Genomic DNA, 60,948 nt, shown 5'->3' with positions numbered 1-60,948 from the left:
TTAATAGAAAGCATTTAGATGTTCATGTATGGGATATGACATTTGTGGTTTTTTTTGTTCAAGACAAGTCAAAAAATAGTATTTATGCTGCTGTGAGAGAAATTTTATTAGCTTTTTTTATGTCTGGACATGAGTCAAACTTTCTTTTAAACAGAGCACCTTCCCAAATGAAGAGTAACTACTGAAAAATAAAACCATTGCAGAGGAGCATGGAGAAAAAGTGTGAAAACTAACATCGGTATGTGCAAGATCATTTGGTTGGTCTTTTTAAATTATTATTTTATTTCTACAATAAATAGATTTTATCTGTCAGCGTTTCAGAAAAATAATCAGGTATAACTGCTTCTGTTTTTTTCTTTTTTTTTTCACTTTCGACGTGAAGATTTCAGAGCCTCTTGGGTAGGCAACTCTGCAGCTGCTGCTCGCTGCAACTTCTCCTGTGATTTCAGTCAGCTGCAGCTACTGACATTTATTAATCAGACTCTTTGAATTTCAAAAACCACAAACCAGAGTGTTTACTATGGAAAACAGAAAAACTCCAGCGACCCTCAGGACAGCTCGGAGACGCTCGGGCCCGGTCACGGCCGGACCATTGCCGCTGCCACCGCTCGCCTTCCCCGCGGGGCGCTCCGGGACCGCGTGTGGCGGCGTCCCGGCCAGCACAGCCCTCGAAGGCTGAGCTGAGCAAGGAACCGTCCCCGGCGAGGAGAGCAGGGCACAGCGGGACGGGGGCCAGAGCCGCGCAAGAAAGGGGGCACAGCGCCGGCACAGCTTCCCCCTGGGCGGCGAGCGAGCCGGCGAGGCCGCCCCGAGGGGAACGAGGCCGGCCCGAGAGGGGCGAGGTCGCCCTGAGGGGACCCAGAGCGTCCTGAGGGGAGCGAGGCCGCCCCGAAAGGGAGCGAGGCCGCCCCGAGGGGAGCGAGGCCGCCCCGAGGGGAGCGAGGCCGCCCCGAGGGGAGCGAGGCCGCCCCGAAAGGGAGCGAGGCCGCCCCGAGGGGAGCGAGGCCGCCCCGAAAGGGGAGCGAGGCCGCCCCGAGCGGAACGAGAGCGGCGCGCGGGGCGCGGCCCCGGCCGTTGCCGCGGCGCCGTCGCCGTGGTAACCGCAGGGAAGCGCTCGCGCCGTTAAAGCGCAGGGCGCAGGCGCGCGGCCGGGGCAGGCGCTGTGCGGGTCAGATGGCGCACAACAAGGTAGGGGGGAGCGCGCCGGCGTGGGCGCGGTGCCGCTCTCCGTGCCGGCTGCGCGGAGCGGCGGGCCGCCGACCGACACCGGCTCGGCCCTTCGTGCCGCCTCCGCGGCGGAGAGCGGGACCGGCCTGTGCCAAAGGGCCGCCTCCGCAGTCGAGGCGGGGCGCGCCGCCGAACTGACCGTGTGGGCGTCCTCCCTCAGGCCGCGGACTCCAAGCGGGAGCAGTTCCGCCAGTACTTGGAGAAGTCGGGAGTGCTGGACATGCTCACCAAGGGTAAGTGTCCGGCTCGCGTCGTGCCGCCCCGGGGCCGGCGGGCGCTCTTCGGGGGCGTTGCGGGCGGGTGCGGTTCCTCTCACGGTGTCCCGCTCCCGCGGAGCAGCTGCCGCCCCGCACGGCGGTGCCGCGGCCGTCCCTCGGGCTGCCTTGCCGCTCTCCATTGGCTTCCCGCCTCGCCTCGCCGATCGCTTTTTCTCCTCAGTCCGGCGAGGCGGCCGGCAGAAGAACTCTCCTGGAAAACTTGGTGCGGCGTGGCCTGGAAATGGAGCCCGAGGTGCGCGGCGGGGCGGAGCACGGCGGGAGAGGGCAGCGGGCCGCCGGAGCGGCGCCCCGGGGCTGCGGAGCGCTCCGGCCCCGCGCCTCACTCACCGTGTGGGGGGCAGTGCCGGAGGTGCGTGCGGAACGGCGAGGCGGGTCCCTTACCCGCGCCGGGTGTGGCGGAGACATCTCTGCTTCGGCCAAAGTGCTATTTTCAATGCCTGCTTTTGGTTAGTTAGTTTATTTTCTTTCAATGGGTGCTTTTCGTGAAGTTTTTCTACAGAGGAAGTTAGTGCTTGCGATGAAATAACAGCAAATGTTCTCTTAGAAAAACTTGGTTTCATACCCTTTATTGAATGGGACTTACTTTCATTCATTCTAGAAAAAAGCACTAAGTTCTGGATTAATGACTCCATATCAAACTGAGGATACGATAATGCTAAACTTGACACATGTGACTTGCTATCTTTGAAATCCTTTTAAAACCTTTTGGAGAACCTTCCAATAGTATGTAGCAAAAATGTGTTAATATTGAAAAAAATTAATATTCTGCTAATATTGCAAATATGCTGTTTAAAGAGGGAGCAGCAGATCTAGGAAGTCAAGCGAATAGCTGCTGCACTAAGACTCTTGGCCTGGTGTGTGAGTACCATTTGATTTTTCAATCGCAGTACCATCCTGTGGGATGCAAAACAAGTCTCCCAAGCAGCCTAATTTTGCTTTTAAAAGTAAAAGGAGTTAGGAGTAAGTAACTTACCTAACTAACTTAGGAGTTACTTAGCTGAAAACCAGTTTGGCTGTGTAGCGCAGACATCTGAAACTGGCACGTGGCCCCTGTGGGGAGCAGGGAGTGCTGATGTTTGGGAACTTCCTGGGTATTCATGTGACAGTCTCCTATTATGTTGCTATGTACGTGGCTATTTTTATTTAAATTGTCGGGGTATTGCTGCTTTTGTCCGGCGGGATTGGCCATTAGAGCCCCCATCCTTAAAGATTATCAGTGTCAGCCATTTAGTAGCTATTTAGTTTTGTAACTGGATGCTCAATGGAGGTTTGCTGTTCTGCTGGAAGTTACAAAATGCCGATGTCTTGTGGTTGAAAGATGTAGCTTAAGTAGAATTTTAATGAACGCTATAGTTAGAATTTCAGGCTGACTGGCAAAAGCTAATACTAGGGTGCATATGGCATATGTAAAATTTTTCAGGTTGTTTTGTGTTCTGTGCTAGAATAACCAAAGACTATGTGGGGTTAGGGATCAAGAAAACTCTTCAGCTGTTGTCAGGTACAATGTTCTGTCCCCTCTCACACAGCAGACCTGTTGCTGATGTCAAAGTGTACAGGAGAAAACCTTGATAAATGGAAAAATGCAACATGTATGCTTTCTTACTGCTGGTATGTGTTTTAAAAACTTAGAGCTGCATGAACTTCTTGCAATTGTTGAATATTTTCTATTTGCAGTGTTGGTAGCCTTATATGAAGAGCCAGAGAAACCAGATAGTGCACTGGAGTATCCTTTTTCCTTGCTGTGACTTATTTATTGAGGCTTCATGCACAGTACTGCTTCTGACTCATGGGTGGACTGACATTGCACTGAGAACGTGACTTTATCAATGCATTTTACCTAATAATTACATTTTCTCAAGCTATCAGAGTCTGACAGATGCAGGGGAGCTGGGTATTTCAGAATGCCAGCAGTTATGGAGCTAAGTTAGAGCCATTTCAGTGTTGGGGACCTGCAGCGTTAGGTTTGAGCACCTGCAGTGCCAGTGGGTTCTGAAGTTTGCTTCTTCACACTTCCTTTTTATTGTTTTTTGTTTGTTTGTTTTTAAATACATGAAGAAAGGGGGAACTAGCATATTTTGTTTCTTGCTGTTTTTAAGCAGCCTCCATTTTTTGTTAAATTGCTTTTTTGTTATTTCTTTTAGTTCTTCAAAATATCTGCCATTAAGAAAAGAAAAGAAGGGGGTAGTAACCCATAAGAATTTGTACTGATATCTTGTTTTTGTTTGTTTTTAAGGAATATGAATTTGAAAAGCTCTTTTATTTTGGTAACTTTTTTCCTGTAATAACCTCAGTGGTTTACTGCAATTTTGACCATGTGTACTGCAGTGTTAACTTCAACACGGGTGTTAAAACTAAAATGTAGTTATACAAGTGAAGAAATACTTAACATCTAAATATCAGTTTTCTGAAGCATCATCTGGGAGCTTCAGCTCCTGAGAATCCGGAACTAGAAGCACTTCGCTTGGAAGTGGCAGAGATGAAAGAAAAATATGAAGCTGTGCTGGAAGAAAATAAAAAACTGAAAACCAAGGTAAAAGTCTACTTGGTGTTACTCTGTAGTTCCATCTTATACAACAAGAAAAATATTTTAATTACTTAAATAGAGCTAACTTTTTTCCATTAGAGTAACTGATAGATGTTGTTGCATTGTTTAGCCTCATGACTGAGAAATGCTGATAGAATTCATTGTAGTAAAGATTTATTATTTTTTATGGAACACTTCTTATAGAATATAACAGAAAATATTGCTAAACAAGGGATTTTACTTATTTAGGGGAAGTGTATCATGTCCAATACGTTGTATTGAGTCTTTTCAGGATGTGTTTAAGGTATCTGATATTATGTAGATCATGCTTTCAGGACAGTTTTGAAAAACAAGTATCCAGTATAAAGCCTTTCAAAAGGCAGCCTGAAGGAGGAATATTATGTATTACTTTGTGTCACTTGGCACAGACTTCCGCATGGCAGGATCTTACGCAGGCACTTAGATCCGTGTGGAACAATAATTTGTGCCTTTTACCTAAAGTGACCTTGGTATTTATGTGAAACAACAATGAATCTGAAGTGCTAGCTGGGGCAGGGCCGTTCTTTCATGGGTGTGCAGGCTGGCTGGGAGAGCTCTGAGATGTGAACAGCTTTCTAACACTGAAGAAGGAAACCTGTGAGATGCTTAAAATGCTGGTAGCTTATGTGCCACTGCAGGTTCCCATGCATTTGTTAAAAGAGGATGGTGGCTGTTATATGTGAATACCCCTGGGAGACAACCCACCTTGTTTTAGTTCTGTGAGAAAGGATTCTTGGCCATGACCCCTTTGTATTTCTTGTCCAGAGTGCCATCTTGCTGTCCTAGTAATTGTCCTTCTTCCCCATTACCCGTTATGAGTCCTCAGCTACATTTGTTATTTCTTACTAGGAAATAAGGCAAAGAACAGTTTTAGGCAGAGTAGCAGTAGACCAGCCACTTGTTTTAGCAGACTTTAAAATACAGCTGATAATAAAAAGACATAAGAGCAGAGTAATCTGGGTCTTTGTTTAAAGAAGTATTTTCAAGAAGTCAAAACTTGTTGCAGGAAAGTAAGCCTTTTGGAATCATGTCCTAGAACTCCTCCTTCTTTACATATTTTCCAGTATTAGTGTGTTTTGTTTTTTCCTGTCCTTTCCTCTACAATGTCATGCCCATCATTCTGACATACTGTAAAATTCACATAGCAGGGAGAACACTACATTCTATTGTAGCAGGCCTCTAACATAAAATACATGTCTTTTTCTGTGCTTTTATTGGTAATTACTATCACACAGATGTCAGATATTCATGTGTGTTGGGAGGAGGACAGGAAGTCAACAATCAGGACCTTGGTAGAATAGAAAACTGACTTTGGGTTGTGTACTAGTAATCCATTGTAGTAAAACCTACAATAATAAAAAAATAAAATTTTAGTGGTTCTTGTTAGCAGCAGAGTGCTGTAATTTACTGATGCTAGTAGGAAGGAACATGTGGATTTTTTTGTTATTTTTAGTTTTTATTTATGATTTAAAATTTTATTTATATGTACTTTGTTTAATTTTAACCCACTCTGCAGTTTGCAGAGAGGAGGAATCTTAATTGAGTAAACTGAACCAGCATATTTCAGAGAGATGGCCATAATTCTTGAACTGTTTTTGAAGCTTGAACTAATCTTTAATGCCACTGAGGTCATGAACAACTTTGTATCTTTCTTAGATAGTAACTTTGCAAGTTAAGGTCATATTTAAATATGGAGTTGCCCAGGCTATGCTCTCCAGAAAGTATAATGGAAGCTGAAATGATTACAAAAAATGCTGTGTTGGATACTATTGCAATGAGAATCACTGTTTCATTGAATCATGTTTCAGTGAAAGCTTATAGTACCCCAGTCATTATCAACTGCTATTTAAGATGAAAAAGTAAAACAGGGAAAAGTTGAGGGCAAGACAAATGTGCTTCAAAGTGCATTAAAAATCACCTTGTTATGGCTGTGTGGTTATACAGTGTGAGAAATGGATGTTTTGGGGGAAGGGTTACTTTATTGCCTGACTTGAAAATAGACTTGCCTAATAATGTACAAAGTTAATGGAACAAGTCCAGACCATGTATTTTCCTTCACTTCTTAATTTAGAGTGTTACATGAAATATTGCAACTAACTAAATTCCTCTCTTTAAATCCACAGCTGGCTCAGTATGAACCACCTCAAGATGAGAAGCATGGTGAATAACAGTAGTTTTTTTCTTTATTGCCTTGACTTAATAAAGGGCTTCCTGAGAAATGCTGTCTTGTGTGTGAACTCTGCATTGTCTACTTTGTTACTTCATCATCTTAGAGAAGGAATTCATTACCATGAGCACGCTGATGCCTTGGCAACTGCTGAGTTAAGCATGCTGGCCAAGGTTCTTGCTTTCTGTGTTTAAGAAAAGATGACAATTATGATTAACTTTTAGATAACTGTGCTTGACTCTTCTGAAATGCAAAGTAGTTATTCATAAAAAAACTAAAAATAAAAGTGATTATATTTTAAAGAGCTGCATTTGTTTCCTACCCTAAAATTAAGTATTTTAAAGGCAGCTGATGACAGCAAAAATAAAGGAAGGGGGAAATGAAAGCAGTAGTTGTCTTATGTATTAGGTTTATTGGCTGTTAGTCTGCAAAATCCATCCTAAAAATGAGGAAGCTAAACTATATTGAAAATGTGGCAAGATGGATCAGAACTTTTGTTAGTCATTGTAATCAAGGGCTAGTGAATGTAATAATTGCTTACCTTACTATTGTATCTATTGACCTGAATAGACCAGAAGAGAGGTAAAATGAGGGGCAAATACTGTTTTATGTCTGTAAAGCATTAATTAGGAAAAAACTGCCCTGAACCAACAAACCAAAGCCAAACAAGAAAAGCAAAAATAAATTTCCCAAACCTCAGGAACAAAGGACAGAAGAAAGTCCCTTTGAATGTAAGCTAGAACATTGAGCATTAAGTTGCACCATGTGGAAGCAGGGAGAGGGTGATGCTGTGGGAAGGTGTTTCTGATGAATGAGACTGACATGTCCTGCTAAGGAAGCAGCAAGGCAGGTCAAGGTGTTGGCCCAGCCAGCCCAGGGCATGGACAACTGACCTGAGCTCTGGGTGCCTGGCAAGTAAACCAAACTTAGTTGTCATAACTGTATTTGCTTCCCTCTGAAAGCACTTGGATGTGACAAACCTTAAATTAGGATTGTGATGAAATAACAAAGATTTGTTAAAACTTCAGCTGAGTGCCTGCTTGCACCACAGCTGCTAGAAGAAAATTAATGACTGTTAATGAAGACTGTTGCTTCACAAGGTAACCTTTTCTTACACAGCTGCTTTGGCAAAAGCTCCCCTGCCGAAATCAGTGCCTGTGATTTCTTAAAAATATGGACATTGATGTAGTACTGATAGCCACCTGTGACAGACAGAGACTCTAAGAGTTTAGAGTTAGAAAGTGAATGTTTATTGTGGGATAACTCCCAAATACACTCCAAGTTTACAAGTGATTACAGAATCCTTTTATCTATCCAAGTATTGAATAGCCAAAATACAAATGCGTATTCATAACTTCGGTACATCCCATTCCCTGCTTTGTATGGCAATTAGTTCAAAAGCTATTAAGCATGCATAGTTTGTTCCTTGAAATGGGTCAGTGGTCCCAAAATGAGGAAGTAAATGAAGTCTTCCTCGTTCTGACCTTTCTACCTTTTGAATGCAAATATGACAAATGAACCCTTGGTAGAACTCCCATTCCCGTCTTCAATTGGTTTCACAACAGAGGAGGCCTACAATTGTCTTATTTCCTAAAAGCTATTTATGAGTTCCTATATTCTTCATTATAAACCCAACTAACCAAACACTGTGCTGACAAGCAATCAATTATGAGTTAACTACTAAATCCTAACTTCATCAAGGCCTACCCATTATTTTGATTAACTCCAGTAAAGCTTATCTCTTAACTAAAACCTCTAAAATTTTAGCTCCTCTAAAATCCCTAAATTCTTTAAAGTTTATGTCTCACCTCTGCTGCGAGCGGTGCGCGCCCCCGGTGCCTCCGCTGCGTCCGGGCGCACCGAGCTCTGCGCGCCCCCGGTGCCGCCGCTCCGGACGGAGCTCTGCGCGCCCCCGGTGCCGCCGCTCCGCTCCGCCCGGTGCCGCCGCCCGGTGCCGCCCCGCCCCGCGGCTCACGTGCGGCAGCGCCGTCAGGTGACTCGGGTCGTCTGACCGGAGCGTTCCCAGCTCGCTGCCGGCCGAGCCAATCGGCGGCGCGCAGCCTGACAGCGGCCAATCGGGGCCGGGCTGGGCCGGGCGAGCAGAGGAGGCCCCGGGACGGGCGCTGGCGGCTGCGGGGCGGCGGGCTCGGGCGGACATGGCGCTGCAGTTCGGCGGGGCGGGCGCGCCAGGCACAGCCGAGGAGCCGGCGCTGGTGGGGGGGAGCTTCGGGGCTGCGGACTCGTTCCCCAAGGACTTCGGCTACGGGGAGGAGGAGGAGGAGGCGGAGCTGGAGGGAGGCCCGGGGCCCGGTGGGCCCGGGGGCGGCGCGGGCGGGCCTGGCGGCGGCGCGGGCGGGGCGGACTCCAAGCCGCGGATTCTGCTCATGGGGCTGCGGCGCAGCGGGAAATCTTCCATCCAGAAGGTGAGGGGCAGCCGGCGGCTCCCCGCCCCTGCCTGCCGCGCTGCCTCTCCGGCGCCGAGCTGGTTCTCCCCGCCCTGCCGCTCTTCGGGCAATTTCTACTTTTTGTTGTGGGCCCGTGTGGCGAAGTTGGAGCGACGGGAGCCTCCTCCTTACAGACGTTTGCTTTCCAGAATGGACTCTGATCATCTGCCCTAGAGAGGAAGGTTGTGTAGCATAGGTTGTAGCCTTTGTATTTCTTCACTTTTAAGGCGTAAAAAGTGAAGACGCTGGTGTGAAATTTATCATGAGGTGGTTTTTTACGTGGTGTAGGTGTGTGGTGTTTAGCTAGTGCTTCCATTTGGAAGGCTTGAGCCGTTGTTTTGCCCTTTGATGCTTTGAGAGAACTTCTGCTTTTGTGTGAGCAGAAAGAGCCTCTGGTTTCCTTTAGAGCGAGTAAACGAGAGTCCCTTGGCAAGGAGGAAATGCAGCAGTTCCGGTGCCTTAGGTTTGTTGGTAGCTTTGTGAAGTCACTAGTGTTTCTTAATAAAAATAAGACAAAACTGACTTTTGATTTGCGAGGTAGCTCACTGGAATTGCAGCAGTCAGAACAATCCTTGTTCCTCAGTGCAGATTTTGTTTGCAGTCCCTCCTGTGAACTTTGCATAGGTGATGTTTTTATGGGAGGATGTTACTAGTGAAATGCAGAAGTCTCAGCTCTAGACTTAAGGGCCTCAAATTTGTTTCAGATGCAAATGTGAAAACCTACAGAGATTTCTATAAAGTTTTGGTGCAGAGAAGCCTTTTTGGACATTGCAGTATAGAAGGTATGCATCTGCTCCTTTTAGCAATGTTGTGCAGGCTGCTTGGTGATCCAAGACTGCAGTAAACCAATGAGTTCTGAGCTGACTTCAGCCTCTGTTAGTGAGAAATCTTTTCCATTGTGCTGTGCTGAAATCCAGTGGCAGCCTGGACTGTTGTTGCTTTTTAGCCTTATCAGTTACTCCCCATTATTTAGGTCAAATGCTCCCACTGTACGTGCAAATATTCTGCTTTCACTGAAAGCCTTTTTTCTAACTATTTTAGTCATGTGAATGGTATTCGTTGTAGACTCTTATTAGAGATCTGATTGTATTATCCACTTTTGAAAAAACTGAGCCCTAAAAGCTACAGGAAGACAGGAACTCCAGATTACAGATAGATTTCAGGACATTACAAGTCTCTTTATAGAAGTAGCTTTTGGACTTTTTTATGGTAGTCTTCAATTCTTTGAGGGCCTATTCCAGTAGTTGTATAGGAAAGGAAAAGTGTAATATTGAATATGCAGTAAGAGGACATAGAATTTATCTTTTGCCAGTTACCAATCTTGCTTAGGAATCAGAAGTTGTGATTCTGGTACCTAGGAGCTCATTGTGATGCTGCCTGAGCAAAATGTAATATCAGGAAATTTCTTATTAACAATGTCCCTGCTCTTAAATCTCTCTAGTTCAAAAATGGGCCAGACCCAGACCCAACCCTTCTGTCTGGGCACCAGCTGATGATCCCCTTGCCAGAAAATAGGGATATATGCTAGATAAATTCTGTATTGGGGGAAGCATTGGCTTTGTGATTATCTAGAAATTTCTGTGAAAAACATGATTATTAAATAATTTCATGCTTCTGCTGAGAGCAGTATTGACAGGAGATCTCTCACAAAAGAAAGAACCACAATCCTGGGAGGGACTCTTTTTTCCCCTTTGGTCAACTGGGTTTTCCATACTGGTGTAACCTATTCATGTTCAGTAGCAAATTGTAGGTAGATTTTGGGAATGCAGTGATTGCTTCAGTTCATAAGCAAATTTCTGTGCAGACTTGCATAACTGGACTTACTGTACTGATGTAATAGGAAACTGGAAAGAGTTCAGGTGGAGAACATCAATCTGATGAAATGTGCTATTTTGGGAAAAAAAGGAGGTGACAGTGTTGCTTCCCAGAGACTTATCAGCTTTAAACTGAACTTACTAATTCTGTCCTGCTCTTGTGGGAGATGCTGAGTCCCAAAAGAAATGTTGATTTCAGAATACTGTAAAACTCTGCTGCAAACCTTGAAGAATGCAGTGCAGCTGCTGTTTTTCTAGAAGTGTTCTTCTCCCTACAAATGTCCTGCTGTTTAAAACCTCCTTTAGACCCTGGCCTCCTAACATGTTTGTCCCCAAGGAAATAAATTCTTTCCCTTGGCCTTAAAAATCTAGGCTGAAGTAATACTTTGAACCTCAGTGAACTGTACTAGGTGTGGAGCTGTTTGTCTTGCAGTTTTTTTGACAGTCTGTTGCATCAGGTCTCTAAAGGATGACTTCTGTAGCTGTCAGAAACATTTGAAGAAACCAAAATTACCAAGTTTGCAGTCACTATTATGAAGTTTTTAGGTTTACAAAGTGCTGTATATGAAGTTTGCAGTCCCTATTGTGAAGTTTTTAGGTTTACAAAGTGCTGTATATGAAACTTCTTTAATTTTTGCAGTCCTGGTGTATGACTGATTGTTTGGAGTAACTTTCTTGTCTGGTTGAGTTGCATTAGCACAGAGTTCTCTGTTGGCACTGGTTGGTTTTGCTACAGGCTGCTTGTGCTGGTTCTCTACAAGGAAGGGCTTAAAATCCCAGTGGGGCTTTTTGAGTTCTGGCAATGAGTCTGTTTATCATCCTGCAGCTGAACTGTTTTTGCCAACTGGTGTGAAATCCTTCATCCTTTCTTTAGTGAGCTTTCACAGGAAGTCCCACCTACATCAGAGGAATTATTTACTGTGTGGATGCCTGAGCCCTGGAACAGGCTCCCCAGAGAGGGTGTGGAGCCACCCAAGAGCTGTCTGCATGCAATCCTGTGTCTTGTGCTCTGGATTCACCCTGCCTGAGCAGGGAGCTTGGATCAGATAACCCCACTGTGTTCCTTCCAACTTCACCCATTCTGTGATTCCCTACTCAAAATGAGTTAATAGATGGCAAACTACCTAAAACTGAGGTGTTGTTTTTGTACTCTTCTGTTGTAGCCTAGGAACCATCTGATTATGTTGTGTTTTAACACTTGACACCAGACTAAAAACAAAGTTTCCTTTAGGAATTTCTAAGACTGAAAGGGAAAGTATTAAAAGCTTGCAGTTATTTATTTAACTGGCTTTATGCCAGGTCTGAATAGAACAGAATTTGAAAACACTGTGCTAGCTTTGCAGGGAAAGAAAGAGTAACTTGGATGTCTTTGTCTCCAGCCAGGAGGGTTATTTGTGAAAATGTTTCACTGTATGTGGTTGCCTGGTTTTTGTAAGGGGTAGACAATTTCCTTAGCTGATATAGAAAGCTGTCTATTTACCTAAAGAAAGCTATAAATTTTAGAATGGGTAAACCCATTTGTAAAATTCAAGTCACAAATCTTTCACTAATTTCTTTTAATAAGATAAAATCTAGATTGTTATTTGTGTTCTTCTCACAGGTGGTGTTTCACAAAATGTCTCCCAATGAGACTCTGTTCTTGGAAAGTACCAACAAAATCTACAAGGATGATATTTCCAACAGTTCATTTGTGAACTTCCAAATATGGGATTTTCCTGGACAGATGGACTTTTTTGATCCAACATTTGATTATGAGATGATCTTCAGAGGAACAGGTGCTCTAATATATGTTATTGATGCCCAGGTAAATACAAATCACAAGGAAGTTTTATTTTTACTTTGTGTGTGAAAGGAATGATCAAGAGGCCAGTAATTTATATTTTTAGATAAGTTCATAAGGCTTTTGCTGTGTATGAAGAGATGCATTGGCAATCTGACTTCTGGTGTGTGGTTTTGTTTTGGTGAAGTGACTGGACATATGCTGCTGGTGGAGAGAGTGGAAAAGGGCTCCTACTCTGAACTTACCTGTCCTGCAATAATAGAGAGAACCTGCTTGGTTAGATAGTCTGAATTATTCCTTTTTTCTGCTCTGGAGTTCAATTAATAACACACAGTTCAATTAATAACAGCTCACTTCTGACCTCAGATTCTAGTATTGTTATACTGGTATCTGGTAGCTTCTAATCAACCTAGGATTTGCACCCTGGGAGGTTTCCTGGTTTTTGGGACCATCTTGGGGATCTCTGCCTTGTGCTGGAGTTGAAGTGTAACCCACATTTTGCTCTGAAGTCTGCTTTTGTGTAGCTGAGCCTTGTATAGCTAATGAAAATTAATTAATTAAAGAATCTAAGCTGCTTGGATTTATGACACACCAAGGTATTCTCTTGTCCCATACTTCTATTTAGTTACAGAAGGTGAAGTTCTTGCACTGCAATATTTTGTCTTTGTGCAGAATGGAATAGTTATCAGGCAGCAACTTTGTCATTCATTCCTGCCAAAACTGATTTACAGGATGACTACATGGAAGCTTTAACAAGACTCCACATTACAGTTTCAAAAGCCTACAAGGTCAACCCAGAAATGAACTTTGAAGTTTTTATTCATAAAGTTGATGGTTTATCAGATGACCATAAAATAGAAACTCAGAGGGATATTCATCAGAGGGCTAATGATGATCTCACAGATGCTGGGCTTGAAAAACTTCACCTTAGGTGAGTTGAAGACTCTGGCATATGTGATTCATGCTGTTGCTGATATGCATACAGATTAAAGGCTTTGAGATGTAATACTGGAACAACTGCAGCAAGATCTGGGTAGTTTCTTATTGAACTAACTTGTATAAATAAGATTGCTGAATTTATGCACAAGCCTCAGCTGGTAGGCTGACTGAAAAAGAGGCAGGCTACTGTATCATATTCCAATCAACGGATTTATTCCTGCTCAGTGATAATTGAAAATTTCTCTTTCAGTGTAACAGATTTGTGCATGTGGGCTGGAGGGGCAGGGAAAGAGAGGGGAACCTCTCTGCCTTCTAGTCCTGACTTGCACTGACTTTTTTCCCTGTGATTAGTTGGTTGACTCTAAAAGCTCAGTCTGTTAGTTGAGATTTGGCTCACTTTTAAGGTATTTTCTACAGACACCTTTAAAACAAGCTATCTTTTCTCTGGTTTTGTTGTTCTTTTGATTCTTGTGGAGCCAGTATCTAAATGTTAATGTGAAAAAAGTGGAAGGCCAGGAATGGGACTGGAAGAAATCTGATTAAGCATTTTTACACCTTTGTGATAAGCATTGTGTGTTCTAACAATGCTCAGATTTTTATTTTTGTTCTCCCATCTCTCAAGGATGGGAAAAATCTGTTCCATGTGTACTCCAGCTGCTCAGAACTTTGATTCTTTGTGCAATGTCCAGACATATTTGTGATAAAGTCTTCCCAGGCAAAAGTAGCAGGCCTGAATGTTAGAAAATGTGACTTTAACATTTCTATTACAATTCTGAAACACTCTTGAATCTTCTTTTTCTTTTTTCTTTCTTTGCCTTCCCTCCTCATCTCAGCTTTTATTTGACCAGTATCTATGACCATTCAATATTTGAAGCCTTCAGTAAAGTGGTACAGAAGCTCATTCCACAGCTGCCAACCCTGGAAAATCTACTTAATATCTTCATATCAGTAAGTGTTCATCTCACAGAACTTTGAATGAAATACCCAGAATGGTAAAGCAAAGTCTTTCTGCTAAAGATTGCTGGCTAGATCTGCCCTTGAGAGATTTGGGTGGCACTCATGTAGGTGTCCTCTGGCAACCTGGTTTTCTATATTAAAAGCTCTTTACCACAGCTAAATTGTACTGGTGTGTGCTTTGTGGGCTTTCTCTAAATATTGACCAAGTGTATTTTTCCTGGTTATAGCAGCTGATGGAGGTTTCCTGCCAGCAGGGTGTACTGATTACTTTGCTAAGGCAATTAGTAGTTTAATGTACTGGCCAGAGATTTTTTGATAATATGAACTTGGCCTCAGACTCAGCTGTCTGTTTCATATGACCTGTGAGACTTTTCCCCTTTTTCTCTTACGGAATTGGAAATTTGCTGCTCTGTACTTTCAATCAAATAAAATACCACCCTAGAGACAAGGCCATCTCATTTAAGTTGTCTGTGAGGCTGTTGCAGGCATTTGGACAACAAAGAAAAACCCATTTATATCCAGGAGGAGCTGGACACTTAGACATGTCACCCCATCCTACCATTTAGTGCTTGTTTGGTAGAGCACTGTTTGTAATAACCTGCCCAGTGGATAAAGGGTTTGTTGACCTTGCCCAGTGCCATGAGGATGTAATCTTGATGCCAAAAATTTTCTGGATATCCTCAGGACACTGTCCTGGGTATTCAGACTAGCTAGGAAAAGATAAGGAATGCTTCTGGTGCATAAATAGACAAGAAGCTTTGCACAGTAGTGTATGTATGATAAATTGAACCACAAAAGGCTTCTGAACTTTGGATGAGCATGTGCACTTCACCAAAGTGCTCAGGTACAAATGGCATTGTGCTTTTCTATAGTCATAATGGGTTTTTAACTTCAGAAGCTGACTTAGTTGCTCTGCATGTTAAACTGCATGGCAAATGCTTCATGCAGAAACTGAACTGCCAAGATACTGCAAGCATAAAATTTAAGAGTCAGCACACTGCTATGAAATATCTCTGAGCTCAGTCCCTTAGGAGGATGTGAATTCTGGCTCTTCTGGAGTTAATAGAAACACAGAAAAGGAAAATTGCTGAATATGGATTCTGGAAGCACAGTAAAATGTAACCTTAATAATGATTAGTTAAATAATAAACTGAAAAGAATTGTAACAGAGTCCCCAATTTTATTTTTATCAGCTGTGTGATGTTGATATGTACTATGGCAACAAGAGTATTTTATTTGTAAAGTAAATGCTCTAAATCTTGTATCTGTCCGAAGCCTCAAAATTGCTTATATTTAAACCATCTTCTGCTACTAAGAATGTGAAAATGTATTAATTCTAGTTGAGATTGTAAAAATGCAATTGTTTTAAAAATTCATCCAAATTCTTTCTCTTTCTGAAGAATTCAGGCATTGAAAAAGCTTTTCTCTTCGATGTAGTCAGCAAAATCTACATTGCAACAGACAGTTCTCCTGTGGACATGCAGTCATATGAGTTGTGCTGTGACATGATTGATGTAGTCATAGATGTTTCCTGTATATATGGGTAAGTGCTGAATACTCTTAGGAAAAAAAAGTCCTCAGAAGGTGTAGAAACACCTGTAGGAATAGATTGCAAACTGTGCAATTGGTGCTGGCTTTGTCATGCAGCAAAGTGCTATCAGTTGGTCTTTAGAGCACATTGGTACTGTGAATAACTAAAATAAATCCAAATTATTTGGCAGCATTTATACTTGGTTTGTTTCCCTCCACTGAAGGCCCTAGACAGCTATGTAACATTTGTAGAAATTGTGTTTCTAAACACAATTTACACAAAATATTCGAAAATACACAAGTATATATTCTTCTATATATGTATATATATACACAAGTATATTTCAAATACTTTACACAAGTATTTGAAAATCTGAATACTGCTGTGTCTGGTTTGGCATGGTGGAGCAGGTACATAAATACCTGTAAATAACTGGGGTCAATGGCATGCCATAAGTGTAACTTGCAGTGACATTGCTTTGAGATTTGCTCTAGTCTGAACAGAATAACATTTGCCAGATAACTCATCTGCTGTTGACTTTCTATGAGAGATGCATACAGTGCTGATACTTCACAATTTACACCAGAATTATATTTCACACTGGATTTGAGAAGTGGTTCTGAAGAAGTGATAACTTATGTTAGAACTGTAGCCTGGCAAATGCAGTGCTACCAAGGAAATACCACAGCATTTCATGGTCTGTCTCCTGATGGGTTGATCCAGGGTTGTGTAACTGTTTGTTTTGGGGTTTTTTTCAGGAGTGCTTAGAAGTAACTTGCAATACATCATTTGCTTCTATATTAATTTAACTAACACTAATAACTTGAAGCTAGAAAACAGTATGCTCATCTTTTATGTAAATGCAAGCTGGTGTAGCTTAAGACCAAAAGTGTCCTGCTCCATTTTGCATCCTCTGCCCCAGTCTCACAAAGGAAGCCTTTATATTCATTTACCCAAAGTAATTTCACTGAGCTGTCACTCCAAACATCAAAAGAATTCATGCTGGTAGCTTGCTCTTAACTTTTCATTTGTGATAGTCAGTATGTAATGAAGGCCTGAGAAACTGGAGTCTGATAATGGTCTTACTCACTGGGAGTATTGAGACCTGCATTGCAGGTTCTCCACTTGCTTAGCTCAGTATGAGTAATATTCTTCTAACTGCATTTAACAGCTGTTTGTCTTGGAAGTTACATGTTAGATGATGCCTTGGGTTAACTTGTTCTTTTTTAGGTTAAAAGAAGATGGCACTGGAAGTGCTTATGATAAAGAGTCAATGGCAATTATCAAGCTCAATAACACAACAGTCCTGTACTTAAAGGAAGTAACAAAGTTTTTGGCATTAGTTTGCATTCTTAGAGAAGAGAGTTTTGAGCGCAAAGGTAAGAACTTCCCTGCCATTGAACAGCCTTTACCTAATATTTTTTATCAGCTATAAAATATGAATATGACTTTACAAGTCACCTTGATTTTTGTGTGACTAAATTTGTGTAGTTTCTTATGGGAGGAAATTTTTATTTTTTGGAGATAGATCTAATGAGGTCGTTTTTTTAAATTGTGAATCATCACTTTAATCACTGTCCTGCTGCCAAAATGACTTGTGTAGCTAACATGAGTTCTGTCTCTACCATCTGTTCTGGTGGGATCAGTGGTATGGAGCCATGGGCCCCTTACCTACTGTTTAATCATGAATATACACCTTGCATTCCAAATTATTACCTGAGACAATCCAAATAAATACTAACATCAGTAAAACTTTGTTAAATCTTCTAAGTCCAAATTTATACGAAATAATTAGCAAAACACCTATTTGATATTGATTTTGAAGCTGTGTTTACATAAATATGCCAATCTGAGCGCAGTTTTTCCTCTCCTTGCCAGGTTTGATAGACTACAATTTCCATTGCTTCCGCAAAGCCATCCATGAAGTTTTTGAAGTAGGTGTTGCCTCCCACAGGATCTGCAACCATCAATCAAGCACCTCAAATATGAAAGCAGTGACTCACAATGGCACACCTAGGAATGCAGTCTAGAGGAAGGCTAAAGACCTTGGGTAGACTTGTCAGCTCTTCACTCCAAAGTTTTGTGGAACAAGAGAAGAGTAGTCTGAAAGCCTGAAGTATGTTTCAGAGAAGAGTGGTCCTAACTGTGGAACAGCAGATTGTAACTCATGTTGGGCAACTGAAACTACTGTGAAAATACTTTGAGGCCAGTGGAGTTAGAAATGCCAGTTTGAAATCAGCTGTATTGCAAATGCAGTAGGTTTTCAGTTTGGAGTCCTCTTTTAACAGTCTGTGTCTGACTGATTGCCTGGTCAAAACTTACAAGCAATTGAGTTGGGTTTTGTGTGAAACACTGAACAGTCACTTGCTTAACTTTTAAAATTTTTTTAAAATTAATCTGTAGAATATCCTCTTTTGCTTAAGTTTACCTCCTGTCATGCAAAAACAAAATTGGTGTTATTAAGGCTTGTGAAACTCAAGCTTTTTGCTTGCTGAGGCTGGTCTCAAATCATTCCATTAAGTAGTTCTTGTTCTTGCTGGTGTGCTCATAGTTCTCATGAATTCTGTGCTTGTTAAGTGGGTGCAAGATAGAGAGCTCTGTTCTAGTGATCATGTGTTTGTTTAGAGAACTGACCTGGAGCTTCATTTTGAGAGAAAGTGATACTTTGCTTTCAGACCACACTTCTTGGTATGTCCCCTTTGATGGAAGGAAAGGATTAAAATCAGAAATAAACTACCTGCTCTCTTTTGCAAAAACATGGATGTCATAAATCTGTGTGATTAATCCTATTCATGAAACAACTGCATGGCTAACTAAACTGAAATGTCTGCCATCTGTTGGAACAAAGCAGCCACTTTCAGCTATTCCCAAGCAAAGAAATTACCAAGTTACTGACTTTTGATGGTGGATCTTTCTCCACTCTCTGACTGATAATCAAGACAATTCCTAGCAAAATGTCTGAGGGTGTTATCTCTGCATGGCAATTAAGTTCACTGTGCCATAATTTACTAATAGTACTGGACTTTGGAAGTACATTGATTCTGTACTATGACAAACACCCTCTCGTTTGTCTCTGTGCAATCTGACTAAAATAGTGGTTTTTCTGATTTTGTGAATTCTGCTGACTTTCATACTACGGGCAGTATATGTGAATTCTTTAATTTATTGGTATTAGTAGTGCAGATGTCATTCTGTACACCAGCCTTGCTGTGCAGGAGGCTCAGCCACTGGCCCATAAAGACCTTGCCTCCTTTTACCTGTCCCTGTGTGTGTATAGGTGTTGCAAAGCCATTGGACCAACTATACAAGTCCCACTATAAAAGTTTCTGCAAGAAGAACCAATTGGAGTGATTTCTGCAGCTGGTGTATTTATGTGGTCAGAAATAACCTTGGGACTGCTTCTGTGCTTATAGAATGAACTTCCATTGATATATGTAAAAATGAATATATACATGCATTAACATTGGGGTGTATGCACATTCTGTGTAAATGTTTTTTTTTTGCAGCAGGAAACTGGAATTCAAGTGCTCTAGGTCTGTTCTCTTAAATGTAGGCTGAGCCCCTTTTTGCTAATGGAACTGTAGAGCTCTTTTTGAGGGAGTGCAGTGGGCTCTTAAGATTGGGTTTTGTAGTTTGCAAGCACTATCACAGTTCAGATTCTGAAGGTAAGAGGAGAAGTAATTGGCAAAATAACAGGAAGAAAGAATCCCCATTTGTGCAGTGAGTTTTCCATGTTCTAAGTACATGCATATGTTCTCTTTCTTTTCACCCACTACAGGATTTTGTGCTAATAAAATGAAAAAAAAAAAAAAAGTCAAACTGTAACACTATTATTTCTGCTTGTCTTTATGGACAGAAGTCTATAAAGGCCTATGTGGTTAAGCAAACTTTTAAAAGCAATGTTATCTTTATGGTATACTTAAAAAAGTTAAATACTACATTCCCATTTAGTCAGCCTTAGCTTTCATTTTAATGAAAAACTGTCTCAGAACTAAGCTCTGAAAGTCAAATTTGTTGAAAGTTAAATTTAAAAGGAGTATAGTATTTCTTTAGTTCACTGAATTAAGTTGCTGTTATACAAGGAGAGTGTTAATAACCTGTTGCTGCTTTAGTGAATTTTTGGCTTCTGAAAGCCAAGGGAGGAGGAAGGATAGGAATTAGGCTTTATTTTCTTCCTTGTGCAGGAGCTTGTCTCTCCTTGCTGTGCTGACCTGCTGCAGGGAGAGGTGCTCTTGGAGAAAAGGGAAGGCAGTATCACAGTATCTCCAATAAAGCACTGAACTTGCAGAGGAAACCATCAATCAAAGCTTCACTTTTCTGCCTTTTCCCCCTTTTTCCTCCTCTGAACCTGTAGTGCTGTGGATATTCTTCAATATTTTTTTGCAAACAATTGAGGAGCTGTGATTTTAAGGAGAAGAATGGTGCAGACAGGGGAGGGCACAGGCAAAACAGTAACCCATCTGCTGAGAGAAGGAATCAAATTTCTTTCTGTTGAAGAATAAAGCAATTCCTTGCAAGGTACCTTTCAAAGCTTTGCATTGGTGGGCACTGGGGCATTGCTGATGACTGGCTGAATTTCCCATTGGCAATTATGCACAGGAGAGGGATGGAGGGAAAGGCCAAGCCCAGGAAGAGGGGCAGAGCAATCAAAGGTGGTGTCACTGCTGCTCTGGAGGTGTAATACTCCTGCCTTTGGCTGTTAGACCCAAAACTCCCTCCTCTCTGCATCTCTTGCTCTGTATCTCATGAATAGTTGCTGTCCTGTTGGGGAAGATGAAACAGGAAAGCCCTATAAATATGATTGCCTGGCAAAAGATTTTGAGAATATGGAAACTATAAGTGAGATTGAAATGAAAGCAAGCTTTGAGATCCCTCAGTTACTGAACAACTGGAAAACAATGGCATGGCCAGCTGAAGGTGATCCCCTTTGGATCAAACAATCCCCTCTGCTTGCAGACAGGCCCAAGGCTCAGAGCAGACCCTGCCAGCTTGGCAGAAGGGGCCCAAAGAGGAGTTTTTAGGGTTTAAAATGTAACCCAGTGTGGTAATGTTATTGGTATGGTAAATTTATGTAAATTTACATACAGCCTATTAGAATAGGCCTTACATTATATGGTAATGTAAACCCTATTCTGATAGGCTGTATGTAAATGCTGTAGGATTTGTATCTTGTACTGGATTGGTTAGTGAGAATCAGAATATTCAGCACAGAAGAAGATTTATGGTATTGTAATGGGAACCTCGCTCTCACTCTTGCTTTTTATTCTTTGCTCTCTCTTTGAGGCTCCTCTTTGGGGGCCTGCTCTGAGCTGTGTTTGGCAGCTCCCAGCAGGGCCCCTCTGCAATAACCCCCAAGTTCCCAGCCCTGGCTGCAGAGATCTCTGCTCTCTGTCCGTCCCCACCATCCCACCCTGGTGCCCCAGCGCTGTCCTGCTCGGGGAATGGGGCAGCTCCGCCCGGCTGGGAGCTCCTCCCGCTCCGCAGCGCCCCGGGCAGCCCAGCCCGGCCTCGGCCGCCGCTGTGCGGGCTCGGGGCGGGCTCAGCCCCGGCCACCCTCGGCCTCGCTCGCCCACGGTGAATGCCCACGGTGGCTGCGGGCAGCCCTGCCCCGGGGCCGGTACCGGAGCCGCCCCGCCGGGCCCGGGCAGTGCGCGGTGCTGGGAGCAGCCGGACGGACAGACGGACGCCTGTGCGTGCGTGGTTTTTATCATTTAGGGAAGATCTGTGTTCCTTTTGGTGCAGAATAGCGGGACGCCTGTAAGACTCCACAACAGACGCCTGTGTGGGTGCTTGGTTTTTATAATTTAGGACATTTTATCATTTTATCATTGCATTTTATCATTTGTGTTCCCTTGGATGCCGGAGAGTGAGATGCCTGTGTGTGCGTGGTCTTCTTTCATTTAGGGAAGATTTGTGTTCCCTTTGGTACAGAATAATGGGACGCCTGTGTGTGCACGGTCTTCTCTCATTTAGGGAAGATTTGTGTTCCCTTCCGTGCGGAATAGAGGGACGCCTGTAAGACGCCACAACAGACGCCTGTTTGTGCGTGGTTTTTATAATTTAGGGAAGATTTTTGTTCCTTTCAATGCCGCATAGTGGGACGCCTGTAAGACTCTGCAACAGACGTCTGTGTGTGCGTGGTCTTCTCTCATTTAGGAAATATTTTGAGCTCCCTTTTGTGGCTAATAACGGGACCCCTGTGTGTGCGTGGTTTTTATCATTCAGCGAAGATTTTGTGTTCCCTTTAGTGCAGAATAACGGGGCGTCTGTGTGCGCGTGGTTTTTCTCATTTAGGGAAAGTTTTGAGTTCCTTTTGGTGCGGAATAGCGGGACGCCTCTGCATGCAAGGGCTTTTCTCATTTAGGAAATATTTTGAGTTCCCTTCGGTGTAGAATAGCGAGACACCTGTGTGTGCGTGGTTTTTCTCATTTTTGTTCCCTTTGATGTCGAATAGTAGGACGCCTCTGAGACTCCACAACAGACGCCTGTGTGTGCGTGGTTTTTCTCATTTAGGGAAGATTTTTTTCCCTTTTTGTGAGGAATAACGGGTTTGAGTTTTGGGCTTGGAGCTGTAGACGGCGCTCTGGTAACGCGTCTGCAGGAAAGCTTTAAAAATGAGATTCCACTGACCCCTGCTGCTGTGCGTGGGGCCGGCTCCTCCCTTCCTTTCCTTTTCTTGCTATGCTCTGCCCTCCCAGCACAGTTTTTTATACCCTGAAAGTTGTGGAAACCGTAGCAAAAACGGTTTTTGAGAAACGTAGCCTTTAAAAAAGGAGTTCTAGAGATGCCTTCTCTGAATGCTGGCGTTTTTTGAGGTTTGCATTTGGTAAAAATGTCTTGTGCTGTCAGTATAAACAAGCTGGAAGCTGGACTTGAAGGGACACTAATTAAGTTTGCTTATGACACTAAATTTAGAGGAGATGTCAACTCCCTCGAAGGAAAGTGAAAGTTGCTCTCTCATAATATATTGTTAAATCTGTAATTACCTTACAAAATGTTTTTAAAACCTTTTACCCTATGACATAACAAAGATAAAGGGAATTATGTTAATTCCCTGCTTTTATGTCACTTGGGGCAAATAAAAGAGAAGTTATTGCAGTCTATCCACATCTTTCTTGACTTTGATTTTTACAATCAAGTTTCTATTGATGTTGTGCCCATCCTTCTCTCCCACCATCAATCTCTCCATCCTTTTGGGCTCCCAACTGATTATTCTTTATCTGAAATCTGTAAGAAAAAGTCAAAGAGGAAATATGTTGAAATACCAAGTAAAATTAAACCACCTGGTGGATAAAAGTAGGGTGGATCCATTTCATTCTTTTTGGCTTGCAGCGAGTGAATTGGTTATTCAGTGCTCCCCTGTGATCTAAAGACTGTTTATCTTTCATGCCCTCTAGATGGCTGTCTTGTTCTCTTTGAAAGAATATTACACTCTCTGATAGAGCTGTAAGGCAGAAAGTTTATCTAATTAGTCTCAGTCTTTACATGTTTGTGTATTTGCAATGTGCTTTAACGTTTATGAACAAAAATTACAATATGTGACTTGAAAACCTCCTGTGAACCACTGTCTTCTGTTTCGGGGCAGGAGGTGGATAAGTACTAACTTGTTTCAGAGAATTGAAAGTATTTCCTAATAAACTTTCCATTGTATCAAAAAGCTGCTAACTTATTGCACAAGAAAACTTTTGTAAATGATAATATAATTGCCAAACAACAGCTTAATAAAGCCACATCTTCAATCATCCATCAGCAGTGTGGAGTGAAAATTTCCTGAGGTTTTCAGTTCTTCCTTGTAAAAAAAAAAAAACAAACCTAAAATTTTTGGTTCTTGAAGTCCTTCCTTTATTTCATTAAATTTGAATTTTGTTAAATTTTGTCTTCAGAAGGTGAATGCTGATAGTTGGTAAATCTGTAGCGGGGTCCTCATGAGGTGTTCATTGGATGTTATCCCATCCAAGCAGGCATTTTAACACAAACATACTTATATCAACTATTTCACTACTATATCTAAGCTTAATTAATAACAGAAATAAAAATGATATCTTTGTAACAGTTACTTTAACAGCACACATATAAAATCCATTTTAATATTTGTGAAAAGCTAATATTACAATATGTATCTATATGATATTATCTGTATAATATCTATATTATAACATGTATCTATATTATATCTATATTATAATATGTATCTATACTTTTTAATATATATATTGTAATATGTATCTATACTTTTATACTTATATATATACACTATATATACACTATATATTATATTATAATATGTATCTATACATATACACATACATATATATACACACACTATATATACTGTATATTATATCTACATTATAATATGTATAATATATACATATTATAATATAGATTGGGATCTCTGCCCTTCCCAAAATCTCTCCAGATCTCCCCCTCCTAAAATCCCTCAGGATCTCTGCCCTTTCTATCCAAAATCCCTCCACATCTCTGCACTTCCCAGCCAGAACCCCTTGGGATTTCTGCACTTCCCAAAATCCTTCCGGATCTCTGCCCTTTCCAGCCAGAATCCTTTGGGGTCTCTGCCTTTCCCATCTGAAATCCCTCAAGATCTCTGCCCTTCCTAAAATCCCTTGGGATCTCTGCACTTCCAAAATCCCTCAGGATCTTTGCCCTTCCTAAAATCCCTCAGGATCTCTGCCCTGCCCAACCCGAATCCCTCTGGATCTCTGCACTTTCTATCCAAAATCCCTCCAGGTCTCTGCACTTCTCAGCCTGAATCCCTCAAGATCTCTGCCTTCCCAAAAGCCCTCAGGATCTCGGCCTTTCCCTGAATCCCTCAGGATCTCTGCACTTCCTAAAATCCCTCAGGATCTCTTCCCTGCCCAGCCTGAATCCTTCAGGGTCTCTGCACCTTCCCAGCCTAAATCCCTCCGGATCTCTGACCTTTCTATCCAAAATCCCTCAGGATCTCTGCCCTTCCCAGCCAAAATCCTTCCAGATCTCTGCCCTTTCCAGCCAGAATCCTTTGGGGTCTCTGCCTTTCCCATCCAAAATCCCTCAGGATCTTTGCCCTTCCTAAAATCCCACAGGATCTCTGCCCTGCCCAACCCAAATCCCTACGGATCTCTGCACTTTCTATCCAAAATCCCTCAGGATCTCTGCACTTTCCAGCCAGAATCACTTGAGATGTCTGCCCTTCCCAAAATCCCTCAGGATCTCTGCCCTGCCCAGCCTAAATCCTTCGGGATCTCTGCACTTTCCAGCCAGACTGACTTGAGATCTTTGCATTTCCTAAAATCCTTCAGGATTTCTGCTCTTCCCAAAACCCCCCAAGCTAAGAGATGCCTCCAGCTGCACCCTCCCCTCACCTTGGCCCATTCTCTTAAGAAGATTTTCATCTCCATCTCTTAAGCAACAAATGGAAGATTTGTTGAAATTCCCTGAGAGAAAGGGAGTTCAGGGAACCCTGAAATTCCCTGAGAGAAGGAAAGGAAAAAAAAGAAAAAAATCCTAACCTCTAACACTGATGAAGACATTTACTTCTCGCGGTGTTTCTTTTGTTTCTAAATGACTTTACATATATATTTTTTCCTGCTTCTGAACTACCAAAAATGGAATTTTCTCACTGAAGAGGAAGTGCCCTCCTTTGACAGCATTGATCTTGGAGTGTTCAGAAATTACTTCAGGTTAATTCCAGTTAAAAACAATTGATAAGGGATGATAACTTACCTGATTGAGCATTGATTAAAATAATTTATTTCTGGAAAAGACTCCCTTATAAGTTAATGCTTCTGAAGGGGAGATCATGAGATTATTAAACATCCTTCTGCTGTCACAAAGAATGATGTCAGTTTTCATAAGTGACAATTAGTACAGTAATAGCAACTTTAGGTTAGGAAGTGACTGCCTTAATCTGCCTCTCCTGCATACAGAATCACAGAATGGACTAGGTTGGAAAACACAGTTTTTGTTGGTCAGTTCAGTTAAAAAAATCAGAAGTCAAATAAGAGTCTTTTGAGGTTAAGGAAAAATCACAATGATTACATTTGACTTTATTAAATTATTTGTTTTTACAGAATTTTCAAGTCTACTTAATTTAAATATATTTCCAATGGAGTAGAGGTCTTGGTAATATTATTAAAAAAGCTTCAAAACCTGCATTGACTTTCAGAAATGCTTGATAGTCTGAGCAGTTTATCATAAAAGAAAATAAATCAGAAAACTCAAGGAGCAGGAGAAACTTTGAGGTTTATTTAAGGCTTATTCTTTGAGCAGTTGTGTTTGTGAGAGAATGATGTGTCACCAGGTGTGGTGACAGTTAAAGCAGCAGTGTTTGAAGAGAGGATGATCCCTGAAACATGTCAAAAATAAATGAATGTAAGAGTTGTTGGGGGAGGTCTTGCCTTTGGAAAAGATGCTTTCAACACACACACACAAAACAAAACAAAACAAAAAGTGATTTTTTTACTTCTGTGTCTGCAGCAAAGTCATTCAGTCAAAAGTTGGGCAATCATTTTCCTCTGTGTTATATTCTTTCTGTTTTTTCTGATCGTGCCTTTTGCAGAATGTACTTGTTCAAAACGCCAAGACCATATAATTTTCTCAAAACTTAATTGAAAATACCATAAGGAGAGTGTAAATTTAAATGAAGCTCTGATTTCATGGTCCAGCTCTGCATCTTTCAGACCAACATTCCCTCACAGATTTGGGAAGACCTACCAAGCTGATCACATCCTTTCCAGCTTTTACATTATTCCTTCTTTTTAATCCTGTACAAGAACTACTATGTGTAACTCTTGATAAAATAGGAAAAGTTTGCTGCAGTTTTATTGAAGTTCCCACCTTTTACTCTGTCTGAATTTCCTTTTTAATAGCTGATACTGGAATGATAAAATGTGTGTATATATATATATATATAAATAAATAGATTAAAATATATAAATATAAATATGCACCTCTATAGAAGATTTATAAACTTCCTGTTTAGTTTTAAACCTGTAGATGGCATATCTGTAAGGTAACTTCAAGATTCCTCATATGATAATCTAGTCATGTTATCCATTTACTGTCTGCTCTAAAATCACTTCTTTATTCCTGGTTTTGCTTGGGGATTCAGTCAATCAGAACTGTATATGCATATTCTAATATTTCATTTTTTTATTGTCACGTGTCCTCTCTGGAGAAGTAATTATGAAGTGTGCTGGCACTCAAGTAAATCTAGATCTTATGTAAAGAACACTAAAATAAAAAACGTTCCTAATTACAATAAGAATGAACAAGAGAAAATAGTATCATCACATGACACTGCATGTAATCCAGATATGTCCTGAAATAGTGGGACATTTTATTAGAGAGGCATAATAGCATAAAATATTTAATGGTGTCAATTTTATCCATGACATTTGTGGAGTTGATGTTGCCAAATGATTAATAAATGGAAAATTGGTAGCACTCTGTGTGTGAGATGTAACTGATACAACCACATTTTGGTTTAAGCAACATTCATCAAATTCTGGAGGAATTCCTGTTTCAGTAGTGCATAATAAATAGGTAGAGGGATAAAAATATCTGGTTTGTGTCCTAGCTGCTAAGATGCAGCTAAATAAGTGAATCACCTTCCTTTGCTTGTTTTATTTTTAATCCTGCATAATTCCATTAACAGAAGAGAAATGTGTAAAGTAACAGAGGTTGGAAGGAGAATGTCTATATCTATTTCTTAGGATGTGCTAGAAGACTGTATCTTAACTTATTCTCCCACACAATACCAGGCTTAAAGTTTTGTGACTAGACGAATTGCTGTTCCAGCAGTGCACAATAAATAGGTAGGGGGACAAAAATATTTGTTTTTTCATACTAGCTGCTAAGGTGTATCGAAATAAATGAGTCACCTTCCTTTGCTGGTCTTATTTTTAATCCTGCATAATTCCATTAACAAAAGAGAAATGTGTAAAGTAACAGAGGTTGGAAGGAGAATGTCTACATCTATTTATTAGGATGTGTTAGAAGACTGTATCTTCACTTATTCTCCCACACAATACTCTGCCTAAAGTTGTGTGACTAGACGAATTGCTCTTCCAGCAGTGCATAATAAGTAGGTAGGGGGATAAAAATATCTGGTTTTTTTACCCTAGCTGCTAAGGTGCAGCTAAATAAGTGAATCACCTTCCTTTGCTTATTGTTTTTAATCCTGCATAATTCCATTAACAAAAGAGAAATGTGTAGAGTAACAGAGGTTGTAACCCCTGTTGGTTGGAAGGAGGAACATCTATTTCTTAGGATGTGCTAGAAGACTGTATCTTCACTTATTCTCCCACATAGTACTGGGCTTAAAATTGTGTGACTAGAGGAACTGCTGTTCCAGCCGTGCATAATAAATAGGTAGGGGGATAAAAATATTTGTTTTTTCATCCTAGCTGCTAAGGTGCAGCTAAAAGGCACCTGCCTTTGCTTGTTTTATTTTTAATCCTGCATAATTCCATTAACAAAAGAGAAATGTGTAGAGTAACAGAGGTTATAGCTTCTGTTGGTTGGAAGGAGGAACATCTATTTCTTAGGATGTGCTAGAAGACTGCATCTTCACTTATTCTCCCACATAGTGCTGGGCTTAAAATCGTGTGACTAGAGGAACTGCTGTTCCAGCCGTGCAAAATAAATAGGTAGGGGGACAAAAATATTTGTTTTTTCATACTAGCTGCTAAGGTGCAGCTAAATGAGTGAATCACCTGCCTTTGCTTCTTTTATTTTTAATCCTGCAGAATTCCATTAACAAAAGAGAAATGTGTAGAGTAACAGAGGTTATAGCTTCTGTTGGTTGGAAGGAGGATGTCTATTTCTTAGGATGTGCTAGAAGACTGCATCTTCACTTATTCTCCCACATAACACTCTGCCTAAAGTTGTGTGACTGCCTCCCAGCAGAAGGTTATTAACCACGAGCATCTGGCTTCTGTCCCGGCGGTGGCACTTTGCACCCTCACTGCAATGCACCAAGCATTTGGAGGAAGGAACAGGAACCCAAAGGAATAAATAAAAATAAATAACAATAATAATAATAAACCAAAAAGCAGTGTGAAAGGATAACGGGGGAGTGTGCAGCCCCTCTCAGCGAGCAGCTCAGCAGAGCAGAAGTGTGGCCCAGTCAGGGCGCTGTGAGTCATTATGAGAACCCTTTGCCCGCAGGCTCGGAGCAGCGATGCAGGAGGAGCTCACGCTGGGATGCTGATAGCTCCTCGCAGGGACTGCGAAACTAATCAGGCTGCTGAAGGCTCGCGTTTGTTTCCTGACAGACACGTTCAGAATCAAACATCAGCACTATCCCTGCGTTTCTGTGGGAGCACAAAGCAGCCCTGCTTATTCGCTATGAAATGTTGTTGTTGTTGTTGCTGCAATAATAAAAATTATTATCATTTTTACCAGCTTCGGTTCTCTGAGGAATAAGAAAATGTCCCTCTGGGAACTGCTGCAAACGTGACATTTTATTTTGTAAATTGTTTCTCTGATTTGGACAGGGCAGGATGTTCGTTTTCAACATTAGAATAATATTTTTCTATTAGCCTAGGAAAGGCATTACTTGAATGAATATTCTTCTGGTGCTGCTCTCCATCATTATAGTGACAGCACAGGAATTATAATATTAGCCTGATTCTAAAAATTTTCTACCTTGTGCTCATTTTCCATCAGCATCTTTACATAATGTGACTGCCACACAACTCTTCTTTTGTAATGATAAAGGTATTTATCCTTGGTCACTTAATGCTTCAGATTCTCTATTGTAATATCTAAAAGGCTCTTGAAGTTTGAATGGAGTTCCAGTTCCTTTATGGTCTTTATCACGTTGTGCCTTCTTAGCTAGCTATCTGTATTTGTAACTGTTGATAAAGAGAACAAAAATCGATGTTAAATGGAAGCATGGGAGCCTCCAGGGAAGGGAAGACTGAAGCCTGAGAAAGCCAAAAAAGGCAGGTTCACAGTAGGCTGCAATTTCAGCATTGCAGCTCTCACATCCTACGTTTTGTGGCACAACATATATTCTGTCCTTTTTGCAATGATGACACTGGAAAGCCTTTGCCTTTCTTTGCATTGACACGAGGAGTGCAATCTTAAATATCTCGTGTTCATTGTGCCATATAGAAAATGCCCACTGACCAGAACTGGGCTCCACATGGGCCTGTTTACCCAATTGCTTTAAACAGCAAAAGGAAAATAACAAAACAAATGATGGGCTTAAGATTCTGCTTTGTTAAGGATTTGGGTGTCTGACTTCATTAAGGAACTGAGGCAGGCCAGTCTTTTTTTTTTTTGTACAGAATAGAGCAAGGAGAAGGTTCAGGCAGGAGTTCTAGAGTAAAAAATTTAGATAACACAGGGAACTCAGAGCTGACTGAGGGAAGCATGTGGGAATTATGGTGATAGGTCCCTTTTAAATTTAAACTTTTAAATTCATTGCTGAATGGTTCTTCTATGAGTTCTCTATTTCCTTTTTCTGAAGATTTGAGAGAAGAACATTTAGTTCCCCATGCCTGTGTGCATGACCAAACCAATCACACTTATTGATGCTAGGAACAGCAGCTATGAGTTCCTGCCATTTTTAATTGTCTCAAACACGAACTGTCAAGACAGAGTTCAGTGTTTTCTAAACCAAGTGGTCAAGACACATGTTTCTCCTCTCTCATTTTCTCTATTGATTGTATTTGAAAGATGTTGAATGCAGGAATGGTTTGAGGAGCAGCACTGGAAGTTAAAATGTGATTAAACTAGAGACTCTATAAAAGAGAGAATGTTGGAGACTTTGGTTTGCCTCAGCTGGCTGAAATAAATTTGAAATGTAGGATAAACTTTCACCTCATGCTCCTGTGACAACCTACTTGACATAAACAGCACTTATACAGAGCTGTGAATTTAACCTGCTTGTGGCTGGGTTTAAAATCTGAGCAGATTTTAAACCATAAAACATAAAGCTTTATGGTTTATAAAAAACACAAACAGCATAAACAGCAGTTCTACAGAGCTATGAATTTAATCTCCTTGTGGCTGGATTTAAAATCTGAGCAAAATCAAGAACTAGATTTGGATGCATTTTTGTAAATTTGCATCATTGCTTTATAACTCTATGAAAGTTCATGGACTGCAAATGCTGATTCAGGTGCATACATACAATTTTGAACTTTAAGTATTTAAAATAGTATTGGGTAATCCTTTAATTGTTTGGAGTTTGGAAAAGATTATTTCTGTATGTGTGTACTTTGTTTTCTTTGAAATTTTTATTGTGCTTTACAATGGTCACTTACCAGAGCACTGTACTTGTCTAGAAAGTATTTTGTATCTTGATTTACCGAGTGCTAAACAGTAATTTGCAGCTGTATGACCAGAATACTTGCAAATGATGTGCAGATTTAAATACACAAACTGAAGAAATTGAGAGAAAACTTTATATTTGAGGATTTTGACTTTAAAGATTTTAAATAATTGGATGCTTTGGATGTAGTGAAGCTGCTGGTTCAAAAGACATTGATAGCAGCAGTTACTGGAATATTTTGGTAATCAATGAATACTTTCAAATAGTGCCTAAGTGAACTTAATTAAGGAACACAAATTCAATTTGAAAATTCGGCTTAATTTTCAAACTTTTAGCTTTGAAGGAACTGTAATTCAGCATAACTTAGGCACACAATATCAAGTGTGGTGTTTTGTAGATGATGTGAGGCTCTTGTCAAATCCTGCATTTCAGTGACAGCCATCTGATCTAATTTCTGTCTCTTGATAATGTTTTGGCGACTTGGAGGAGTCCAATCACTGCTGACCACAGCAGATAACATAAGTGACAAATTTTGCTCTTCTTATCTGCACATTCTTCTTGGGCATATCCTGATTGATTTCTGATTGTATTGCTTTTGATTCTCTAAACATTAAGAGAACAGTATAAAAAATATAATTATTGTCTGTACTGCTGTTCTTTCATTTTTGGGTTTTTCCATGAAGAATTGCACTGCAGGATTTGTTTGTTCCTTTTGGTTTTGTTTTGTACAGCAGGAGACAATGGTAAATGCTTTATTTCCCACCGTGTCTTCCCTGTATTTCCTCCCTGAAATTTCTACTCAGTCTTTCTGAAGAATTTTTAGTTTCATCTCTTAAAAATAGGTTTGTATAAGATGGTTTAAATGTATTTACAGTGCATGTCTTGAACATCCAGGTGGCCAAAGCATTAGTTAGGGCTTTTAGACTTTCCTTCTGCTCTATTCACTGCCCTGGGCAAAAAATCTGAGGGAAAATATGGATACTTTAGTGAAGGGCAATAAGTTGAAAGAACTTTATTTCTTAGTGTTAAATATATACTGAATACAGGTAGAATGTGAGGCTTGTTTAACATAACATTCCAGTTTAGTTATTGTATAACAGAGTAAGAAATCCCAGAGGAATTTTTTAAACAAGGTAAAATAGAATTGCATACACTCCTTATTATTGCAAAAGTTTCCTTAATCACATTGTTTAAACTCTGCAATACACTGTAATGCTTATTAGTGATTTTTCATTTTCAGCTGTCAAATAATTCCTTTTGCTAACTCTGGATAAATAGCATTCTCAATATTTTTGGTTTTTGTTACAGATGATGTCTATATGACCAGACAGCTGATAAAATAAAGAACTATTGTGTTTTCCACTGCGTTGCATTTAGAGGTTCAGATGCAATTTATTTGATTTGTAATATTTTATAAAAGTTTCTTCAACTAAAATTCTGTTAGGGATTCTTGTTGTCAAAGGTAATGAAAGGAAATTAAATGTTCTTTGACCTGTAATGACAACAGATGGTCTGGGTCCAAAGAGAAATAATCTCTTGGTCTCTTTTTGTTCCTATTTTCCAAAGAAAACTCTACATTATCAAAAGTCCCTATAATTAGAGGCACTGAAATGTCCTATTCAATGGGCTTGTGTGAGGAAATAAATTTGGAATATCAAACCTCCATAATAGTATAATCATACAATATATGATTTGTTATGCCATTTCCAGTAGTGGTTCCCCTTTCCAGATTTTTCTTGTTATTATTCTGTTTACCAATTTGAAATTTGATTTGATTTTCAGTTGGAAGTATTCTGAGAAAAATGGAGAAGGATCTTCAAGAGACCCGTCAAGACAGCAATGAGTGTTTAAAAGTAAATATGTAAATAAGTCTATTTTTTGTTCTTTGCTGTTTTTTGTTGTTGTTATGGGGGTTTTGGGGTTTTGTTTTTGGGGTTATTTTTTGGTTTTGGTTTTTTGGTGGGTTTTTTTTTTTGGGAGAGAGAGAAGCACAAAACCTGGGGCTGTTTAGGATCTGTATCCTTTGGTATGGAAAAGTCTTTAAAATTTAAACTTTCTTGGTACTTTTTTTTAATTAGAAGCAAAGTAAATAAATTGGCATAGCTAATTATTAAGATATAGTCAGGCTAAGTGGTATTGGGTAAAAGAGTAAATAGAATTTAAGATGAAAACAAAATCTTAGCAACTCTGAACTACTTGAATTTTTAAAACCTTTAAGTTTAACATTTCAGGAGCCTTCTAGACAGATAACATTGGAAAAGGGACACACCAATTCTGTATTTCAACCATTAATGACTTCTTGAACCCATTAACTTTTTAAATGTGCCCTGTACTCAGCTAAATTGGGTTGTCTGGAAATGTTCAAAAGTGCCAAGAGGCTGTGGACAGTGCAGTGCTGAAAATGGATCACCCCTGCTATTCAAAAGTGCTGATGCAGGGCATTTCTGGCTTTTCACCCTAATTCATACACATGTAGTCCTGTCTACTTTCTTTTCACACCAGCATTCCCACAGAATTTTTGTCATTTGTTTTCTTTCCATGATGATCCTTGCATGATGATGAAATTAATTCTCTGAGTCTTTTCATCCTGTGAAAATCTGACTTGCTTGGCTTCCATTTATATGATTTTTCCCCCCTTTCTTAAACTGAGGTATTTCTCTGCTTCCCTATAGGAATGTGCCCCCTGTTGATAGAGTGACAAAATTGCTCTTTCTCCCCTTAAAAATGAAAAAATGCCCAGAAGTTTCTCTCCTCAATTAGGTGAAAAGGCATTTCATAGGACCTGGGGCACTTCACCTCAAACTTAAGGACAGCCAATTGGATAGAAGCCAAAAAGTCTCTCCTTTTATTCAAATAAAGTCAAAGGATTCCTCTGTCTCCTTTTTGGACACAAACCTCTGGTGTTTGTGGATTAATTTTCCTGACAAAAACAAGATAAAACAAACCCCTTAGAAACAACATTTGGAGACCCATGGGAACTTGGTGCATAGAGGCCAAATCCTGGGTTTCCCTGACTTTGATCGCCTGGCTCAGAGTCGAATTGCTTGTAGCTTTTCCCAAATTTATACTTTGATTCTTTAACAAATTTCCTTAATCATCAAATTGGAATATTCATTTACAACAGGAGTGACCAGTGCATTTGGAGGCTGAGCGTGTCCTTGGCCCCAGCTCCTCTCTATCACATTTTGAAGCTGCAGCAGAGCTCTGCTGGAGCAGGGAGCCAGGAGGGCTGACCCAGCAGGGCTCAGGGGTTTATGTCCTTTTTGGACATAAAAGAAACCCCTTAGAAATAACATTTGGAGACCCACAGGGACTTTGGTGCCATAGAAGCCAAATCCTGGGTTCCTCCAACTCTGATCGCCTGGCTCAAAATCAAATTACTTGTGACTTTTTACAAATTTATGCTTTGATTATTTAACAAATGTCCTTTATTATCAAATTTGAGCATTCATTTACAACAGAAGTGACCAGAGCATTTGGAGGCTGAGTGTCCCAGCTCCTCTCTGCCACGGTCTGAGGCTGGGGCAGAACTCTGCTGGAGCAGGGAGCCAGGAGGGCTCAGAGTCGAATTGCTTGGCTTTTTTCAAGTTTACACTTTGATTATTTAACAAATTTCCTTGATTATTAAACTGGAATATTCATTTACAACAGGAGTGACCAGTGCATTTGGAGGCTGAGCGTGTCCTTGGCCCCAGCTCCTCTCTGCTGCATTGTGAGGATGGAGCAGAGCTCTGCAGGAGCAGGGAGCCAGGAGGGCAAATTGCTTGTAGCTTTTTCCAAATTTATACTTTGATTATTTAACAAATTTCCTTAATTATTAAACTGGAATATTCATTTACAACAGGAGTGACCAGTGCATTTGGAGGCTGAGCGTGTCCTTGGCCCCAGCTCCTCTCTGCTGCATTGTGGGGATGGAGCAGAGCTCTGCAGGAGCAGGGAGCCAGGAGGGCTGAGCCAGCAGGGCTCAGGGGTTTATGTCCTTTTTGGACATAAAAGAAACCCCTTAGAAATAACATTTGGAGACCCATGAGGACTTTGGTGCCGTAGAGGCCAAATCCTGGGTTTCCCCGAGTTTGATCGTCTGGCTCAGAGTCGAATTGCTTGCGGCTTTTTCCAAATTTATACTTTGATTATTTAACAAATTTCCTTGATTATTAAACTGGAATATTCATTTACAACAGGAGTGACCAGTGCATTTGGAGGCTGAGTGTCCCAGCTCCTCTCTGCCACGGTCTGAGGCTGGGGCAGAACTCTGCTGGAGCAGGGAGCCAGGAGGGCTCAGAGTCGAATTGCTTGGCTTTTTTCAAGTTTACACTTTGATTATTTAACAAATTTCCTTAATTATTAAACTGGAATATTCATTTACAACAGGAGTGACCAGTGCATTTGGAGGCTGAGCGTGTCCTCGGCCCCAGCTCCTCTCTGCCACGTTGTGAGGATGGAGCAGAGCTCTGCTGGAGCAGGGAGCCAGGAGGGCTGACCCAGCAGAGCTCAGGGGTTTATGTCCTTTTTGGACATAAAAGAAACCCCTTAGAAATAACATTTGGAGACCCATGAGGACTTTGGTGCCGTAGAGGCCAAATCCTGGGTTTCCCCGAGTTTGATCGTCTGGCTCAGAGTCGAATTGCTTGTGGCTTTTTCCAAATTTATACTTTGATTATTTAACAAATTTCCTTGATTATTAAACTGGAGGGTTCATTTACAGCAGGAGTGACCAGTGCATTTGGAAGCTGAGTGTCCCAGCTCCTCTCTGCCACGGTCTGAGGCTGGGGCAGAGCTCTGCAGGAGCAGGGAACCAGGAGGGCTCAGAGTTGAATTTCTTGGCTTTTCCCAAATTTATACTTTGATTATTTAACAAATTTCCTTTATTATCAAATTGGAGCACTCATTTACAACAGGAGTGACCAGTGCATTTGGAGGCTGAGCGTGTCCTTGGCCCCAGCTCCTCTCTGCCGCGTTGTGAGGATGGAGCAGAGCTCTGCAGGAGCAGGGAGCCAGGAGGGCTGACCCAGCAGAGCTCAGAGTGTGACACATAATGAAAGGTTGAACTGCCTGTCTCTGAGGTGGCGTAGCAGATCAAATCACAGAGGATCAGGCAGAGATATGTTGCCTTGCTCTGAGTGACAGAAGTTAATAATTAGTGACAATGATTGACAGATCCACTCCATCTGCAGCTCTGACGCCTAGGAGCAGTTATTCCACAGCTGTCTGCAGGCACAATGAACTCCTCTGGGGGAGCAGGGTGGGCTCTGATTGACAGCTGCCTCCGAGAGAGACAGGCCACTGACAGCAAAGTCACTGTCAGCAAAAGTGTTGAAGTCTCCCCCTGTTCCCTGGAAGTTTCACTAGCTGTATACATTTATTCTCTTTCATTTATCATGTCAGGTGGGGTTTTAAATATATTATTAGCCAGGCATTTCTTAACTGCAGGGGTTTTTTTTCTTCCAGTGGTAGAGATCCATGCACAGTGAGATGATTTCACCTATCTGCAGCTGAGTGAAAGTGTAGACCAGCATACTGACATATCTCTAATTAATCTATCGTTCTGTCTGTTGGGAAAGAGGAAATATTGCATTACCGTCTCTCTGTATTGAAATTTTGAATGTTCATATTGTATTTCCAAATGTTGCACTTTTTATATTTCCAAATGTGGCCCTTTTTGTATTTCCAAAGGCAGAAAAAATATTTGGAAATGTTTTATAATTTACACGTCTTGTATTATCCTTTCAGATTTGCAGTATTATAGAAATGTAGGTTGGTTTTGACAGAGATAATAATCTGTGGGAGTTTTTTAATACCATGCACAAAATTAGGATTTGTAATGTAAAATTGTACTAAAAACAACAAAAACAAGCCAACTACATCCTGCATTCTGTAAGGAGATGTTTTTTCCTCATTTCTGTTTTGTTTGGGGGGGATTTTGGTTGGTTTGTTTGTTTTGGCATGGTTTGGGTTTTTTTTTTTCTGGGTTTTGTTTGGTAGAGTTTTTAAAAAAATGAAATTTGAAAGAGCTTTGTATCTTCATTCTTCTGCCAAATTTGCTTGCAGTTAATTAACCAGATGAAAGGAATCATTAGGCATGGATGGAGGACTCCTGTCATTCATAAATCTAAAAACTCAGTTGAAAGGAATAGATACCATCATTGCTCTCCCTCTGCCCTTCTCCTCTGGCTCTGCTCACTTCCAAACTTAAACCAGTTTACACTTGAATATTTACCCTGGATTCCTCTGACTTGCTGTCTTGGTTTGGAAAGCCGGGTGTCTGCTAAGGAAGGCAGGAGCCTCCCCTGAAATGGAGAATGTAAACCCTCTCTCTACAAATTGCTATAAATTTTAAATTAAGGGGTTCTAAGGCAAAAATATGGGAGCAGGAAATAACAGTTCTTTAATAGGGAAGAAAATAAAAGGATAAAATAAACAATGCAGTGAACTAAACCAACACTGCCAGAGTCAGAACCCAACCTGACACCCTGTGGGTCAGGCTGTTGGCAGCAGTCCCATTGGAATTGTGGCTCAGCCCTCCTGCAGTGTCAGGGCTGGTTCTGCTGGAGCAGGGATCCTGGAGAAAGGTGCAGTCTCTGCCTCTGAAGATCCAGGGGCAGAGGCAGCTGCTGTTCCTCTGGGCAATCCAGTGCAGAAGCCGTGCTGGTGTTCCAGAATCTCCAGATTCTATCCGGGTAGGAATGCTTGGCTCCTCCCTCTGGGCTCCCATCTCCCAATGGGATGCTGCAGTTCTTATCAGCCATGCAGGGACATTCAATAGCTGTTATCAGCAGGTGTCCCCTCCCAAGGGAGGAGTGATTGTAGTCACTCAGAGAGAGAGATAAGGCAAACTGCCCACTGAACAGAAGCCAGCTGCCATACAGATGTCAAATAGATACAATTTGCTTGGAAATCCAAGACACTTGCTCTTGCTTTACATTGTGGTAAATACCAGACTCTAATTCTGCTTCTGTATATTTTGTGCTCTGAAGGTATCTATGAGACACAAACACTTATTGAGGTATTATTTTTTCCTTTTAATGGTAGTAATTTCAGATAATTGCTGACTAAAAAATCCTAGCATACTTTTATACTTTGATGATTGAATACTTTTGACCAAAGAACTTACTCAGATTTCCTTAAAGCTGCTAAAATAGAGATCTTCCTTGAAGGATCCAGAATGTTGTGCTGCTTTCTCCTGCTTGCTTTTTTGGAATAAATCTTTTACCATATACCATTAGAAATGTGGTGACAAAGTTCTTCCTTACGTAACAGGAGTGTTCAAAAGCACCAAAGATTAATGCTTTTTTTGATTACCATAAACACCAAGCAAGTGCACACCCAAAGGACAGAACTGGCTGCTGGCATTTGAAAGGAACTTCCATGCTTTACCTTTTTGGGTATTCTTCAGTTTTCTTTTAAGAAGGTCTTGTCAGTCATCAGGTTACAATTATTTTAAGTAACGCAGATATCACTGCACAATCACTGCCATCCTCTTCTGGGAAATAGTCCTGGGCTGTCTCCCTACTTGCCTTCCAAGTAATTATTTAGGTAAATTACCCAGAAGATTCTGGGTTACTGTAGTGAAATGAAGCTCAGCATACAAAGTTATTTCAGTTACTGCAGAGTCTATCAGAAAAAGCTCTTATGCAAAATAATGCTATAATATTGCAAAACTAAAGCAAATTTGTTGTTTTATTTTAGGGGAAAATGATTCTATTAGATTATGACTCTATCAGATTATGTTTCTATTACACTATGTTGATTTTCCAGAATGTTTTATTTTGGACTGTCAGTAGTTCAATTGTGTCCTTTTTCCCATTTTTAAAAAGTGCTTTGACTCTCAATTTCATTAAAAGACCCAGAAAGAACAAGGCAAACCGAGAAATCCGCTTTGACCAAGCTGACGGGGGCAGAGCCTACAGCTCGGAGACCGAAGCTTTGGGCTTTTTGGGCACATTCTCTCAGTCTGAGGCTTCATTTGCAAAGTTCACTGTCCATGCCTGTTAGCAGTGAAAGTCAAGTCTTGTTGAGTGTCTGCTTGCCAGAGCAGCAGGAGGTTCATCATCTGTCTTGGAGCAGGGCTGCTGTCGCTCGGGCTGACACGTACAAGAGGCAGCATGCCTCGCAGAAACGAGCGTGTGTGAGAACTATACAGTGAACAAAATATTCTCAAGGCATCAGGAAGCTAAACATATCTCGCTGCGTTATGCTTCATCTTCGCAATTCGAGATGACACGTTTTTAGAAGTTCAACAGTTATAAGGGAGTGCATGTGTCTGGCCCTGTGAACCCTTTAAAAGCCTGAAGTTTTAGGGGCTGCTTTGCAGCACAGACCTCTAGAGAGACAGTTTTTAAAGAGAAGGGGGGGAAAATCCTTCATCTGCTAAAAGTGTGGTTATAAAGAAGCTCCCCTCACTGCTATCCTTGACTCACAATACTTAAAATACTTAGTGGAATGAGTAAGTATCAGCTGAGACTATTTATTTTCCTCATCTTCATAATTTTCTTTCCTTCTCTCTGTGTTTTGTTTACACATCCATTCCAGTGTGTGCTGCCTCATCATTATTATTACTTCTGAGCAGATGACCTTACCAGGAAGATGTATCTAACTGTAATCTCTGTCTGATCATTAACAGCCTGCTGTGAATCTGGTCTCCAGTTAATGGCCATTGATCCAGTAATGCACATTTCCTCAGTGATACTTTCCCCTCAGAGTGGTACTTTTTCTCCTTCTCAATGTACAGTAATTAACCCTTTTGGCCATCATGGTGAGATCACCTCAAATGCTACACATAAGCCCTGCAGGGATATGAGGAAACAGATGCTGCCAGCACTTTATTGTTTAATTATGATTACAGATGTTTTTGCACTCAGGAGACTTGTCTGTCTTGGCAGTACATTTCCCATCCAGTCAGTCAACAGAATGTGAAATAGGTTTCTGGGCTGTTTTTGCAATACAATATTGAATTACTTCCCAATAGGAAGAAGCAGATCAGGTTTTTTTTTTCCACAGAATAGTGTTAAATTACTTAGACTTGATTTCAAACCTAATTTTTAAAAAATTATAATTATTATTTTTTTTTTAATGTGAATGACTATATAGAAATATAGCTGTAGCATTTATATGTTTTGGGCAGCATGGGATGTGCTGAGCAACAGTTTGGTTCTTTCTTTGCAAGGCTTTTTTCCCCTCTGATTTTGTCCCTTTAAAACACATTTTAATGTTATTCTTTATATTGCTCTATGCCTTTGGTCTGTTTTCTCAAGTTAAGTTGAGTGAGTTATTTCATGTGGAAAGTGGAAATGAGCCTGTGGTAAGGAAAATCACAGGAATAGTGAACATATGAAATGTCAAATTAAACTGAGGGCAAGTGGGCAAATTTCACCATAGTTTGCCCTTCTGAAACATGTATGCGATTAAGGTGTTTGTCATCTTTTTTCTTCAAGATGCTAAGTATCAATCTGAAAACCATTTAAGTATTTAAGTGGAATTTCATTCCTTGCTACCTTGAGGTACCAAACAATATTATGAAGATACTTTCAGTTTCTAAAGATAACTTAGTGGCACGCCTCTGTCACAAAATCTTTAATTTTTACAGGCACTATGTTAGACCTTCATTGAAGAGAAGGGTTTTCAGTTTGGGTTAAAATTTGGTTCCATTTCAAGAAGTTATTTGGAAATAAAGCAGATAGCTCAGAGAGTGTCATTAAGTTTTGCTTAAGGTAATTCAGAAATTCAGAAGTATCCTAGCACTGAGTGCTTTTGCTTATAGCTGGAAAATGGATCAAAGGGTTTTACAGACTGAGGCTGCAGCCTACAAATATTCTAATCTTTTTAAAAAAATATTTTGAGAGGATTTTATGGTCTCTCTTCACATCACAATAAAAATTTTTCTGATCTGAGGGATATTTTCTTTAAATGCTTATGTTTGCAAAAAGTACATGGATGCATAACAGAATCTGTTGTGAAGTCTGCAGTTTCTCAGCTGTTTCAGGAAGGGAAATGAACAAAGCCCTCTTTCAGACTAAGGTTTTTAAGTGATCAGCATGAAAGTAAAAGAAAAACCATATATTTACTGAGTCAGATGAACTGGGAATATCTATTAAAATCCCCTATTTTTTCAGGTCACACATGTTAGGTTTTTCTGTGAGATGAAAGGGAGAGGGCCTGCAACAAAGCTGCTCCAATTGAAAATAAATAAGTAATATATTGTAGGGTCCTTCCATCTTTCTCCATTTACTGTAAAGCTATTTTTCTTCTGGTTTAGTGACTTAAAAGCCATAGAAGTAGACTTTACAAATTTTAAAAATGATTCTTTTTCAGCACCTCTTTTAATCAAGAAGAGAGTGCCTGGTTAGGGTTCCTGTTTCATTTGCAAAGCGTTGGCCCTGCTTCATTCAGTATAAACTGTAGTGCAAAGGTCATGGAAACGAAATAACATATTTAAAAATTATAATGATCCAGATGGGAGAGTAGGATTATGTCAGATTTTTTGCAATCTAAAATTTTTGACTAATGTAATGAATCAAGAACTGTGTTTGTTAGAAGATAGAGGTCTTTGACCTTTCTTTGACTTGATTAACTGAGAGTGAGATGGTAATTTCAAAAGTGATGGGTCTGGTATCTTATTTCTTCCAATGTTTTGTTTATAATTAAACATTAACACTTTTAATAACTATTTTAATCGACCCAATCTAAAAATCTTTTATTTATTTCTTCAACAAGCATTTCAAATATTGGTACTTATGGTGAGAGAAATTATGTTTTACTTTGCCCCTTGTGGAACTAATTGTTTTGTAGTTCAATGAATGAAGGCCAAAATGAAGAAGGAATGTGGGTGAGCAATGAAGATTCTAAGCTTTGATTAAAAGGACTTAGCATTAGGCAGAATATTCAGAAGTGGCATCCATGAGAGCAGCGTCTACAGTATATTTGCTGCTTTCTAATGTTAAAAATCCTTTTGGAGCATGGGAGATCGATGTGTTAGGTATCAGGATGCACCAATAGCATGCAAGATGTGTTTGTATAGCTCCTTTTCTCAAAACAAAACGCATAGACATGAATGGTTTGGTTCAGTTACTTGAATGCCAGACCCTAATAGAGTTTCAGGTGCTCCAGTAGCTTCTCCAGAAGAGTGTGAACCACAGAGACACAGAATGAACTCTCTCAGCCTGGAGAAAAGGAGACTCAGGGCTGCCCCCATCACTCTCTGCAGCTCCTGAAAGGTGCCTGTGCTCAGCTGGGGCTGGGCTCTGTCTCCAGGCACTGACAGAACCAGAGCACACAGCCTCGAGCTGCCCCAAGGGAAATACAGGTTGGATAGCAGGAAAAGATTTTTACAGAAAGAGTGATAAAGTTCTGGAATGTTCTGCCCAGGGAGGTGGTGGAGTCCCCATCCCTGGGGGTGTTTAACAAAGCCTGGATGTGGCACTGGGTGCCAGGGTTGAGTTGGGGTGTTGGGGCTGGGTTGGACTTGATGAGCTTGGAGGTTTCTTCCAACCCAGTGGTTCTGGGAATTCTGTGATTCTGTGAAGTGTTCAAAAGGTGAACAGATGTCACTGTAGGACACGAAAAACTCCAACATTCGTAGTTTCCCAAGAGTGACAGTGGATTGCAGGGTGACAGTGCCACCTCTCCAATGACACTGGACAGACCAACAGCCCTCAACTTCCTCCTCCTCCATAAAAGAATGCAAAACAATGAGTTATTTACAGAAAGTGTGTGAGAACGTTCGCTACAAGAATGTCAACATCAGAAGGCTTAGAAAATCTTAAAAAATCATGGTGGCAGTTGGGGCTGGGTTGGACTCGATGAGCTTGAAGGTCTCTTCCAACCCAGTGATTCTGTGAATTCTGTGAATTCTGTGGATTCTATGAAACTACAGAGTCCACGTCCCTTTATCAATTGCCATCCTGCATCAAGGCAGGTTTGTTTTGCTGCAGGCCCTCCTCACCTCCCCGATAAGGATGCACCAAGTGTGTTTGCCATCTGCTCACCTCTGCTCTGCCTCCAGCCACCCCTCCCAGGCTGGGAGCAAAGTTGTTAAAAAGAACGTTTCTCCCTCTGCTGCAGCCTGCTCAGTGACACAGGAAATGTCACTGGTGATGATTAACATTTTAAAGTGGTAAATCTTGAAGGTCAGTCTGAAACAGAGGGCAGGGGATGCTCGTGGCTTTCCTTCCCTGCCTGCCTCCCATGAGGAAATGTATTCCATGAAAGTAGTGTTGGCAGGGTAATAGCCACACCTTGATTTTCCATTTTTTCCCCGTCAATAAAAAGGCAGAAATAATTTTGGACACATTTTAGGTAAATATAGAATAAATAAACAATTGTATTTATCATATAGAAATGCACTGCATTGACATATTCTTATATTCTCAGGAAAGAAGTGCAGCAAAAACCAAAGCACCTTCATCTAACAGTGTAATATTGCTCTGCAGAATTCATTAATTAGAGTATTTAAATGATATAGTAAACATAAAACTCAGTAACATAACAACAGGTGATATTTTTTAATAACAAGATGCCATTTCTATAGAACCACCGTGTAACAGAATTCCTCCTCAGAGCACACATCTCACTGGCCCCTAGGTTTCTTGCTAAGTGCATTCTGAAACATAAAATAGGTAAAATCAAGCAGCCACCAATGGCTATTTATATGCTAATATAAATCCTCTGAGCTGAAGTAGGCACCTAAATCCTACTGCTACTAATGATGGTTATGTTTTAACCTTCATGGGAAAAAAGAAAAGTATTTTTCCTTAGGAAAACAACTCAGTTTCTATGAGATGAAATGTAATTATCTGTTATCAGATGTCCTTTCAAAATGGAAGGCATATTTAAGCTGCTAAAAATATTGAAGCCCTAATTCCACCATAATAGCATTTTAATTTCAGCAAATCACATCTCTATTGTTACAGGACGTTTTACTGTAGGAATGGTGTTAGAGGTCCATCTTAGCTTTTTTAAGAAACATTTTCCTTTCTTTTAGACATTCAATTAAATCTTTGCAATCATCTAACCTTTTGTGGCACAATTTTTTGCTTACTAATTGAGAAAACAATGGCCATTAGCATCTAAAAGACTTTGTTTTAAAAAGTAGTTGAAGTTTGATTCTGATGTGTTCTCATCAGAATATACTTTGGCTGTTGGATTTCCCATTTCTGTCAGAGAGCTAGACTTGAATTCACTACTGATCTCCATTCAAAAGAATTATTTTAAATGCTGTATTATAATAAAATAAGTATTATAAAATACTTAAGTTGGTGTGAAATCCTTCTGTGAGTGGGTCTGTGATTTGATTCTGACAGTCATTTAAAGGGTGATGCCAAAGGAAAGTGAATGTTGTTTTCTGTTACCGACAAGTAAATTAAATCCAATTTTTCTATTTAAAATTGCTTTCTTATCACCACTTTCATTGTTATAGCTCACATACATGACCAATTTTAGCATCCTCATTTAAAGTGATGATTTTGTACTGTCATGAGAGCAGGTGGTTTATATAAAAGCTATTTTGCCAACAGGTTCCTTGGATGTATTTTTAAAATGTTGAGCTTTGCTTCACTTTCTCTATTGCTTGCTACTCTTGCTTATACCTAGAATTTTTGTTCTACAGGATCAGATTAAAAACTTGTGTGTGCTGGCTTCATTTGATGACCAGTGTGATTATAAGAGTTATTTTTATCTATCATTCAGTCATAGGAACTTCTGGTGCTGTGAAACAACTTCAGGAGCCCTGGAGCTGAACTTTATTGGCACCTGCATTTGAATGCCAGAATCTGAACAAATATAACTTTCTCTCACATCAGAAAAAACAATACATCATCCTATTTCCCAATCTGTTTTTCTTCTCTGAACTTTATCTTGGAGTAAGATCTTTTACTTCAGATAGTTTGTCTGCTTTAGCACTGAATTCTAAATTCAATATGTAATTTTCCCTGGGTTTTAACTTTTGGGCTTTTCACTTTTAAACAAAACAAACTGGGAAATATGGTTGGGTTGGGTTTTTAGTAATGCATAATGAAATTGTAACCCTCCTGGAAATGTGTTCTTGTGGTTGTACAATCAAGCAAAATTCAGCTGTGTGAGATTTGCTATCAATGGTGTGAGAAGTGCATTAATGAAACTCTTTCATTCTCAAAGCTATCTAGGTCATGTATAGTGCAAATGGTTCTGAATATTGCAAAATAATGATTCTGATAGGAAGGAACAACAGCAAGAAATTCTTGAATTTGAGGAAAGCTCTGCTACCTGGGGTGGAAAAGCAGCATTGAGGATTTAAATCTGTGACCACTGATGAAATATTTATGCTTCAAGTTTTTTAAAAATAATTTTAGGAATAGGTTGAAGAAAGTTATGCAGCACTTTCTTTGTTTAAAAGTATAATTAATTTTCTTTTTTACTTTTTAAATTCTTACCTTCCATTCATTTTTCACTGAAAATATGAAGTCATGCTTTCACTTGCTCAATCATCGTCTCCAATTTAAGCTTGTGCTTTAAAACCAGTAACCTACATTGATCATATCCAGACTATTTATAGGCTTAAATATCTGTCACATTGATATAAACTGAAGCAGAATGTCCTTATACCTGCTGTTGATATCTGTAATTCTGGGCCAGCAGGGAAGAGAAGGCCAAAATCCCAGAGAGGAGTTAAGAAAGTCCCAAAGAAGAGTCAAGCCTGCTCCTGTCAGGTTTTTGTGCTGTCTGGATAGAATTGTGCATTTGTGCATAAATAAAGTACCAAATTATGAAATATCTAGGTGGAAGAAGCCTTCTTTTGATCCATGGCAGAGTGGTTGGCACAGCCTGCAGGTTGTCTTCTCTAATATTGTCACTGGAGAGTGATGGCTGCCTTTTAAACAAGAACCTTTGTTAAACTTGACACTAAAAAAGGGGTCAAATCTCTAAACAGAATAAAGAATAAAAAAGATTCTAGCTGTCCAGCATGTAGAATTAGTAGAGTCTCATTTTGCAAGACAAAATAAATAGGATGCAGTGTGATACGTGCATGGAGCAGCCATCACTCAGTTAAAATTTACTTATTGCAGCACTAACAAGAGTAGTAGTGACAGGCATGGAGTTCAGCTGTGTGAAACAACCTACTTAAGGTAAATTACCTCTTACTTAAAGGGCTGTAATGAGCATCCTCTGAGCAGCTCTGGGGGTGCCATTTATCACAGTGTAACAGAAAATTGTAATGAGTAATAATAACACCTGGCTGTTCTACAGCAGCTTGCATGCATTAGGGGAAATGCAAATAATGCAGCCAAGGTGAGCATTCTGGGTTTTGTTTGGTTTTTTCCTTGATTTGTTTGGTTTGAGGTTTCTTTTTTCATCCTTTACCTCTCTCTTCCCTATCAAAAACAACATATCTCTTATGTATTCAGAAAGAATTCTTCTTGCCTAGAAGATTTTTGTTTCAGAGGTAAAAACTCTCTCTCTATAACTCTGATTCGTGTCTCTTTTCTCTGCACTGTACTATCTAATGCCTGTATAGGTGATAATTAATCCTCCCTGTTCAAGCAGGCTCATCCTAGAGCAAATTTCTTACCATTTTCTCCAGAATTCTCCCTAAAGCAGTGTAACCCCCACTAAAATAGTGACCCCCATTTCTGATCAAAATGAAAAAATATAAAAAGTAATAAAAAGGTAGCTTCACATTGATTCCATTTCAAAAACTTGACCTACAAAATAGCCTGATTAGCCATTTGGAATTTTATTCTTATTTTTACTTTTTATTACAGCACAGAAAGAGTCACTATAACTGCTCAAAGCAGCACTTACTAGAGAGTATATAACCTTAAACACTTAATTTAAAAGTTCTATTTCCATTTACAGAAGATATTAGTGTAGTCAGTAACTTTTAAAGGGCTTGTTAATGGTTCACTCTTTTCATTCATCATCAAAATAAAGTCATTCTAGAAGACGTGCTTTATTAATTTAAGTGAAGAAATGCACTTATTCAGCTGTAACAGCCCACTTGCAAGTGATATTTGCTTTTTAGAGTAAATTTTTGATATTCAGTGGTTATAATGGTGTTACTAATGGAATAATAACTAGGTGAGTGTCACTAGCACACCTTGGATGCTTGTCATTGTCATATTTTCTGGAAAAATCCTTTCACCAGGATTTCTTCTCTTGGGAAGTTGAGAAGCCTCAGAGAAAAATGAAAACAATAATTATCTCATTTGCTTCTCTTGTGTTTTGCTGCTTTGGAATGTGGTTTGGACATTGTTTGCCAACAGGTGATTGTTTGATTGGTTTCATGTGAATTGTTCTGATTTAATGACCAATCACAGTCCAGATGTGTCAGGACTCTGGAAAGAGTCACGAGTTTTCATTATTATCTTTTTAGCCTTCTGTGAGTATCCTTTCTGTATCCTTCAGTATAATATAATATAATATAATATAATATAATATAATATAATATAATATAATATAATATAATATAATATAATATAATATAATATAATATAATATAATATAATATAAGCCTTCTAAGAACACGGAGTCAGATTCATCATTTCCTCCCCCAGAAAATCCCACAGATGCTCATCTCTCAAGGTTTAGGAATTTTTCTCTTGGATGAGCCTGGTTGAGCAGGGAGGTTGGACCAGATGGACTCTCTGTGGTCCCTTCCAACCTGATTCTGTGAATTATTTTCATGTCTTTCTCAGAGGACCTGTACTTCAAAGGAAGTTTTCAGGATAGGAAGAAAACATTGTTGCTGCAACAAATATTTGGATAAAAATGACTCTCCCTGCTGTTGGACAGCGCTTTATTGTTGAGATTTAATTGTTATGAAATGACCTTCTTGATAAATTGATTTAAGGCTATGCATGCAAAATTCTAACATCAAATGATGTATTTTTAATGAGTTTTAAGGTAGAGGGAGAGACCCTCTAAGATATTGTGATAATTTACAACAATCAACAAATCGCAGACTATGAACACTTAAACCTGCTCATTAGGGGCTGGTGCAGGAAGTTTGTGGTTTGTTAATTAATTAATTAATTTTTAAAGTTGTGCCTTGGTGTTTATTTTCAAGACAATTACTTCACACACAGATCTCTCTGAACAATGTTTGCTTCAGTATTGAAATGAAAAACTTGGGAATGGTGTTTCAGTTTGCCCCAACTGCACCCCTAAAATAAAATATGGGGAGAGAGTTTTAAAAGCTTAGAATAACAAATAATAATAATAATTTTAAAAATTGAATAAACTTCCCCCATTAAACTCTACTGAACTTGGTGGTGTGTAAGCAAAAGGGAAAGAAATGAAGGCAGGCAAAATAAATATTTAGATGTAAATGAGTTAAATATGTTTTACAGCAAGGGATTGGAGGAAGCACAACTTGGATTACAAGTGCCAAAATGATAAGCCATTAGCACAGCATGGTGATAATGACAATTTAAAGTCATATTTTTGTAATGATGGCCATTTGTTCCCAGAATTCTGAAAAGAAATGGCCCTGTTAAATACTGTTGCTAATAATAAATAAGTGGTTATACTGAGACTCATTTTCCTATAAGGCATTGATTAAAAGCTGCAGTTCAAAATTTGGACAAAACATTTGTGTTGGTCTGTGAAATTATCCATATTTCAGTTCTTAGTAAGCTGTTCTCAAATAGTATAAATATATTTAAGGAAAAATACTAATAGAATATGATCCAAGAGATAATTAAATGTCAGCCTTTTTCCTATGTCCTTCTCAAAATAGGTATGACTCTACTTTTTCATGGAGCAGCATCCCATTTTTCACTTTACCATCTTACTAATGATAAGACAGAAATTTTTATTTTTCAAATTTTCTTCTTTAGGTAGAAAGTAGTGTGAAATGTGGCCAAAAAAAGGTGAAAGCACAAGAAATTGCTGTAGAAATTGTGTAGACCTTAAACTGTCATGCTAGTTGGTCATTATCTGCTGAGCATAAATCACAAAATGCAAGATGGAAATTGTTTTACACTGTTCAATGTTGGCTAATACCCTTCTTAGTGTTAGTGGAACTTTAAGATTTATTCTCAGAATTATAAGTCTAACAGGCTTCAGTCCCATAACATTGCTTCTGAACAATAAAACACAATTTTGATAAATTATTGTCTTCACTGAAATGCCCCTTCAAACTCAAGCTTTTTCCTTTCCCTCTCCCTACCAGATGAGCAAGCTCTTGGGTCCATATATTATTCATTACAATCAAATAAGACACAGTGGTGGCTCAGTAAACTTGCTTTTCATATAAGAATTGATTTTATTGAGTAATGCACACTGCAGACCCCATCTTCCAGCAGCCAGGGCTGAAATGAGCAATTCTCTCATTGTAATAATGTGCCTCTGTCATCTCCTTATTATCAGCATGATAAAAGATGAAATATTCACAGATGCTGCCCTCCTAACCTGATCACAGTTTGATATTTGAGCTTTGGAAATGAGTTTTATGGGCTTTAATATACTCCTTGGCGGAGTGACCCCTGAAATTAAACATTATTACAGAGCGGATATTTAAAAAGCTGGGGCCGCAAATTACATCAAAATGAAAATATTGAGGAGTATTGTGACTCTACCTAGTGGGAACTCACCACTGCTGAAGTGGGGAATGCCATAAAGCTCAGCACATTGGTGTCAAAAACATCAGAAAAAAATAATAACAGCTCAGGCACCTTGACTTGTGTTATTTTATACATAGGGCTAAACTAAATTACTGGAATGGGTTTTATCCTATAGGCTGCTTTTCCAGGAAGAAAAAAGCATATTGTTCTCAACTTGGGCTGCAGCAACCTTCACAGTTCTGTTAAAATGCACATTGCAAACACCAATAAAATATACTTAAGTGTAGTGAAACCAAAGACTACACTTAAAGAAAGAATAACCCAACATAAGTAGGTGAAATATTTTGATTCCATTTCCACTGCTGTTGCTGTTTCTATGGACAGGTTCCTGCCAAAGTCTGGGATGTGAAGAGCTAAGGAAGTTTCCCAGACAAGAAAATAGAGGAATGTACAACATATTGAAGATCTTTCAATCCAAATACTATATTGTTAAAGTCAGGAAATAACACATTTTAAATCCCTGTAAAGATGAAAGAAGAACACATAATGTATTAATTTACATAAAAGATCAGTTTGAGGATAATAGAAAGAGATTAATTGAAAGGAAGAGGATGAAATATTTCTGTGCATTTGCTTCTGCTTGTTTAGATATGCATAGTCTAAAGAGAAACAATCTTACAGAACATTCTGTATTTACAGCCATCAACTTTCTCCTGGTTGCAGTGATCATCAGACAATCCTTGTAGGAAGAAAGGAGACTGAAACTCAAATCCCCTGCAAGCCATTCAGTGGGATAGTCCTCAGTGCACTTGGGAGAAATGGGTGGTTATGGCTGAAATGTCTTTCTGTGACAGAAAGCAGAGGTTTTCTGTTGTAGTTTCATGGAATTTTTGGTTTTTTCTTTTAAAATGAGGCATTTCATGACCACCTGAAGTTCTTGTTTGTTGCCTAAGTGCATGACCTGCATCCCTTATTTTTAAACTCATAACTAATGACAACTTCGAGGCCGTTATTTAATTTCTATTTGCATCTGAGCTTTCTAATCTGGCTGTGTAGTGAAATATTTTTAGCTTTCAGTCTATTTATAGTTTTGAGTTCTGCATTTGTTGTAGTTTGGACATCACCAAGTCAATGTGATTGCAAGACCCTCTGCATTGATCTTGCTAAAGCTCTTGCTAAATTGAGCTCAGCAGGAGCATGTCCTGTGACCTCATAAATAGTGGAAATGATTGCAAATCAGAATTCATATATGTTCCTGTCTCAGTGGGTAACTCTATCCCCCACAAAGGAATCAATCATCTCTTTCAAATTTCTGTTTGCCCTTTCACTCAGATATGTTTGAAGATAATCTGGAGAGGGAGATCTTGCAGAGTCTGACAGAACTGTTACTGCAAATCTAAAATAAATGCCCCGTGTCTAACAGTTCTACTTGGAGATGGATGTTTCAAACATTACCCCTACTGCAAAGAACTTGGGGGATGGTGTATTACAGTTCCCCAGCTGGGATTGGCACTTCTGAGCATTTTTTTCCCCCTAAATTACACTTTGATTTAATTACAAATAAGTATTTCTTATTATTCTATGAAGAATTTGTGCTAATGACATTAAACAACTTCTGAGAGAAGAAATATTTCACGTTATTTAGTGTTACAGGGTATAATTTCTACAGAGACAGAGCAAAAAGCACAGACTGCCTAGAAACTCTCATTCTGGAAGCTTTCTCTCTTGGGGGATAGAGGCAATGTGGAGGGCAAGCATGTAAAACAAAAATCTCAGTCAAATTACTGCTAATGTAAGTAGGAGAAGGGAATATAGGGTAAGGCCTTTTGGGAGTGGAAGAAAGAGATATTTGACCTTGCCAATACCTTGAGAAAAGGAGTTTTCTGTTCATCCCTGCTGTGCTGTTCTAGAACAACTCTCTGAATGAAGCATTTCTCCCTCTCTGCACGGACAGGAGTGGTTCCTGTTGAAGTTTGCTGCATGTAAAATCCATTTGCAATGCTCAAATCTGTCCCAGAACACTCAAACTTTAGTTCTTGACAGCTGTACTGGCACAGGTTCTCCAGTATGCCAAGTTCAGTGCTAGAACAGGATCAAAAAACCCCTTGGGAATACAAATTCTGTCATTAAAGGAACACAAAAATCTCCATATCTGTGAGCTGTTAACAGTCAGTAGCTGTTGCAGTTTTGTGTTTGTATATTTCTATTAAAATAGCACATGCTTTCTAGCTGGAAGTGAACTCTAGATGTCAAATCCCTACTGAGAAGTAGAAATGGTGTAATTGAATATAATCTGTATTTATTCCATTAAACACTAAAGCTGGCCACAGGTGTTTGATTCAGTGCAAGATTTGTTAATGACTGAAACATCAAACAAGAGCTCTGCCATGTGAGAATGTGCAATTTGAGAAAACTGACTGAAGCCTCTCTATCACAGAACCAGATTCCTGGCAATTCGCACTAGAGGGAGCCAGCCTTTAGGACAGGTTTTAATCAAATACAGCTCCCAGCTGGGTTCAGTGGAGTGGAAACTGAAACATGTATGTGCGTGGCTGCAGAAATGGAAACATTCAGGTGCACATTTCGTTCTGGTTCACAGCTTTTCTCTCAGGCCAGGCAGGCAAACAGCTGTTTGAGCAGGATGACTCCCACTGTGCCTGTAAGCATCCATCAGTGTGAGGAACCAGCTCCTTTTCTCCTGTGCAGAGCTGTAAAATTGCACTGCTGCCCATCTTCATAGGTAAAACTTGGCATTAATGACACTCCCAAAATACATTGGCACAGCTACTAGTGATAGTAGAGCTTAATATTATCACTGAGCAAAACTGTAGTAGTTTTAGCTGTGCCAGATTTGAGTGTTTTTAAAATCAGATTATCCCTCACTGCACTGAAACATCAAATACTTTTCTTTCATTGATCCTAACTGAATGGGGTAAAGATAACTGTGACGGTGTTCACAGGGGTTCTTGGATGAGGGGAGAGACGAGAATGTTGACTCCGTGTTTCAGAAGGCTTGATTTATTATTTTATGATATATATTACATTAAAACTATACTAAAAAGAATAGAAGGAAAGGTTTCCTCTTAAGGCTAGCTAAGAATAAAAAAGAATGAATAACAAAGATTTGTGGCTCAGACAGAGAGTCTGAGCTATCTGGTCTGTGGTTGGCCATTAATTGTAAACTTTTAAGATGGCCCAATCAAAAAATCTACCTGATGCATTCCACAGCAGCAGATAACCATTGTTTGCACTTTGTTTCTGAGACCTCTCAGCTTCTCAGAAGGCAAAAAAATCCTAAGAAAAGATTTTCACAAAAAGATGTCTGCGACAGATAACCAGCGCCATGTTAAAAGCATCTTAGAGTGATTATAGATTCAACTGAAACATGTTGAGCTAGAGAAGTGTTAGGAACAGTAACAACTGTCAAAATAAGTATGTAGATTCTTGGAATTGCTGTTTGTTTGGGTTTTTAAATAAGTAACTCTGTTATCAGTGTAAAAACATCATTTAGTGCTGTAGACATTTATAGTGCTGAGCTGGTTTTGGCAGCTTGTTATCAGTGCTGATCTCTGGTAAACCCCAACTCAGTGTTCAAGAATATTCAATAAAGGAGAAACATGAGAAAGGAAAATGTTGAAATCATATTTCTGTGTTCTATCAAACAAAGTACTAAAAAAGGCTTTATCAAAGAATTTTCCAATCCTGATTTAAGCAACTGAGACCACTCCAAAATCCACTTCATATTAAAGGTTTTTGTGAGTGCTAGGGTGAAAGGCTAATGGCTTTGCTCTTCTAAAACATATCCATTCTTTTATCCATGCTTATGTAATTTTCTGTCTACTCATTTACTGGCATTCCATAGGACAGAAAGTATCTGAAATAAGCACCTATAGTAGTAACCATTAATGTGGAAATCCTCACAATTTCTTCCATTTCCTGCACCAGCATTTGTGGACATGCTGTCCTGAGAGTTCAATTGCTTTTTGAACTTTACTGTATCTGCATTTAGCTTTTTTTAAAAAGTTTTTTAAAAGATTTTTTAAGCCAGACTTTTGCAAAATGGTTGCATGGTCTCATGGACTTTTTATTTGCTTTCTTTTCTGCTTTTTAAGTCAAACTAGCAGGATTCTTTTCCAGGTTTTTGGTTAATTTGTTTTGGAATACAGTTTTCTTCCTAAAAATTGTCTCAGAGGATGTTGGACAATTCCATTCAGAAGAATTCAATTTGTTTCAATGCCAGCTAGAAAGTTATTTAAAAATAAAATAAATGCTTAGAAATAATTTATAGCCCAAATAATTTTATGTATTAAACAAATGCTGGGAATAGGTAAGGTACAGCAATCTGAAATGTGCAGTAATGAATTATATATGTTGAAACAGCTCTGATTTTAAAGCAAGTAGATTAAACCCCAAACACAGGTTTTTAGATCGCAGTTATAAACACAGAAGGATGAGTTAAGTTGTTTGTTTGTTCTCCTCTCAGTACAGGACAAGTAGTGCTGCAAGAAAAGCCCAATTGAAGCTGACAGCTCAGAGGAGGTGATGGGAAATGGTTTAGAGGAGCCTCCTTTGGCCACACATTCTGCAGGAATATGTGCAGACCTGGGGAGCTAACTGCAAAATATTTTGCCTCAAAAACATGTCTAATTTCATTTTTAAAACCCTTCCAGCGGAGGTGAAACTGTCTTGTATCTGTGCATGATTTAACCCCAGGAGGGTTTGGTAATGGACATGAAAATAGATGAGTTGTGACAGACACTTCCTGCAGTGTGGCAGGGGCTGTTCACACTCAGATCCATCCCCTCTTGCATTTCTCCTCTCACAGGATCCTTTTGGTGCCAGTGATAAGATTGGATCATTACACTCTCCTTTTAATTTATCATTCAAATGTAGATTATTATCACATGAGTTATGTTTGGGAGATTTAACAGGGTAAAGAAAGTTTTTAGAAATTACACCGTGTTCACTGGGCAGGTTAGATAAGCTGTGAGTACATATTGTATTTTCTTAGCTGCCATCTTCAGACTGATTTTCAGACTGAAATTTTTCCAAATTACAGGTAATTTCAGGAGATTTTTCTCAATTCTCTGACTCTGCTTGGTTCTTTCCTTCAGGTGTTATATTTCTCCTCATCATTTTATAAATTTTATGCTTATGTTGGTATTGTTCTGCTATTTGGTAATTTGGCATATAGAACAGAATATGCTGATTAGGAAGAGACCCATCAGGATCATCAAGTTTGGCTCCTGGCCCTTCACAGAACACCCCAAAAATCGCATTATTTGTGCCTGGTGATGAGACACTTCCCTGGGTAACCAGTTCCAGTGCCCAAACACCTTTGGCTGAAAATCTTCTCCTGATATCCAGCCTAAACCTCTCCTAAATCACCTTCATGCTGGTCACATATAGGTTCGTCCTTTTTCATTAGATTTTATTAAATAATTAAAAATTTTTTTCCAGAATATTGGCCAATTCTGGAATTAGGTAAAATCTTCTCCTAAATCACCTCCATGCTGGTCACATATAGGTTCGTCCTTTTTCATTAGATTTTATTAAATAATTAAAATTTTTTTTCCAGAATATTGGCCAATTCTGGAATTAGGTAAAATCTTCTCCTGATATCCAGCCTAAACTTCTCCTAAATCACCTCCATGCTGGTCACATATAGGTTGGTCCTTTTTCATGTTGCTTTTCTCATCACATTTTATTAAATGATTTGAAGGTTTTTTTTCCAGAATATTGATTAATTATGGAATTTAGGTAAAATCTGCTCCTGATATCCAGCCTAAACTTCTCCTAAATCACCTTCATGCTGTTTCCCAGTCACTGGTCACATATAGCTTGATCCTTTTTCATGTTGCTTTTTCCACCAAATTTTATTAAATAATTAGAAATTTTTTCCCAGAATATTTACTAATTCTGGAATTCAGGTTTTTAGATTAGCTGGTAGTAGTAGGTGTTTTACTTCCTTCTGCATTTTTCATTCTTACATGAATTTCCTTTCTTCACTGATGAGTTCAATTAGTCCTTCAATGATTAGTTCAACAAAAAACAGCAACTTTGTCATTTCCACACAGTTGTCATTCCTTTTTCCAAGGAATTTCAGCTTTCTGAAGGTGCTTAATGAACAATGTGACAATTTGCTTCTGTATTTTGTCACTTGTAGAGAGAATCTATCAGAGTGAGAAGTCCTCATACTTAGTTTCCACTTTCCAGATCATCCTGTAAATTTTTATGGTGAGTGGGATTGTACTGCCTGACATGGATTATATTGTTTTCAGGAAAACTAGGTATCAGAATCCTGAAGTGTTTGGGGGTATATTTCTAAGATTTTCTTAATATCTGGTTAAATATTCTTACTATTTCTTCTGCAAACAGGACTCCAAAAATGGAGAAATGCTATTTGTTAAAACACTAGACTTGAAATTAAACTGGATTTTTGGTTTTGTAGTTCTTCTAGAGAATACCTTGAATTGTTTTTCAACAAATCTCTTTGATGATTTCCATGGAAAATGATTGCTCAGCATCTTCTTTTTCTGCTTTTTTACTTGCTTATGCATTCAATTGGACTCCTTTAAAATACCAGGGTACATCAAGAAACAAAAAAGCTTATCCTTTCCTCTAGAAAACTTTCTCTATCACATTGATATCTTCCTCATAAAAGAGAGCTTTTGTCTTATGGACTATTTATTTGCTCTGAAATTTGTGTAGATTGCAAGTTCTTGTTTGTTTTCTTCTTGGAAATGGAGCAATATTTCTGAATCCCCAAAATGTCTCCTGTTCTGTGAGCTCAAGAACTCTACACTAAACTTCTTGATAATACAATTAGGGATAAAGTTTGGAGGTTTTTTCTGAAGAACACGAGTATTTTGGGTTCCTGTGTTAGGAATGCTCCTTAGTTATGAGAGCTTGAGCATTTCTGAAAATAGTAAAAATGTCAAATATCTTCAGAGGATCCTGCTGGGTTTTTTTTCGGTTTTTATTTTTGTTTGGGTTATTTTTTTTGTGTGTGTTTTTTTGTTTGTTTGTTTGTTGGGGTTTTTTTTGTTGTTTTTTGGGGGGGAAGGAATTGGTGGGGTTTTTTTGTTATTTTTATGCAGAAAATGTCGTGCTAGCCAGAATTGTGCTTCCTGCCTTCTGCGCTGCCATTGTTCTGTGGCTGCTGCTAACAACGTGGTGCTGTCTCATGGTGCTGACTGTGTGCTAGACATCTGCTGGCTGTGATTTGGATGTTTCACCCGCTGAGCTGAAGGGGTTTGGGATCACTGGGCCATGAGCAGGAGCACACGGTCCCAGCAGGGGCCTGTGGGATGGAGGCCAGGCCTGACATAAGGCCTGTCATGTTGGCATGGTTTAATTTGCTTATGCCTGCACCAAGGCAGTTGCCTGAACTCCAGGCTTTGTTATTTTTACTCTTCTTTAGAGAAACTTTGGTTTGTTAGAGTGGCAACTGGCAGCAGGCCTGTTATGTACAGTAGAGAGGAAGGAGTTTAAGAATGGGAATCAGCTCATTTCAGTTTTCAGTTACCTCTTCACTAATAAGAACTTGAAACATAAAGGTTTTATGAGGTTTTACTCCTTTTGAGGAAACTATTTAACTGAGAGATAAGTAATCCCTGCTTTGCTTGCAAAATTCAACACTGCTCTGGATTTCACTGCTTGGCAAGAGGTCTAAAAGTTATTTGTTGTCATACCCCACTCTTTCCATGCTTCTCTCTCATTGTCTCCCAAGGAATGTTAGCCTACTCAGACACAGAATAAATCCTTAGATGTGCAGCTGTGAACATAGGATGTGGTGATACACATAAATGCTGAACTCCATCCCAGATTATCACCTGGTTTTTCTGCTAAACCATCCTCAAAATTTGTGTTTCAGAACAAGACTTGAAATGAAGCAACACTGTCTTGAGTTCCTCCTTCCTGACAGCCATTGACTTGTCACAGCCATCTGAATTTTTCTGAACTGTCACAGCTGAATTTATTGAAGCTGGAGATATCTAAGTGTCGGACACTTTGAATGTGAATCAGATTAATACATTCCTGCTGGAATGCTGCCTAGTATTGATGCTTTAGGATGTTAGTTTTTATATTTTTCATCTATTTGTAATTCTGCAATTCTTTAGTGTAGGACTCTAAACTCCATAAGCAGTTCTAGCTAATGTCTTCACATTTTGGGCAGACACAACAATTCCTTTCCAAGCTGGGAACCAAGGACACCTCACTGCCTCAGGCCCCAAGAGATGGAAATGAGAAAAGTGAGTTGGAGGGGAGCAAATTTGAGTTGGAGGGGAGCAAATTTGGGGTAAATTACTGCATTACCTGAAGCTGTAATTGGAAGATTAACCCCCAATATGCAAATGGACCAAACTTATAAAAGCCTGAAAACCTGTGACCCATCATCCATTTTGAGTGCAGCCCCTGAGGACTTCATCTGCCCTATATGTACCTGAAGGCCCTTCAAGAAATATAATAATAATAAAAAAATACAAAATACAAAAATAACACACAAAAGCTGATGTAGTGGAGACATTTCACAGCACCCTCATCCATGGGGGTATTAGTTCAGAGACAGTGGTGCCACATGGCAATTGTTGGTACTCTGTGTATGCCATGAAAACACATATTAGGAGGCACAGGTGGTTCCAGGAGACTGATTTGTTGCTGTCAGGACTCATTCATCTCCTCTCCCTACAACTGTTGGATATGCAGGTGCTTGCTGGTCATTGTGGGAGAGACCATAAATATGCAGCCAAGAGAAGAAAACATGGTTGTAATTCTTGCTGGTGGCAGGAATCTCCATAGCTGGCTGTGTTTAGCTCCATTTAGCTCCACACCCTGTCTCCAGCAGCAGCCAGGCTTGGAAGCCTTGGGAAAAGTATGAGGATAGATGAAAGGATTTATTTTTTGCATGAGTTTGTGCAGGTGCTTTGTGTAAAACCCAAGGGTAGAATCTCCTGCTGGTGAGTCCCACACTGCCTCATACTGAGGATGTGCAGTGCTTTTACCAAATTTCCCTCCTGCTATTCAAATATTCCCTGCACTTTGGCTTTTGTGTTAGAAAGCTCAGTGATTGTTCTCTGGCCATCATCTGCAAGTTTACAGACCATTTCAGAAGCCATTCATAAATTTATTTCTGATTTTTCATTAGCTGTTTTTGTCTTTCCCAGTTCTACCAGGTCCATTTTCTGATACATTGGTAAAAACTCAGAAAAAGTGTCAGACATTTTTCTTCTTGCTCTTGGTCCTTTTCAAAACAATTCCTAACTTTCTACTTGCCTTTTAGATTGCTGTCAAGCAAGTTTTTGTTCATAAAACCACCTGCAGCAAACTCCCACATTTTTTTCTTGATGCTAATAAGCACTTTGGGCCTTGTCAATATCTATGAAGCATATGCAAACTAAAGTACATTTTTGTAGTATGCTACACTTTTCCCTGCATGCTGTTAGCCTTTTTTTCACTCATTTATCCTGAAATTCTTTGATTAGCTTTTAGTGTGATGTATTTTTATAGCTATCATTAGACAACTGGATAAACCTCTAAGGGTTCCCAAGCTCAGTATCCTGCCCCTGATGTCAGTGTTAAGGAAGAGTTTGGAAATAAAGCAAGTGCACCATGATATTTCCCTGGTAGCCTCCCTCCAGATTCCAGAACAGGACACTTTCTAAAACAGAAATATCATCTTTATTTAGTCTTAATAAATTGTGCTTTCATGAATAATGTCCTTGAGTCCATTCACATTCTTATTTTCCTCAATGTGATCCTAAGGGGTCACAGTGAGAACCCAAAAAAATGAGTGCAGCCTTTTCCATCTTCCATTTCATAGGAAGTTTGAAATTACAACAGGTAATGGCATATCTGTCCCATAATTCCATTTCTTTTGGCCAGTAACATCTGGTGCTGGAGACTTGCACCAAGAGTTGCTTATATTATTCTTCACATCTGAACTGTTTTTGTGATGAAACTCTGGAAAAATACTATTTTGAAAGTAGAGATTGGTAGTTTATTTTGTAATATTCATGGCAGGAGGAAGCAGGTGCATAATAATGTATATTGGAAAGAAAACTAATTACAGGTGAACAGCTCCTGAATGACTGTTTTTAATTTGTAATAAACTTCTGCAGTTTGGCCTGAGGTAGACCTGAGTGCATCTATGGCATGATGATTTTAAAAATTACATCTTCCCTCCATTCCAAAAATGCTATACATTTTACTTTAGCAGATATTTTAAGTTGATAAAAATTATTAAAGAAGAAAATAAACCTACCTTGAAAATAAAGCAACAGCCTGATATATATTGTGAGGTCTAGACAGGTTTTCAATGGAATATTTTCTGTTTTAACCATGCAGCAATCTGGGCACTGAAAAGCTGTCACTGTGATTCAAGGTTGAAGAAGAATTTATGTCTTTTATTAGAATTCTTGATCTTGTGCAAGGGAAGTTTACTGCAAATGCAGTGCATATGTCTGTAGGGATTTATGATTTTATTTAATCCTCAAAGAGAAAAGAGGGAGGGAGAATTCATAATGGGCTTCTTACAGATTAGAAACCCTTGTATGGTCTACTCCTTCATTTTACTTTCATCTCAGAATCTCAAATACACCCATGATTAAACTTGATGCACATTCTTGGCTTGTGTGGGCCAGATAATTGTGAAATCCTTGTGCCAGGAAAATCATCAGAGCACCTAAAACAGAAATTTCCTTCCTGCTTCAGCCTTTGCATGAAGCATCAGCAGGCTGAGCATTTTCCTGCCAGGCTGAGCCCTCCCAGGAACACACAAAGGACATTTTTAAATGATGGACAAACTCATTTTGCCTTTTCCCCTTTAAACAGAGGAGTGATGGCGTTTTCTGGATGCTCACAGGAAGTTGCAGAGGGAACTTGTCACTGGGTGTCACTGTAACACCGCAGGAACCCGGGTGAAAGTGGATTTCTCTGACCTGGAAAGTTCTTGGGGACCTTAAGTACAAGTGGCAGAGGCACACAGCATGGGAATTCACATGGAACAACTTTTATATAAAAATACACTACAAGGGAATGAAGGTGGAGCCAATTTTATATAAAAATACACTACAAGGGAATGAAGGTGGAACCACTTTTATATAAAAATACACTGCAAAAGAATTTGCTTACCATGCTTATCAACTCCTTGGTGTTTCCTACGTGCCCATATTTCAGCTCTGAGTGGTTCCCTCTGAGTTTTTCTTTTTTTTTAAAAATTTTTATTTTTTTATTTTTGGGGCTGTTGGAGAGTTGCTACCTGCTTTCTGCGAGCATCACTGCTCAAAAAAATAAACATTCCAACCATAAATAGAAAATTGAAAGCATTGCCAGAGGACATCTGACCCATTCGCCCACCCCCAGTAGGTCAATTCTGCCTTAAAATATCCCTGATAAATTAATTTTTAAAAGCAGCACTGATGGGCAGT

General features: G+C 39.6%; 2 protein-coding genes across 2 annotated transcripts; both read left to right on the top strand.

Annotated features, from left to right (window-relative positions):
• Window positions 1-1,084: 1,084 nt before the first annotated feature.
• Window positions 1,085-6,290, top strand: MYCBP (MYC binding protein). Its single transcript, XM_064731496.1, has 5 exons — window positions 1,085-1,188; window positions 1,388-1,460; window positions 3,180-3,228; window positions 3,906-4,035; window positions 6,192-6,290. Exons 1-5 carry the CDS (start codon window positions 1,174-1,176, stop codon window positions 6,234-6,236), a joined length of 312 nt encoding a protein of 103 aa, XP_064587566.1. The 5' UTR covers window positions 1,085-1,173; the 3' UTR covers window positions 6,237-6,290.
• A 2,055-nt stretch (window positions 6,291-8,345) lies between these two features.
• RRAGC (Ras related GTP binding C) lies at window positions 8,346-23,444 on the top strand. The gene is made up of 7 exons (XM_064731498.1): window positions 8,346-8,658; window positions 12,094-12,297; window positions 13,005-13,204; window positions 14,046-14,160; window positions 15,570-15,712; window positions 16,931-17,079; window positions 17,579-23,444. Exons 1-7 carry the CDS (start codon window positions 8,392-8,394, stop codon window positions 17,728-17,730), a joined length of 1,230 nt encoding a protein of 409 aa, XP_064587568.1. The 5' UTR covers window positions 8,346-8,391; the 3' UTR covers window positions 17,731-23,444.
• Window positions 23,445-60,948: the final 37,504 nt, after the last annotated feature.

Source organism: Zonotrichia leucophrys, chromosome 23, assembly GCF_028769735.1.
Source record: "Zonotrichia leucophrys gambelii isolate GWCS_2022_RI chromosome 23, RI_Zleu_2.0, whole genome shotgun sequence".
NCBI classification, from domain to species: Eukaryota; Metazoa; Chordata; class Aves; order Passeriformes; family Passerellidae; genus Zonotrichia; species Zonotrichia leucophrys.
Note: the sequence above shows the minus strand (reverse complement) of the source record. Positions and strands in the feature narration are given on the sequence as shown.

What these genes read in the sequence shown, in the direction of transcription:
- MYCBP (XM_064731496.1), top strand. An exon ending in AAACCAGATAGTGCACTGGA is followed by an intron (nt 3,229 to 3,905) that starts GTATCCTTTTTC and finishes TCTAAATATCAG; the next exon opens with TTTTCTGAAGCATCATCTGG. An exon ending in ATAAAAAACTGAAAACCAAG is followed by an intron (nt 4,036 to 6,191) that starts GTAAAAGTCTAC and finishes TTAAATCCACAG; the next exon opens with CTGGCTCAGTATGAACCACC.
- RRAGC (XM_064731498.1), top strand. Translation starts at nt 8,392, where the DNA reads ATGGCGCTGCAGTTCGGCGGGGCGGGCGCGCCAGGCACAGCCGAGGAG. An exon ending in CTTGAAAAACTTCACCTTAG is followed by an intron (nt 13,205 to 14,045) that starts GTGAGTTGAAGA and finishes TCCTCATCTCAG; the next exon opens with CTTTTATTTGACCAGTATCT. An exon ending in AGAGAGTTTTGAGCGCAAAG is followed by an intron (nt 17,080 to 17,578) that starts GTAAGAACTTCC and finishes TCTCCTTGCCAG; the next exon opens with GTTTGATAGACTACAATTTC.